Raw genomic sequence first — 63,382 nt, 5'->3', positions numbered from 1 at the left:
ATTAATAAATGATGAGCTGATATGTTTAGTCAAAATCCAGCATTTTATTCAAGATTTCATAAACCTGTTCCAGGATGTCAATGCCAAAACCTTGACACTAACCATAGTTATGCCAGCTGTTATGAACAACTTCACATAGCCCTAATTAAATGGAGTATTTCCCTTATTAATATATACGATATAATAATATATACTTTTTCCATAGCCTTTTTTTTAATCGTCTTTACCAAAAAGCTCAGGGGTCCAGATGACTATATGAGATAAGATTAGCTAACAGGAAACAGAACTCCTGTTGTTGATCCTGCTATCATATGATCCCTAAATGTAAAATATCCAAGTTTAATTTACTGTAGGTTCAGAAATATATTGCACATGAGCTTTACAGGACTTAATATTTTTACATTTTTTACAGAAGTACTTAATCAGACTGAGGTCTATATTGATACAGTGATGGCATCTGCTAATACACTGAAACCATGAGTCAGAATTGCAGTAGATTAGGATCTCTGTATTGTTGCACACTAGACATCTATCTGAATGAAAATCTGCACATAATTACATTAAGCACATCAAAATGGTTTGGCTCTTGTAGCTTTCCAAACATGTGTTATTTGCAGCAATCACAGGGCAACATCAGATTCTTGTGTGTTTCGTTCTCTACAGAGGAAGTGAGCGTATGCCTGAGCTGCACAGATGTGTGGAGAGATATGACAAAGCTGCTTGCTACTGCATGTTGCAGCTCATCTCAGGTATATAAGGTGCAAGACCGTGTTGGTAACAAGACTGAGGAGAGACAAGACCACAGACATGTTCAAGAAAGTTTTTAAACTCTGCTAACTTTAGTATTAGTCTTAAGTCATGGGTTATATTTTTCCCTTGTTACTTAATATATTCTGCAAATGATCTCGAGTTTTTGTATTAAATTAGCTCTGTGAGGTATTGTTATAGACATTTGTAAGTGAAAGCAAACTTTAGCTCTAAATATTGGCTTTGTTTGTGTGATGTTAAGAAAGTTCAATGTGCCCTCTGCTGACCAGAATTATTCTCTAAAGCTACACAGTGAAGCTACAGAAGCTATCATATTGGAGCCATTTGAGCATTTTTTTAAATAGCGAGAAAGAAGATTGTAAAAGCCTTTTTTTTTTTTTTTTTTTTTTTAGCTTTTTAGCTAATTTGTGAGCAATTTTGAATTAAAGTGGTAGCCAAATGAATAACTCTAATTCAAAGATAGATTATTTATTTTTTTTAAATGTAATTAAAAAAGAAAAAGAAAACAGCATAAAGTGTTTAATAGGATTTTATTATAGGCTAAAGGTGATGATTCACAATAACTTCTGTACTGAATCTTCCTTCTCAGGGAATAAATGAACCCAAAGCAGTGAACAACACCTCCCTCCCACTGCACACTACATATGGTGTATGTTCTTAGTCTTATATATAGATCTCCAGAAATATACATTTCCATATAAAACCCTACAAATTGCTAAATATATGGATCGTATCCTGTTTTATTTATGAGCCACTTTGAATAAAAATTATCTACTTAAATATGATATGACGATGTACTAAAATATATACTATATGTGTAAGAAAGTAAGTACCTATGAAAAACAGTGAGTAACGAATACAGAATTCTTTCAATTTAGTCCTTTGTAAATATACAGACTATTGTAAAAGGTTTAATAACTGCTCATATTTACTCTGATATATTCCACCAGTCACAGAGTAAGATTGTATACAGTATAAGGAACCATTTATACAATTTAAAGTGAAATACAACATTTGACTTTACACACTATAGCAGCAACTATGAACGAATCTGCTCCATTACTTTGACATTTTATTAGCTTCAAGAAAATGAAGCTCATGGAGAGTTTGTGTGAAGCGCACGATTTATATTTATATTTATATTTATATTTATATTTATATTTATATTTATATTTATATTTATATTTATACCCAGGGTCCTCTAGGTGGCGCACCATTATTTGACACAAAAATAAGACATGGCACAAGTTCAAACTTTACCCCATTCAAGTAAAAATATTTGTTTGGATATTTTGCATTTAATGTGTTCAATGTTGTACCTAACACACCACCTAGTCTGGTGTAAACTGCTCTAAATTTCTTATCCTGTTTGCTTACTTACAAATGTGACAAATGACTGCTTTTAATTGATGATGATGATGATGATGATGATGATGATGATAATAATAATAATAATAATAATAATAATAATAATAATAATAATAATAATAATAATAATAATAATAATAATCACTAGTTGTTGGTTTGTTTGTTTTTTTGGTTACAAAAAGACCAACTCAACTCCATATTAAATATTTATTGCAATGTTAATGCTTCCAACATTTTAACGTTTTAACCAAAGAAATGGTTGAAAGGAGCTTCTCTCAGAGGAGTGCTTGAATTTTATTTAGTGTATTCGAGGTAAGAAAGCTTATCCTCAGCTTTATTTAAGCTTTAAGGTGTTCAGAGGAAATAAAATCACACCCATTTAAAATGAAATAGTATATTCAATAATATATTTATTATATAAGGGCTTCTCGCACTTTGCTTCTTTGCTTTTATGATTGATTGTCAGTGTAACTGGAAAACATCATTTCATTAGCTAATTAAGCAAACTAATCCTATCAGCCAAGGAAAAAGGTTCAGATAGGCATGAAATTGCATTCACCTTGTGTGCCCTAATTACAGCCACCAGCACCGGCTCACCATATGGTCCATTCTGGGCTGTTTTTATGTCATTTTTGGATGACAGTGATTTCATTTAATGCTTCATATATCTCTCTATGGCTAGTATAAATTTATCTGTTAGTCATGTGAGCTATTTTACTACTTATTCCCCAGTTGTGTTTAACAGAATTTCTGTATTTCCTTTGTGCTATTTGAAAGTAATTAATTACCTACCAAACCTCATTTTTAAACAATTCTAGCTCATTTAAATGAGCAGTGATAAGAAATGAACAAAGAAAAGAACTGTGTGAAATACATTTGTGTACTTTATTATGGACTGCTGTTTTTCACTACATTGTGACATCTATAGGTGAAAAGAGGATCTGCTAAATCCTAAGTATATTACACAATAAATAGACTCTCTCACTTTCCCTTTTTGAAGGAAGTAATTCCTTATCCATTGCACTAATCTGTGTACAGTGACATGAAACTGTAAGCAGCAAGCCCAGCATACTCACTTGTGCCTGCATATGCAGGACATATGGCATTTTCCTGTATAGGGCAGCTACTGTACTCACTCCAGACAAGGTGGTCATGTGATTAAGGTAAACACAAGGCTGCTCAGCATGTCTGCCCTAGACCTTTTAGACAAGACATGTAACAGCTGGCCATCCATGTCAATCTGCAATCAATGACTCAGACTGGTGGATGGGGTTTACATGCCTAATTGAACAGCACAATTACTTATCTGGTACAAATAACCAGACAGCATCAGCTTATATAGTCTGACCTTTCATCACTGGCTCATCTGGGGCATGAATTATTTAGAAATGTGGGGCAAATTTATGTTCTGGAAAAAAATTATAGTAAATATATTTGACATCTAGGTTTCAAAATTTGAGAAATTTGTGTTTATTATAATACAAGATCAAAGAAATCAAACATTTTTTTAATTTTAACTTACATTCATCGTACATTGCTAGTTTAGACATGCTATACTAGTATATATCATATACCTCATGTTAAAGAAATTTGACTTTAGGTTTATTGAAATTTATTTACTCTTTATGAATGTAAGAGTACATGTAACACCCAAATTTAATCCTAATTTATTCCTAATCCAATTTAGTCCTATTTGATTAGAAGCTGCCAAACATTTCCAAAGATTCATCAGCAATACTTTCATATGTGTAATTTCTTAGATTTAATGTCTTCATTGCTATTCAGTTTTCATCAGTAAAGATCAGAACAATTTGAATAAATGTTAATGGTCTCTTATGAAACTGTTATTAATCAAATCCTTGCGGTCTATATATCATCTTAACAGATGAAAACAGACAAGAAACAAACAGTTCTGTCTGCTGTAATTCCTCAGAGTCATCTAGATGAATTATTTATTTGACATATGAGAGCTTTCTGTCTGTCACAATCACTAATACATAGTATGTCTCATTTAGAGAGTCAAGCAATAAAATGTTAAATATTTAAACACATTGATCGACGTGATCTCACTGAATTTATCACATCGATTTCAGAGAAAAATATATAAATAAAAAGATTTACAACATCACTAGCAAATTCAGGCTTGTGATAAAATACACAATACAGCATAATTAATGTTATTTGTACAGCAAATAATGGGGTCAAATAATTAAAATTAGTTAATAAGTGAACTGGAGCATCATATTAATTACTGAGAATGTCCCTTATTTTGTCAGTACAGTATAATTCTTACACTAAATTTTTGTAATGATACAATATTTTGAACTTCCAGTCAACCATGTCTGCTTTTTGTAATTAAGCTAGCAAAATCAAACCATACTCTTTTCATGGAAGGCAAGAAAGCAGTGTTCCATAGATGCTCAGGAATCAAGTTTATATCATTATGTACTTCTCACTCATTGACCCCCAGTGAGTTAAATTGTCCTGGCCAGATGGTAAGTTTTCTGTATTTGTAATGCACAGCTTTGGAGAAGCTTAGCACTGTTAGGCCTGCTGAAGTTCATTTGAATGTCATTAAAGTTTTAGTGAATGGAGTGGGGTGAGGGTGTGTGTGTGTGTATGTGTGTGTGCATGTGTAGTTTGAGGGGTAGTGATGTTTGGAAGGGGCAATTTGATGGGGCTCCACCTGCTGCCACCTGTCAATATTTAAGTCCTATATAAGCATCTTTCCTCCACAGGGAAAACCAGAGCTGAGCTTTGGTGCTCACATAACAACCTGGACCTAGCAGACTAAGGCCACAGCAAGAACGCTGTTGCTGATTTTTTTTATATATATATATATATCTCAAAAAATAGTTGTTTGTCACCATCACCGAAGGACTGTACTATCACAGAAAAGATGAAACCTTGTACACCAACCTGTGTGGATATGGGTTCTGAGTGTGATCGAGACCTAGAGAAGTTTCAGACTGTGGTACGGAAGAGGGTGGCAGCCAATGCCCGAGAAAGGAAAAGGATGCAGGGCTTGAATACAGCTTTTGACCAGCTGCGCAAAGTGGTTCCTCAGTGGGGTCAGGACAAGAAACTTTCCAAGTATGAAACCTTGCAGATGGCTCTGAGCTACATAATGGCCCTCAACCGCATCCTGAATGATTCTAGTAAAAACAGTGCCTCTCACAGGCAATGGCTGGATCTGCAGTATGACAGCCTGCAATCTGAGAGCTACCCCTGCATCGTGACATACAGCTCACCCACTGAGAACGAGTGCATGTACACATCCTTCTCCTACCATCATGAAGATTTCCAAGTCCTGACTTAGACTGAGACATGCTGGTGTGTTATCTTGTATCTTCTATTCTGTGGCTACAGGACTTAGTAAATACATTTGTATTGCAATTATTTGTATGTATTAGCCTATATTGTATATTGATCACCTTTCATTACTGTGGTATAAAAATATTCTAGCCATGTAGCATTTTTTCTGAAAGTAATTTAAACAAAAATGCGTTATTATGGTTATTAATTTATTATCTAGTGTCTAGTCCTGGTTAACTCAGCCAAACACTCAAACACTCTCTTATTGCTTTGTATCAAATCGTTAAAGTGTTGGAAGCTTAGTTAAAGCTTAGTTTACAATAATACTGTAATGTTTGTCTTCTTGAACTTTTTTGTTCTTTTTGTATTTTTTTTGTTTGTTTCATTGTAAACTGTAGTTTGCCAACAGTTAAATAAGTGTATTAATTTAGATTTAGTTAAAGTATGTACTTTAACAGATTTATTGAGGTTTACAGGGATTTTATGTTTTATTGCTTATTTTAGAAATGGATCAACAGACAATAAATTGTTCAAGCACTGAGGATATATTGTTGTCTTTTTATTTAAATAGAAATAAAATAAGTTGTATAGAAACATGCATGTCAAATTTAAGAATAATTTAATACTGATGTGTTTTATTGGGTCTATCATATTTATATTGTATTAAGTATTGCATTCTTTTACAAAAATTATTTAATAGGTTTTTTTAAAAAAAATCATGTTAAATGTAATTTTTAGTTCCAGATTTACTGCGGTAAATCTAAGCGATGCCAGATGTGTGTGTCTGCTCTAATGTGCTCACTGCCCAGATAAAGGCTTGGTCATTTTTGCCAGACCCTGGTGTGTCATTAGATAAGGCAGCTTCAAGTAAACATGTCTCTATTGTTACCTCAGACAAAGTATGACTCATGTTTATAGTGAAACATGTGACATCATATTAAATGGCCCTGATCATGAGAACCTTTTTTGCAGTATTTGGGCCGTGTTTATGCACAGTACCTGACTCAGGTGTGATCATATAATCTGTAAGGTGCCATAATTATGTGGAGTTTCATGCTTACATGGGCACAGAACAAGAGTGTCCAGACCAGGACAAAAAATAATAATGTGCCATGGTAAGCCAGGCCCGGCTGGATTAATAATGGATATCTATACTAAGGTCCACAGAATAGTGGAACATTGAAACACAGATCCACGCTCACTGGGTATTGGGTGTACTGTAGGGTTTGTGGTTTGCATTGCCTTTAGGTGGCACGTGGAACCAAGTCTGAATGCAATAATCTTAAGACTAAAGTTTCCCACATGACTGGGGTTTCGCTCATTAGGACTGCTGATACACAATTTTATGAAACTTTTGGATGACCCAAAAAGATAAACAGATTTCAGGTTAGCACTATTAATCCCAGATTAAAAAAAGCCTTATAAAAGCTTTTTATAACTTCTTATTACAAAAATAACAATAAGCATAATTCAAAATGACCATATATGTGATAATGGATAATGGAGACATAAGTAGAGCATGAACAGATATGCCTGTGCCATACTACATGAACATACTTCAAATTTAGTTAGTTAGTTTATTTAGTTTTTGAACATACTTGAATGAAGATCTTTACACTGTTTTATACTACTACTATTATTACTACTACTACTACTACTACTACTACTACTACTACTACTACTACTATTAATAATAATAATAATAATAATAATAATAGAATTTCTTTCTTGAAATTATTACTGTTATAATTATTAACCGAAATTGAAATGTTAGTCTGAATAACTGAACACTGTTACTTGTTAAAACTTTAAAAAAAAACTGTAAACATTGCCCATGTTATGAATTCAGTGTGCTAATATGAATGAAGAAATATGAACAAAGAAATTCTCAATAAACATTAAAAAAATATTATTTTGGTTGAAACTTTTGATCGTGGCTTATTTTGTGAGCAAAGGCAAGAGAATTAGGCAATATTATTATTAAAAATTAGACTATATTTTTTATTTATTAACAATTTCTTGTCAAATACTTTTAATTTAAGTGGGTTTTATAGTAAGTGGGTTCAAATGAATTGAACGAAAATGGGACACAACCATTAATTCACCAGACTATACAAGGACTCTTGACTGGAGAAAAAAAAATGACGCTCTTTGTTGTTCAGTGACTGTGTGTAATGTGGCTGTTTACAACAGCGAGGCTTGGGCAGTTTGGTTTCAGGTCAAGATGCACAGATGTATAGACAGAAAGCAAGTCACTCACGATAAAATACCTATCTGTCAATAGGCAAAAATACCACTTATGTTATCACTGCAATAATTACACAGAAATATAAAGCAACAGTTTTTCATCTTTAAAATTCTTATGCTGTCAAAAATGGCTGACTCAATTTTTCCTGTGAAAAATTAAATTTTTGTTTCATAATAAAAAGGACTTGCTGTGTTATTGTGTTGTACATACCATTACCATGTCTTCAGAATGATTGTCATGTGAATACAGAATTTGTTTATTGTTTGCATATATTTATTGATCATATAGCACTTTGTAACAAGAAGCTTATTGTTATTGGTGTGGCAGAAGTAATTATAATCAGTTGGCTGAACACTTACTGTTTTTATATAATGTATTCATCAAGACATCTATTGCCTTCCATTGGGAACCAATCTACATTTTCATTGTTTGCACAATACTATTATATCAAGCTATTACAGCAGGTTTTTTGTGTTATTCTACGTCACATTAGGGGAAAAAAACACACCAGAAGTCTCAATTTCATCAATGGACCGTATTTGTTTAGAAGAACAATAGAGTCCAGCCTCCCCTTTTTAAGACCAATGGCATCTTCTCTGACTGCTTTTCAGGAAGGTATAAAAACCAGTGGTACCTATCTCCAACCAGCAGATCACGTCTCATATCTTTTAAAACCACTGACATACACAGTGCACCTCAGTAAACAACATATCAACCGAGAACACCTCTGTAACCAGCATGCAGCATGTAAACGGCAGAGCAGAGAGTCACCTGAGCAGTCAGGTAGAGTGTGAATTAGAGAATGTAGGGAAACGAGGGTGGGTGAACAAGGCATATTGTGACACCCCTCCACTAGAAAGGCACCCCATCAGCACTGTCTACCACATTCCTCCCCGTGCTGGTGCATCTAACCCCTACCAGGCAGAGGCCACAATGCTAAATCAACAGCCAGCCAAGAAGAAATCTGGATGCTGCTCTATATTCCTACGAGGAATTAAAGGTAAGTGTGCTCTGACACATTATTTTCCGATCTCTTTTGTGTATCAGATTTACATGCTATATCTCTGAACACAATTCTCTGAAATGTTATCTTTTTTTTAAAAATGCACATTTCAATATTAGAGATGACTGAAGATAGAGATAGAGATAAAGATAGAGATAGAAATGAGTCAGTTGTATTGAATTATGATCATTTGCTGTGGAAGACAACAGTTTTGATGACAAATGAGCACATACTGCTTGGTTGAACAAAAAATTCTAATTCGGTAGGTCTGTGGGGAACAACACTGACAGAGGACACAGAAAAAAACCAAGAGCTCTTCCTCAAAACAACTCTCAGAGAGTTATTTGTCTACATTCTTTTCCTAGTGGACATGTGTTTATGTAAGTATGAAGGTTATGTAGTTTTTTTCCAATTTTTCAAAGCAGGTTACCAGAGCAGAGAAACACTTATAAATCCATAAACCTGTCAAGTGTATAACATTTCAGTATATTTCGGATTGCCTCAGCTATTATATATTTCACAGGTTTTAATAGGATTGTTATAATTTGTGTGATAAACTTGTACTATGATGTGTTATGTCTGACTTGAATGAATAGAGAGGATTTGCAGTAAGGAAAATAAATGTACCGGGGTTCAAGAACGTCATTGGAATCATCAACCTGTCTAGTGAACAATGTTTGTATTAATCCCCTGGTTTATTTTACTACTTTGTCCCATTATCTCTAGTGATCAGCCTCAGCCTAAGTGGCCATTATAAATCATCAACCACACCCCTGGTTTACACAGACCATTGTCTAGAGGAAACATTAATACTGAATGCAATACATGCTGGGCTCTGCTGTCTTCTACTGATAAGCCATTTAGTCTTTGTATAGTATAGTTGGATGTACATTGTTAATGGGAGCTATTTGTGTTCACGTTCATCAAACAAATCACCCTCCCTCAATTGAGGTCTTTAGGTTTTATGACTTGAGCAGGAGAGCGATTGTTGATTGAAACACCCAGCTATGATCAACCTTGCGTGTGTTTAAATGATTAATACAGATTATTAATAATCATGTTGCCTTTCAGTGACCTATGGCATGACCAGCTCAAGCACCTACTACTACACTAAAGCTATGAATGATTTGTTTGTGAATTCATTTGAGTCCATTGCCAGCATGGACGATTTTTGGACAGTGAGTAGCTCCTTGTTATCTTATTGTATACACTTCTTCTTTTTCTTCTTTTTCAACAACAACAACAACAACAACAACAACAACAACAACATTATTATTATTATTATTATTATTATTATTATTAATAATAATAATAATAATAATAATAATAATAATAATAATAATAATAATAATAATAACAATAAACATTATTGTTGTTGTTATTATTATTATTATTATTATTATTATTATTATTATTATTATTATTATTATTATCCTTGTATAGCAACTAGCTCAATGGTTTACCAAATTAGATACAAAAAATATCAGAACCACAAATTGACAAATTCTGTGTAAATTACTTTTATATAAATAATGTTATTAAATATAATAAAATAATGTTATGCCGATAGGCACAGGCTCCCTGTGACCCGAGAAGTTCGGATAAAAGCGGTAGAAAATGAGTGAGAGTGAGTGAGTGAGTGAGTAATGTTATGCCTATATTGTGCTGATTCAGTCAAAAGAACTTAAGTGGATCAGACAATGATGTTGGATGTAAAGGCCTGATTTGCAATCAACATTCCAACTCATCCCATAAGGTGTTTAGTGGGTTTTAGGTCAGGACTGTTCAGGCCACTGGAGTTCTTCTGTACCAAACTTGTTAAACCATGGATATCATATCTAAAATCATAACTTTGTTAGAACAGTGTTTCAAATTAGGGATGTTCCGTAGATGTTAAAATAAGAAAATACTGTCCAGAAAAAATGGATGTTACTATATCTGCAAATCAAATCAATTATAATCATAAAATGAATGGAGTTTACTGATAAACCTTCTCCAAAAGCATAAGATTTCACAATAAATCCACTAAAACCATTTTTGTATTGATGTCCTCAGTATGCAGAAGGTCCACTGCTGGATGGTCTTTACTGGACCACATGGTACAATGATAAGCCTCTCGACACCGGCTCACAGTCCTTCATTTACTATGAGAACATGCTCCTGGGAGTCCCACGAATGAGACAGCTTAAAGTCCAAAACAGTTCGTGCAAAGTGCCCAAAGACTTCCGTTCTGAAATTAGTAGCTGCTTTGATGTGTACAATGAGAAGAAAGAAGATGTCGATCAATTTGGACTTGTCAATGGATCAGCGTGAGTGAAGCCTCCTAAATGTTGACTATCAGATGATTGTACTTGTATGTTTAACATTGGTCAAATTCATTTTAAAATATACAGTAAGCAATTCTCACATTGTTTACAAGACCAAAATATATGAAACTATCCTGTAAGTCACCTAGGGAGTTACTTTGACTGCAATAGTTTTCATTAGACAGTTACTCCTAAAGCCATCTGATATCATTTCATATTGCTCAGAAATGACTCAATTCTTTGATTTTATTTCCTTCAGTTGGACATACCATACAGAAGCTCAGATGAAGGGTTCAAGTCACTGGGGTTTGTTGGCCACATACAGTGGAGCAGGGTACTATCAGGACCTTTCCTTGATCAAAGATGAAAGTGCTGCTCTCATGGCAGAACTCAAAGAAAACCTGTGGCTAGACCATGGAACCAGAGCGGTTTTCATTGATTTTACCACATACAATGCCAACATCAATCTCTTCTGTGTTATAAGGTACTAAATATTAAAGAAGAATATGTGTAAGTTAATGCATTATGCAACATGATTGCTTTACTGACGTGATAAAATATCACTGTTTCTTAGGTTGGTGGTTGAGTTCTCCGCCACTGGTGGAGCAATACCTTCATACCAGATACGGACAGTTAAGCTGATTCGCTACGTTACCTCATGGGATAACTTCATCATCGGCTGTGAGATAGTCTTTTGTGTATTCATCCTTTACTACATTGTGGAGGAGATACTGGAGGTTCGAATACACAAGTGCTCATACTTTACCAATGTGTGGAACATTCTGGATGTGGTAGTGTTGCTGGTAAGATTAAGGTTTTTACTGGCGAGTTATATACAGTTATATTAGTCAGTCCATCTGCCCCTACTGTTTTGCTTATAAGCTAAAATAGGCTAGCAGTATGATTTTGTTGTTTTTCTGTCCACAGCTTGCTGTTGTTGCAATAATCTTCAATGCATTCCGGACTATCAAAGTAAACAACCTACTTGGAAGCTTACTAAAAGACCCTAGCTCCTATGCAGATTTTGAATTTCTGGCATTTTGGCAAACACAGTACAACAACATGAATGCTGTAAACTTGTTTTTTGCTTGGATCAAGGTGAATACCTTATTAAAGTTTTTAACCTATACATAATTTACTTTCTTATCAATATCTAATGCAAAGTGGACAAGATTAAATGCAATCATGTGGTGCCCTTTGCCCCTTTAGATATTCAAATACATCAGTTTCAATAAAACAATGACACAGCTGTCCTCCACACTGGCACGTTGTGCCACTGACATCCTGGGGTTTGCTGTCATGTTCTTCATTGTGTTTTTTGCCTATGCCCAGCTGGGCTATCTTCTGTTTGGTACTCAGGTTGTATCATTCAGCACATTTCAAAAATGCATGTAAGTACTTGTTTCCACAGTTCATACAACAGTCATAGAAGATGATACAGATTTATTTTATTTTAGAAATGACATAGTAATACATACATTCCCAATGGTCTGCTGCAGTTTCACCCAGTTTCGGATCATCCTTGGAGACTTTGACTATGATTCCATTGACCAAGCAAACAGAATCCTGGGGCCAATATATTTTTTCACTTATGTGTTCTTTGTTTTCTTTGTGTTACTGGTAAGTTCTTCAATCTTGAACACAAATATGTCAATTTAAGCAAACCACAAGCTTTCTCCCAACTAACATGGATTTTGTCTATTAAACAGAACATGTTTCTGGCCATCATCAATGACACATACTCCGAGGTCAAGGAGGAGCTTGCCTCGCACAGTGATGACATCCATATTACAGATCTTTTTAAACAGGTGGGGATAGTAAAAATATTATAATTATATATAATTTGATCATTGAAAAACTCAAGCTAAATGCATGAGTAATATGTATTGATGAGTGCTGTATGAGTGATTGTACACTCAATTTCAGACCGTGATGAAACTGAAATTCAAAAAGGACAGGATCTCAGATGTTCAAAGGGCCTTAGATGGGTCAACAGACTTGGAGTTTAGAGACTTCAGAGAAACACTGAAAGAGTATGTCACATTTTATATTAATTTATCAACAGGCCAAGCATAAATGACCCACAAAATAATTATTTTTGTTTGTCCAGAATGGGTCACGATGATCATGATATCTCTGAAGCTTTCACCAAATATGATAAGGATGGTAATCAAATTCTAGACCGTGAGGAGCAAGATAAAATGAAACGAGAGCTGGAAGAAAAAAGGGTTTGGAACTTTTTTCCCCCTCATATAGTTTTTCCTTAAAATGTTAATGTTTCCTCTTATGTGTGCTTTACCATTACAATGTCTCAATAAAATTAGATGTCATTTGTTATTGTTTTTTTAACAGAATGCACTCAATGCAGAGCTTCAGAATCTTACGCATGGAAATAAAACAGAGGACAACATGACAACCTCTAGCTCAGTGCATCAGGAAAAGTTTCACATGTAGGCTATGCATACATACAGCACCTTCTAAACTTGAGCTAAAATGAGAACAGATCTGTGATCAAGCATCTAGAATTACCATCATTTGATAGACCTATAACTATTAAGGAAGAAAACAAAGAATTTCCGTTCTAAACAATACGTTGTTTTTTTTTCTAAAGCAATCTGACAGCAAATAGGACTGTTGAAAGACTCATGTCCGGCCCAAAGTAGAAATAATGAAAGTACATAGTAACTGTACCTAGGACTGGGCAACATAATAGCTATAATATCAACGCTGTGATAATTTTTTTCACAGAATGCTTTTCTATCATGTAATCTTTTTTGAGACAAGATATCTGAAATATTTGAAATCAAAAAGAAAAGAAATAGACTTGGAAAAGAATGTTTGGAAGAGAAACTTCAATTTACTTAGTTACAATAAGTGATTACCTAGAAGTTAACTGAAGTGTAAAAATGCTTAATAGTACCATATAAAAAATTAATCCTTTTTTCAATAAGAACAAATTTACATAAAGCAGTGGTTATAATTCTGCTCCTAATTTTTAGATTGTATTATTTTTCATTTGCATTTTTTTAAATAAATAACAGAAAAATATTTAAAATGTTTTAGAACTATAAGGCAATTTATCATTCTTTAAAAATTGTAACTACTGCATTGCTTCCATGTATACTTATAAATTTAATGCATACACACGCGCACACACAGAAATGCCTGAGATTCGTCATATGATTATTTTGTTACATCATCCACCACATTATGCTCAGCCAGGATTCCATCATTGTGTTCTTTCCGTTGTATGGTCATGAAATCCAAACTGATGCTGCACCTGTTCTAAAGGCCATTACTGCTCTTATTTAGGTTGGTTAAACAAGTGGCTGAATTGGAAGGTGCTTTAGCCATCACAACATCCAAGCTTGACATGGTCATGGAAAAATTAGGATTGCACGATACTGAAAAAGCAAACAAAAGACAAAAGAATGGACAAACACCTGGCAACCAGAAATGAGGTGAGTCTCAGGTTTAACCTTGCTGTGCACTTTCCTGCATGAAACTTTATTCTATGCACACAAGGTTTTTGTCATATTATAACTCTAACCATCACCCCCAATTAACCTTGTTATACTTTTGTTGGGTTTATTCTGATTACAGCAAGACAATGCACATCTGGAAGACTACATTTTGGTAAACCTGGAGCGAGTTCCCATCTTGGTCATTGGCTGCTTGATCAGATCATCAGATATTTCCAGCCCACTGTTACAGAGAGCATTAACTCTACAGGACACAGAAGCTTTCATGACTGAAATGTTTCAATCTAAATGGCTATAGGAAACAAACTACTACACCCATTAGAGAAGATATTATGCTCATCCAGGGATATAGCATACGTAGATGGCTATGGTTTAAAAAAAACTATCATTGAGATAAAATTGCCATTTTAAAAATTCTGCATGTATTTAAACAAACATTTCATCACAGGAGCAGGAAGACATCAACCTGTAGAAATCACACAGACTAAGTCTTTTATGTCCTGTGTATTTGCTGCATTGTGAAACTAGAGTACCTGCCATACATTTTTAATTATAACCAATTAGTGACATGTGTGAGTCTAATCAATTCTGTACAGCAGCTCAAGGGTCTAAACTAGGGGTCTTAAGAGTTTAAATTTCAAGAGCACAAAGATAGACATTGCTGCTCCACTGAGCAAAAGGCACAAATTTTCACATGAATAAACTCGTATAAAAGCATTTGCCCAATGAATTAAAAGTAAGACCCCATATGATATGAGATTAAAAGATGTTAGATGTAAATACCACATTAAGTCATAGATTCTGTGCCCTGGCTTCACCATTTGGCTAGAATGTAAAAACAGACTTAATATTTAAATCATCATATTCCTGTGTGTAAAGTGTGTAACTTTACTAATGCTAACTATTACCCTTGGAAAAATAAGCATATTTAAAAGCTTTTAATGTATTACATGTAATTAATTTTAGGCATATTAGAACTTAAAGAACGTGCTGAGCTTAAGCTGTTAATGTAAAATTGTGTGAAGTTGGTACACGTCATGCTTCAGATGTTACATGCTAGTTGCAAACTGTCAGCAATTAAATAAGTAAATAATACAAGTTTTGAATATTAATATTTTTTCTAGGTCATATTTGCCTCTAAATGTAAAAACAATGCAAATGTTATTTGAGGCCCAAAATAAAAAAAATAAAACATACATTAAATGTATTCCTAGTCCAACGGTTCATTTATTGACTCATTTAGACTTAAAATTATCAAATGCTAGGCTGCATTCAAACATTTTACCTATTACATTCGGTTCCTGAAGCAACCTCAACAAATGTGATTTGAAACATGCATTTCAAATCTACAAAGTTCCCCCCCTCCAAAAAAAAATCCCCAAATCTCATTTGTCTGGCTACTAGAGAACATGGCACGCATATTTGTCAAAACTGCAAATGAGAGTAAATCTACTGTAGGGTCTAAAAACAAACAATACATCTTTCTACAAGGGTCTCAGTTCAGTAAAACTGAAACTGTGTGACTGCAAATTAAGGCTTCTTTATAACACTGAGTGAATTCAGCATGTCAGCCACACAAACATGTGTCTATCAAGAGCAGCGCTGTTTCTGCTCTATCCAGAAAAAAAAGGACGATGTGCTGAAAACCCTTTTCCATACCCAGTTATCAAAGGTTATTTACATAATCAGACAGAGCAACCCTTTCTTTAAAATGAACGAGATTTCACTGTCGGTAAAACAGAGTAAAAAGATTACATCATACACGCTGTATCAAACTCTAGAATTTGGAGAGAAATGAGGAGCTAATGTGAATTAAATATACACAACTGCACATAGAAATTCATTTACACTTAAACATTTACAAGACACAGGTCCGATGAACCCCAAAAAGTGCCTTTACTTACATTTGTTTACTGTATCAGAATGGTTGTTTTGCTTCTTTAGGTACAAAATTTGAAGTCCATTGTGTAACTAACAAGCAAACACGTCAGCTATTTGGAAGGGCAGAAATTAAACTGTTTAAAATGCATTGTGTTTAGATCATGTACAGCGTTTTGCAATGTACCTGTGCACGTCCTGTAATTGGCAATAAGCAAATATATTGTTGAATACAGATGGAGGGGAAAATGTACAGTTTATTATGTCCGACTCCATTAAAACAATGAAAATAAATTTCGCAAATAAATTCAGTTTCCTGCTGAAGGCGTTCTATAATCAAAATTTGCTTCTTTGCACTTAAACCCTGATTCAGGTCAGTTCTGCATGTTTTCTGGGAAAAAGTCAATGACTTCTATTAGTCTCTTTATTCCCTCCTCACATGGGGAAGAGGGCTCCCACAAAAAAAATGACTAAGATGTTGGACAGTGACAAACAAATCACTGTGTCTGGTAGCCAGCCATGCCAAAGTTAGCCTGGTTCATCACAGGGCCAGGCTGTGCCTGAGAGGGCTGAGTCCCAAAACCTCCCACCCAGGCAGGAGACTGTGATTGTCTGCAAAAAGAAAGCAGGTAAGGAAGTGTTTTCAAATGCTGATGAAGTTAATCCAAATAAATAAATGGTTTTCCCAATTTTGTCATTCTGTTTCATTTTGTTCAAATATCAAATAATCACCAATTTAACAAAGTGCAGAGATTTTATGCTTCTTGTTGTAGAATACATTTTATAAGCTTCTGTACATAATTGTTGCCACAATCAAACCACTTACAAGACTATGTTTAGTGACCCGTTCCTTCCAAACATCCCAAACATTTACAATAAGACTCAGTACTCAATCAACTTACTCCACTCCAAAGCCCTGCTGATTCCATGTCTGTCCATACATTCCATAGGAAGGCACTTGCCATCCATTTGTCATGTACTGGCCATACTGCTGAGGATTTCCATACACCTGATTCCAGTGTCCCCATTGTCCATAATCCACCTGCTAGAAATAATTCAACATTTTAAGATCTTAAAATGGAAGTTTGCATTCCCAAGTAAAAATGTTCTAAAAATATTTATAAAATAATGCATACTTGTTCTGTTACAGGTTGGACAGTTTTTGCCATATCAGGTGACTCTTTGCCCCAGTAGCACTTCACAATATGTCCTTCAATGGTTGTTCCATTCACTGACACAATAGCATGGGCAGCACTTTCATGGGAAGAGAACCTGTGGACAAGAGAGAGTTTAAAGTAGGAGATAAAACTAGCCATAAATCATCTCAGCTAACGTAGGTGCTTTTAGTACACTATTCTGTCTACAAGGTTTGGTATGCGGAATATTGTAATTTGAATGCGTCTCCACAATAATACACCAAAGAGGCCGGTGAGAAAAAGATTTTGAAACACCCGAAAACAACGTTAAGTGATTTCGGACCAAGATGTGTTTACTTTACTGAAAAATACTGGTAGACTGATGTCAGTTTTTGCAAAGTAATTGCTCACAAGTAAAATAGGTTAAATTAGTTTTAGTCAACTGTCTACAAAAAGATAACTCCCAAGTCTAGGGCCAGTAATATCAGTTCCCTTAAAGGCTACTTTGGCGCCATCTGTTGGCAAAAGCACTGCAGCTACATGTTATAAAAGCTTGGCTTTGACTGGAATACAGCCTATGTACATTAAACAAAGACATCCTATTTAATTTCACAATTTAATTTGTTGGAAGTAACAGAACATTCAGCCATATTATAGTTTCAAGTCAAAAGATCATTTTGCATTTAGTTGAGGTGAGTTGAAGTAAAAAACTGCCCTTAGGACCTACCTGATAAAAGAATAGCCTTTTTCTGGGAAAACTCTGATTTCCATTATTTGACCAAAAGGTGAAAACGTCTGCCGCATAAGGTGGTCTGTCATAGAACAATGCAAATAACAATGAATATGTAATACCAATGCCACAAAATGCACAGAATATTCAATTTAATAGTGAATATGTAAAAACATTGTGGCTGTTTTACCAGAGAGCCCTGACTGGATGCCACCACAGTATACAGTGCAGTTCTGAGGACTTGACTGGTTCACAACATCTTCATATCTCAGCTGCTTTGGGCTGGCTAAGGTTTCAAAAACAAATCAATTATTAAAAACTGAGTAAATCTAACCATTCCTTACATCTGGCCAAAAACAAATACATTACACAGGTTTGTGGACATCTGCCCAATCACACCCATTTGTGATTTTTGAATCATTCCTGTTAAAAGAAGACAAGAGAATTAATAAGGTCAGGTGTTCAATAATGTTGAGGTCAGGGCTCTATGCAGGCGGCTCAAGTTCTTCCACTCCAACCTTTTAGTAAACCATGTCGTCTCACTGTGCACCCAGGGCTGTGCCATGCTGGAAAAGACTTGTTCCCTTCAGTTCCAATTAATGGAAAACTTAATGCTACAGCACACAGAAACATTCTAGATAATTGTATGCTTCCCAGTTTTGTGGCAACAAATTAAGGAAAGCTCACATATGGGTGTGATAGGTGACCAGATCCTTCTGGCCATATACACAGCATATAAACTTGCTTTAAGTTATACTCATTAAAAGAAAGAAAGAAGACAGAATGGTAATGCATAAGCCAATACCAAAAGTCTACAATTAAAATATTTTGCAGACACTCTTATCCTGAGCATCTTACATTCTTCTCATTTTATAAAAATGACCAGTTGAGGCGTCCAATTAATAGTCCAACATTTTTACTACCACTCTCTAACCTTTCTTACAAAGAATATGAATTATGTTCCATCAACTCAGCTCTTATTATATCTCAAAGAAAACCAAACTACACAGTACAGGACTTCTCCTGCACTAGGAGTCTATCTACTGACTGCTATGACATTCAGGACAGGTGACCATTTTACTCACTGTCTTGAGTATTCTTAGGGGCCGGCGGCTTCCGAGTGGCCCAGTTGGTTCGAATCTGCCGTCCTCCTAACCACTGGCCTCCCATGTGTACTATGGCATTCTCCGCATCCTACGAATGACATACAAATAAGCTTACACTATGCATTATTAACATATAGAAGGGAAATAAAAATAATTTGAAAAATTGCTAGTCTTTCGTCACTGCCTTTCTACGTTTTACAGTCCCTGCTTTTATTAAATATTAATAAAATTAGAATAAACTGAACCATGAAGAGATTAAAGGACGTAAAGGTTGAAGACATTTAGCTAATTACCATTTCAGTGCAAAAAGCACTAATATATTATTGTATTAAACTTAAATAAAACTGAAAATGATTCGTAATAAATATAATAAACAGAAATAGAAATAACCTTCACTGTGTGTTCCTGAGCTGGAGCCTTACCAGTTTGTTATAGAAGGACACAAATCCATACCCCTTTGATTTCCCTGTTGTCATATCCTTCACCACACGTGCATCCCTGAAAGAATATGACAAACCAGAGATGTCAGTTCACTTCAGTCAGCCAGCAATGTAGAGAAATGAAAGGAACCATACACACACACACACACACACAGGACTGTGAAGCATATTTACAATACCCTAAATAATCGAATGAATTAATTACACTACCACTTCTCTTTTCACTATACGTAAGCTATCATTAAGATAAGTTCATGCAACCTACAATACATTGGATTTGTAAAGCTCCTGCTCAGTCAAGGTTTTCATTATACAGTGATCCTGGTGTTAGACACAAGGCTTTACACTTTTATAACAGTAAATTTAACAAAACCACTACAAACAAATTCTTTCTTTACCATGCATTCCTAATAACTTCTGCTCTCTCTAACCATACCAGCAGTTATACAGAAATATCAAAAGTGGAAAAAAAGGAATTAAACGGCATACATGGCCTGTTAACAGATTTCTTTATTTTTCCTGGTCAATTCTTTACCACCAATATGGAGTTTGGGAAGCTGCAAATTTCGAAAAATTGACATTTTCAGAAATTTAAGAAAAGCAAACTATCAAAACAACTAGGCAATCCACAAAATACAACACAAGTTCAAGAAATACTGGAGGATTGTTAAAAAACTACACTACTTCAGTGTTAATACAAAAATATGGCATTATATAAATATAAAAAGGTAAAGAGTAAATAGAAAAAAATCTACATCTGAGTTCCCAGTGTGCACAGTTCCTTGCTGTTAGCCTTCAAGCTCCTGTCCAATCCTATGAGCATTTCTGTAAAATAACCAGAGTGCTATTAACTAACACTCACAGCTAAAAGAATCTGAAAAATGTTCAGCTTTATTATAACAATTTTACACCAAATATTGAACTGCTTTAAAAGTGAACAGTCAGATTTACTTACCATTTCTTCAATTTAATCAGGAGTGTGTAGTGGTGCAGATAATCTTTTTAAGGAACACCTTTAAAAGATGGCTCTAGACACAGTAATACCCACAAACCTAACCTTTGTAATGTTTTGGGAACTGAAAAACATGTGGGGACTTACTAGTGTTTTTGTGCAGTGACACTTATGAATCATGTCCATTTACATTTTAGGGATCCACCCTAATAATCACATCACGTCACTCCTACAACACGTACGGCAAAAGCAATCAACTCTGCTTTTGTCATTCTTCACCAAGTGAAGCTTAAAATAAAAAATATATATATAAAAAAAAAACATATGCTGATGATAAACTATTCTAAGGAATCGAAATATCACACGCCTGATTTCGTATTAACCTCAGTGGCACAAAGCACAAAACTACTTAATACTTACGAGATTTTCCCAAAGGGAGCAAATGCAGCTCTGATATCATCAGTAGTGATCTCAGGACTCAGATCTCCCACAAAAACATGGAAATGATCTGCAAGAAAAACAATGTTATCCTGTTTCAATAATAAAAAAAACATTCCAGCTGCATAAAGTGCATCAAAATACATAATGACTACCAAATGACAAACAAGGAATATGACTCGTTTTCAAATATTTAAATACGAGATAAATATTTAATTACATAATTACTTAATGCAGGAGACAATGTTAAGATAAAATCCAACTTACTGGATGTGTCTTTCTTCTGACTGCTTGGAGTTGTTGCCCAATTCACTTTGACTTCCTGCAAAAGGTTTAGACAAAAATGGTACTCTCATAAGCCTACCACTCATCATCAATATCTTAGTTCACACATCAGAAGCCCCCTATAAGGTGTACCTTTCCTAGAATCTTCCTCCCATTCATTGCTGCTAGAGCAGCTGCAGCATCTCTGTGTTCATAGAACTCCACAAAACAATATGGGTCATTGCTTGTGTGCTGCAATATAGAAAATCCAACATTATCCAACTGCAGAGAAGAAACAGCAGGAAATATATTATTAATCAGACAGATGGGACAAAATTGCAATCATTAAAAAGTTTACTTTTTCTTGGCTAAGCCTAACTGCGACTTTCATTGTCATCAATATAAAACTACCAATTACTAAAAAAACATAGGATATTAAATTTAAGGTTTTTATAAACATTTGCCAATTTTACTTATCAATTGTTCTTATTTATTTGCATTCATTATATGTAAACAATCATACATTGCTAATCAAAAACAAACTTGTCCTATATTATTGCTTTAAATTCTATTTCTTTTATATAAATAAATTCCATTATAGGATATATATCAGTTTCATAGTTAGCAAATAGCTCAAAACCAAGTAAAAGTAAGCTATTGATCAATCATAGCAAATTCTTACCTCTGTTATCATTTTACAACTTTTACAAGGACCGATCTGGGTGAAGAGCTGAAGAATTAAGTTCTCTGTGACATCCCTAGACAGGTTTCCCACGTAACTGCAGAAACAAAATTCCAGAGAGATCATTAAACCTCAGCTGACCACACATAAGAACATGTAACTACAAGATTTTTGGAGTATAGGTTGGATGAGGAAAGCAAATCTCTCCCTACACCTATTAATTGCATCAGACACTTAACCCAAAAGCAGAGGCAGTTTCTCATCTACATTTACAGCATTTAGCAGACGCCCTTATATCCAGAGCGACTTACATCTCACTTTTTATACAACTGAGCAATTGAGGGTTAAAAGGGCCTTTGCTCAGGGGCCCAACAGTGGCAGCTTGGTGGACCTGGGATTCAAACTCACAACCTTTCTGATTGGCAGAACACCGCTTTAACCACCAGGAAAAACACATCCCACTTTTAGTTCTGTTGGCATGTTTACAAGCTCATCTACTTTAAACTACAAATTAACAAAAGTCAGAAATCTAAAATAATTCACATAATATACTATCATATGGATTTGCAGGGCTCTATAGATTTGTCTGCGTTTTCACATTTTATATAGTTTGTATTAAAAAAAGATGAAGGCCAACAAAACAAAAACTGTACTCTCCGTTATGTGTATAGACTTTTGCTCGTGTTAGTGCTGTGATATGAACAGAACATGAACTGGATGTAGTTTAACTACCGTTATTTTACAATCGCATTTGTAAGAAAGTGGAAAACTTCATAATTCAAACGTAAACCTTTCCAGCTGTAAAAACTAAAATATATTTAATAAACCTGAGCTGTGAAACGTCTAGAAGCACATAAGGCATTGTTGGGAAAGAGGCCACAGCGACGGGGCTATTAGGCCTCCGAAAAATTAGCAGCTGAGGGACATAACAGACAATAGCTAACATGTAGCCCGGTTAGCTAACTGACGAGAACACTGGACCTATTTATATCTTCTTCGATGTCTAACATGGATAAATTGTTCACCAGTTGTTAGTTTTTAACGTTACGTTAAACATAATCTGGTTATCGATCTGTAAAATAAACTCTGGGTCGTATAACAAGTCGAGCCCGCGTACAAGTTAACGTTAGCCGCGGTGGCTAACACAGGCTAACGCTGTGAGCCGGCTAGCAACACAAATCCGTTTACAATAAACAAACTAAGATTTTATTCGCTCGGCAGAAGCGCACTATGTTTATACGCAGCTGACATTAATTTTCACACAGAACTGTGAGTCAGGATGCAGCTCTATTTTTCACTCCCCCGAGATAAACAGATATTTCAACGCTAACGAGTTAAAACACAGATCTGATCCAAGCAAATGGACTGGTTTTGTTTTGTAAATTACTTACAGGGTTTTTGGGTGGCTCTCGTCTTCCATCCTTAGATATCGTGCAAAGTTTAGTGTAACGTATTGATAACTCACCTATCGTTATAGCTTATGTAAAACAACACCAGACTGGTGAAGCTAGTTACTTTGCTTATTGTGTAGAAAATGGCGAAACCCGGCCAGCCAGGACTTCAATCAATGCGCATGCGCGAAGGATCACGGGGTTGGACATGAAACTGACGCAGGGTGTGTTCAAGCAGCACATTGATGCGCACATTTGAAAATTCTACACATTTCAAATAGTCATTTCCACACACTGAGCGTTGTGTATTTGCACACAGACCCAAACATAAAAATGTCATATGTTATGCAACCATAATTGCAGACACTATTTAAGATTCTAACATATTCTGTACATGACCGTAATGCAATAGCTACATGTTATATAAGTATAATCTGCGCAGCGTTAGTATTGCTCTAATGTCAGGCTCCTTCCTGGAGGTTCTGGATTGAACCACAGACTGAAACATGGCTAACATCCTAGAAATAATGGTTGAATTTAGGGCACTGTGTACTATATAGTAAAATTGTCGAATGACACTTTTAGCTAATTTATGTATTTGGGCATTTATTTTACTTTAAAACTGTTCAGTGTACTGCAATTATGCATATACAGACACCCCCTTTTAAAAAAAACAATAAAAAAAACTTGAAATGCTTAATTTTTTAAATAATAATGTTTTAGTTTAACCTTTATTGTATTTCTAGCACATTTACAAGTCTCAGTCATCTTGCCTTCCCATTAATCTGGAAAACTGGTTTGCATAAAGATCCCATTTGTGAAATCATCTCGCATTTTTGCATGGTGTTACCAATCCTATAGTAATAATGATTATCTGTTCACAGGGGAGCAAGAAATTGACAAATTAAAGGTTTGTGCCCCACATGTAAAAACACATGTGACCTGAATTCACCCTACCGTGTTTAGTGACCTGGACATGTGTGCACCATGCACTAGATCTCTTTTTGAAACATGGGAAACTTTATCTGAATATTTCTTATAAATGAGTAAACTGTAAAGTCCAAATATCATATTGATATACATATATAGAGAGAATTAATTTTATTTATGTTATGCAAATGAATTATAAATCCAAACATACAGATGTTTTTAATACATTTATTCATGTATCAAATGTAAGTTTACCCCAAATAATACCAAATATGAAACAACAACAAATAATAACAATAACAATAACAGTAACAAGAAGAAGAAGAAGAAGAAGAAGAAGAAGAAGAAGAAGAAGAATATAACAATTTTCCCACAGGTTAGTAAATGTAAGTTTACCCCAAATAATACCAATTATTATTATTATTATTATTATTATTATTATTATTATTATTATTATTATTATTAATAATAATAATAATAATAATAATAATAATAATAATAATTGACAAATAATAATACTACTACTAATAATAATAATAGCAAATACTACTACTACTACTACTACTACTACTAATAATAATAATAATAATAATAATAATAGTAATAATAATAAATAAAATTAGTAGTGGCAGTATTACAACAATACTAATAGGGTTACTGAAGTCGAGTGCATGATTAAGTGATCCTAATATAATACCAGCACATGTTATGTCCCGGGTAAAAGACTGAGCTAGAACTTTCTTCAGGAGATCACTAGTTGATTCTCAAAGCACCGCCCTTTCAGCGAGCGTCACCGCAGAGCTTCTTTAAAGGACCCGTGTGCGCCGTCATGGCACAATATTCAGGACCGAAGCTATATCGGAGTATGAAAACACTGTCTCCTGTTGAAACGATGGCTACCAACGATCCTCTGCCTCCAGGATGGGAGATTAAAATTGACCCTCAGACCGGATGGCCGTTTTTTGTAGATCACAACAATCGCATCACAACATGGAACGACCCCCGGCACGACAATAAACGGGTAAGCGCGATAACCTTCAGAGACAAGCTGCTGGGAAACGCGCTAGAAGTTCAGATCTCTGCTCTGGATCGCCTTCCTTCTACAAAAGTGTCGTGGGTGGATGCAATGTGGATGACAGCTGATCTTTTTTTCCACCAGGGAAAAAGATTTGATTTGATCTTTACTGCTGTATTAGTCTGTCTGTCTAACTTTACCTGGGATCCATTTTTATTAAATTGCGCAGAAAAATTCGAGTGAGTAAATGGACGCTAATAGAGCAGAATATGGGCTGTATGGCTGAGTTGTGATGTAGACATTGGCAGATATTCTGAAGTCTAGGCTGCGCGCCTGAAATAGCGCTTCCTCTCATATTCTCATAACGGCTGATGGGCTCCTAACGCAGGGAAATATTCTGGTGTTGTGATCTAAGCTTGACTGATGTGTATGTGTGTCTCAATGTGCGTGTGTGTGACGCACTGCAGTTATTATGTCGTCTAAAGACCCTGAGTGTTTGACCATCTCCATAATGTTTATTTAAAGACTCAGGAGCTGCGCAGACTGCGGTTTGTTGGGAATCTCGCTGGAACTGTGCGCCATCGCACCTCTGAAAGTTTTCCTTACATGGGATTTGAGACGGATCCACCCTCTCATTCTTCAGTGATAGCCAGTGTAAGCTAATGCCTTTAACCAGACAAGCCAAGGAAGATGTTCCAGTTGTCAGAATGAAAAAACCCCAAAACAAACCCAAAAAAAAAGACATTTCCTTTGGCTGCACCAACATTTAGCACGATTTAAAAGCCCTTAAGATGATCTACAATGGTCCACCAAGACCAACTGGGCTCAAATAATATAAACTCAACCTGACAGAGGGAGTGTTACTGTGGAATAGCTCATAAACTGTAGAGCACATTCCTGTTACAAAGTGAGCTTGAATCACTGGGGGGTGCAGACTAGTGCTCACCAGCTGGCATCTCTCATTAAGAAAGATCAACACTTGCTCTTGTCCAAAGTTAGTGTCACCAAGAATCTGCTGGAAAGACACAGCTGCCAGGAGATAAACTGGGTGCATGTTTATGCCAAACAGTCATAGGACAGAAGGTCACTCATGCTCTGTTCATCTGTTTACGATGACATGCCTTAAACAGAATTTTATTTTACTCTTCACTTATTAAGTATAAGATTAAGATGACTGCAAAACCTTATAATTAGCCAAAAGTTTTCATCTATGGTCCCACAATTTTATCTGGCAGACACCATGATTGCAATAACAATGTTACTACTTTTGCATATTTAGTAGATTTGTGAGATGGTCTGTGGCTGAACCCACCAGTTCACATAGATGAGTAAGGCAAGTCTTTTCTCATCAGGGATCTGTTTAGTGAAGCTCACCCCCTCACCAAGTATATTTTAAGCTGCAGTGTCAACCCAACAGCAATCCATTGAGCACACACACAGTGAGTCATGTCGTGATGGTAAATGTATGGCGTATATTTCTAGTAATACACAACATCTGCAGAATTTTTACCTGTATGACAATTTCTATTCTGAATTTAATCCTGGATCAACCATTTATGTGTTTTGGATTTTCAAACCGTTCAAAGTGTGAAACCACACCCATTATCTATGGGTTTCGTTTGCTCCCCTTTAGTCACTCTGAGCAATTTACAATTCCATTCAATTACTTACGAAACTGTATACCACAGCCTTGTTGAATTCTTGTTAAAAGGACTTGATTTTTTTTTGTATGACTGCATGGCATATATAGGTTTATATTAATGTCCTTATTCTAATACAGTATAAGAAGAGAAGGTGCATTTTTGCGCCACTGTTTAGAAAGTAAGAAAATAAGAGTTTATATCTGCTAAAACATAATCTATAACAGGAACTAGTATGTTTTACACAACATTAAATGCAACTATATATGGGTACAAAACTTTACATGCACAACATACCATGACATTAAGGTGTGATGATCCCCAATTGCAAAGTAATGATCACAGTGTAATACTTTAGACATGTGAAAGCATTTCATTATCTGTATAGGTATTTCACAGTATAAAAAGTTGCATATACCATTGCATTGTTATCAAACACAGTGTTAGGAACGGCATGTTAAAATGTTATAGCTGCTTATGTTCTTTTATTACTGGGAAGTTAGCTGCTCCAAGACAAAAAGTTTTACTATAAGGAAAATATCCTGGATTGAGCACAGAATTTTCTTTTTTGGTAATAGAACTATACGAAGAATAATATTCATATACATTTTGCGAAAAGATGAAAAATATGTAATGCAGTAAAAGATTTTAAAAGATTTGAAGGTAGGCTACACTAAAGCAGCCTTCAAAAGATTAAAAGTAGTAGCACATAGGATTTTCGTCCACTGTACAGGAATAAAGAATAGTGTATGTGTGAAATATTACATGGTGCTGAAAAGTGAAAGCTTACAGTGATCTGTGAGGTGACCAAGTGTCTTTGTTTTGCAAGAATAGTATAGTATATATTATAGTATAGAATAGTGTGATATCACTACAGCATAAATCAAGCCTTCATCCCAAAGCATTTTTCCAATAATTTAATGAGACTTGAGTAGATAATCTCAGTTGGTTTTAGGTAAGCCATATGTCTAAATAATTATAAGTAATTATTTGTAGCTCGTGCATCATTCCTGTGTTGCGACACTGACTCGTTAATTAATTGATTGTTTATTAATGTTGATTCATGTGTTTCAGGGTACTCATCTTCCCTCCAACGGTCCATGTGCATCTACAGAAACATCTCCTCAGGACATGCACAAGTTTTTTTTTCCGGAGATGAAACAGCCAGTCCTACGTCAAGGCTATATCCCCATCCCGGTTTCCCATGAAAATGTTGAACCCAGGCAACAACAATATCCATCATTCTCTTCTTATATGTATCCAACACACCAGCAAAACCTAAGAGCAGATGGCCGGACTCCATCCCCAACTCCCACACTGCACTGTCGACCAAGATCTCCAGTACAGGCCACGTCAGAGGCTGATTCCCACTGCCTGTCCTGTTCACCTGCTTCACATGGGCCTGAGGTACAATCCCAGAAAACTAGATTTATGATATATTTGGTTCATGGATGGAAAAAGTACGTCATACAATATTCACAATAAAATATGTCACTTTTTCCCTTTGAAAAAACCCAAACAGGTTAGATCGATAAATCTGTCTAATGCATGAGCTTAGACTAAGGACTTTGTAGTCTTTAGCAAAGTCTAATTCTAGAACCCTTAAATTGTTTTTTAGTTGAATAAGTGCATCATCAGGGTACTTTAAGTGCACTTCATATTCTCACACTATTAATACTACAAAATGCTGTAGAACTGAGCATAAATATATGATCTTTAGCCTCTCTTACTCTCTCTTTAATAATATCAGGAAGCTAGGAACTGTCCTAAGAACCCTTTGAATAACTTCTTTTTATATATATATAAAGTAATTATATATATATACTGTGTGTGTATATATATTACTGCATGCAGTAGTACAACAATGGTACTTTTGACCTATTTTGGTGAAAATAAATAACAATCATATTCTGAAATCATATATTTTATTGATTTTAGGTTCACCATGTGCACCATTCACCACAGGGGACACAGTCTCATACCAACTCTCATCATCAGCCTTCTAGACCCAGCAGCACAGGACTCCGAACAGGCTATATTTCCATTCCTGTCATTCATGAGGGGACAGGAGGCAGTGGAAGCCCGCAAACCCAAACAGCCCATCCTAAGCGCTTCTGGCAAACAGAGTACCAACCCTCTTCTCATATCCGCCAGCCAGAAGAGTGGAGTCCTAGCCCTGCTTTTTCCACACAAGAAAAAGTCCCAACCTACCGTGAACAAGTGCCCATCCAGCTCGAGCAGAATCGCTCAGCTAGTCCTATCTTACTCCCCAGTGTAAGGGCTCAGGAGCCAGTCAGGGCACAGGTCATGACTGAGAGGCCACAGGTATGTTGTTAGAGTTAATAATTAGGAGTGTTTAATGCAGAGAGATACACTAAACACACAGCAGCATTAAGCATTAATATAAAACACTAGTGTGAACTATGAGATTTTGTTTAGAATAATGAAGCTAAATTAGATTACTTTATTTCTAAAAGAAGGATGACGAGAGAGATCATTATACTTTCAGAAATAATATCAACATTCAGAGCTTTAAATTGCAAAGACAGGAACTAATGTCTTAATATCTTATCTTCCCAGGTCCAGCAGCATGTTGTGCATACAGAGATTCCCCCTAAAGTTGAATATCCTGTTGAACATCGTACCACCCACCCCTTTGAGATTCCTATTCAGAGAGTGGTTGAACCGCAGCAGTCTGTACCACATCCCATATCACCACTGACACAGCATCCCATTCTTGAATCTGAACAGGAAATACACAGCCCCATACAACAGCCTGTGCTACAATCTGAACAAGTGCCACCTCCAGTGCCAGAAACCGCTAATATAGGTTCCATGCCACTTCCCACAACACCAGAACCACAGGAACCAGCAGCTCCACAATCAGATGTTCACGTTGAGGAGAAGGTGGAGCCAAACTCAAGTCACCCAGGACTGGGGAAGGTACAGCAAATATTGGCACGAGTGGAGAAACTGGCCCAGGAAGTGAAAGGTTTTTATGGTAAAAAGAATGATAAAAGATATCTGACACTGGAGGAATTTTTGACCAAAGAACTGTTGGCTCTGGACTCGGTTGATCCAGAGGGACGTGTAGATGTGCGTCAGGCCCGACGTGATGGTGTCCGCAGAGTACAGACCATTCTAGAGGAACTGGAGACAGTGAGTGAGAAATCAGAAGCAGAGTTGAACATCTGCAGCACTGAAGCTGAAAAAGGAGAGCCAAGTTTGTTCAATCAGGCAGACATGGAGAAGGCTAAGGAGATATCATAACTGCAAACCAAAGCTCTAGCGTGACAGAGACACCAATCACATCTTCTCAGTCTGTTATTGGTTGCATGCACAATTAATATAATTGTTCCATTGGCTGACAGTTAATATGTGATTTGTTTGCTGCGTGGAGTTATGCGTGCTATTATGTGATGGCGCTCTTGTGGAATTTTACTGTACAACTGTCTTGTAGCAGGACCATAGTGGTGACTTTGTCAGTTTCATCCTGAAACTGAGTCTGAATAAGAGGCCTTTAATTCAAATGAATGTGCTTTATTTTAGCTTCTACTTAGGATGAGTATCCGATCTTTGCCTTTAGTCTTTTCCACATAAGATGAAAAGCTTTTGAAATTCTAATAAGAATACCGATTGTTTCTTAGCAGCACACTGATTTTGTTAAATGATTTTATAACAGTGGGCAAAGAAAAACAATTAAGTATTAAAAATGGTCAAGGTTTCACATGAAAACAAACTCCTTATATACCTATACTTTACATTTGGAAAACAAAAACTGATCAGATAAGTTGTGTTTTGACTATCATGTTGTGATCCTGATACTTGTCAACATCAGTATTAATGGTTGAATGATATAGAAAACAGTGTTATATTTCTATTCTATTTTTGTGCCAAAATGAACATTTTTACATATTTTCCAGTGGTAAAAATGTCATCCATCTCCATTAAAGTGTATTCTCTTAAAACACAAAATATAAATGAATAATAAAAGACATGAAAAGTATACTGTTTATCCCTTCTCATGTGACTTCTGTGAGGCTTTAGAGCTCTGCAAGCCCTTAAGGACTACAATATAAAGTAGCAGCATACTGTTACAATTGATTGCCAAGTAAGTTGTCATATATGAATGCTACCAAATTAAAAAAAAAAAATAGTCAGAATGACTGCAATAAAATGCATGTGTAAATATACTTCATCTGTATAATTTTTAACTAGAAAGCACATTCCAAAGAAAATAAAAATGATCTAATATAATTGGAAATGAAATTAGAATATTAGAGTACTTGCTTTAGATATAATGTTGGGTAATTATAATACCATACAGAAACAGGCTCTCAAGCTAAAACTTCAATTATTTGCTTATTTAGCCAATTTGTTTCTATGCACAATATACCCCACCCATCAATAAAAAGGACTACCTCATAACATGTTTTCCCATATTCTGTATAAGAATATCAGCAATTCGACATCTCTCGACAAATATCTCGTAAATCTGAATGAATATACATCGGAGTAAACGTAAACAGTGAATTAGTTAATATACAATTAAACGTCCAAATATGTGTCAACAATTATAAAGTATATAATTATTTAATAGAGTATAAAGGCATTTGTAAGGTGCAAGACAGATAGCAGCAATACGACAGTATTGCAAAAAGACTGTAATGTGTAAAAGTGCCACAGTGTCAGATTTGAAGAATTTTTACATGTAACTTTTTTTAATTGGTGTTTGTAAACAGGTCCATGTGTGCCGAGTTCTGCAGAGAGTATAAAGTGTCTTATTTACAATGAAGAAGTGTGGGGTGAGCTGTAGATTTTTAAAGTTCAGACGTAGGTGGGAGAAGGGGAGGTAATGGACAGAGTTCAGAGTTCCTCACAGCCTTATGGATGAAGCTGTTTGAAAGTATTGTGTAGCGGGCCTGCAGCCTCAGGTACCTTCTTCCTGAAGGCTGAAGTAGAGGTTTGACTGGTGTGAGCTATCACAACAATCCTGATAGAGCTGCTAGTGAGGCGGTTGTGGAAGATGTCCATTACTGAGGACAAAGACACACCAATGATCTTGCTAGCTGCAATCACTATGCGTTACAGAGTCTTTTAAGAAGAGGCAGTGCAGCCGGTGTACCACACAGTGATGCAGCTGGTGAGGATGCACTCAATGGTGTTTTGGTAGAAGGAGCAGATGATGGGAGGTCGGACTCGTGCTTTGCTCAGTTTGCGGAGGAAGTAGAGGTGTGACTGAGCTTTCTTAGCCAGCGAAGTGGTGTGTGTCTTCAAGGAGAGGTCCTGAGAGATATGCACACTTAAGAACTTGGTGCTGCTCACCCTCTCCACTGCGGCACCATTGATGGTTAGTGGGGGTGCTGTGAAGGTCCTCTTCTGAAGTCAATGACAATTTCTTTGGTCTTCCCCAAGTTGAGAAAGAGATTATTGTCGTTACACCACTGGACCTGTTGGGTCACCTCTGTCCTGTAGTTGGCCTCATCGTTATTGATGATAAAGCCCACTACAGTCATGTCGTCTGCAAACTTGACAATGTGGTTGGTACTGTAACTGGGTACACAATCAAGAGTCAACAGGGTGAAGAGAAGCAGGCTGAGCACACACCCTTGTTGTGCTCCTGTGCTTAGCATGGCGATCTTAGATGTTTTTCCACAGACCTGTACATTTTGTGGTCTCTTTGATAAGAAGTCCAGCACCCAGTTACAGAGAAAGGAATTGTGTCCCAGGCATCTCAGTTTGTTTATTAGCTGCTGGGGAATGATTGTGTTAAATGCTGAACTAAAATCCAAGAAAAACATTCGCACATATCTTATTTTGGTGGCTGAGTTGGCATCCTCCGTGGACCTGTTATTTCTTTATGCAAACTGGAATGGGTCATGAGCAAGAGGAAGAATGAATTTTAAGGGCTGCAAGACCAGTCGCTTGAAACACTTTATAATGATGGAGGTCAGTGCAATGGGCAGGTAGCTGGATGGGTGCAGCTTTCTGGGACTGGAATTATTGTGGTGGCCTTGAAACACTTGGGACAACTGTTTGACTCAGCGAGATGTTAGAGATGTCAATTGGTACATCCTTGAGTTGTTTAGCACAGACCATTGGAACCCGACCAGGTACGTTGTCTGGCTGTCTTGCAAGGGATGATGGTCAGATGGATCTTTTTCACCCTGACTGGGGTCAGACAAACAGCCCTTTCTTGTGGGAAAGGTGTGATCTTCTGTGCCTGTGTGTTGTTTTGGGTTTCAAATCGGCCAAATAATACATTGAGTCTTTTAAGTAGATCTGTGACTGGTAGGGTAGGGTTTTATAGTCTGTTAGAGATTGAATGCCTTGCCAGAGACTCTATGTGTCACTGGTGTTGCTGAAATGTCCAGATTTTTAATTGCTGTGTTGTTGTTTTGCTTTCCTGATTTCATAGGAATAGTTGGCTCTTGCTGTTGTTAGGCCTGCAGTATCACCGGCTCTAAAGGCTGCGTCCCTAGCCCTCAGAAGCTTGTGCACTTCTCCTGTCAGTTATGGCTTCTGGTTTGCCCAAATAGTGATGGTTTTACTGTCTGTGACATCATCAGTGCACTTTGAGGTGTAAGCAGTGTGTTTATTGTAAGTTGCTGCTTCCTTGCGTACGTCCCAGTCTGTTGTGTCAAAACATTGGACTGCTCCCCCTATGGCCACAAACATACTTCTTTCTTGGTTGGTCAGGTGAATCTCACCTTCGGTGTGTACACAGGTCTGAGCATGATGCTGATGTGGTCAGAGAGTGCGAGGTGAGGGAGGGGGGCGCTTTGTATGCTCCTTTGCTGTTTGTGTATACCATGTCTAATGTATTATTGCCCCTTGTGGGTAAATCTGCATGATTAAAGTCCCCAGCAGTGATGAGAAATCTAAACATCATAAATATAAACATTTTGTTTGCATACAAGTTGACATGCATGCAATCTAATACAGATTTAAAAAAAAAAAAAAAAAAAAAGACATTTGACAACACTGGCTGAGGTGAAATGTATCCACACATTAGATGGTGTGTGTGACATAGTTCTATAGAAGAAGATTGGAAAAAATCTTGTAAAAACACATGCAGTGCAATGATATTATTAGTTAAATTGGAATATTTTGAAATTGTACAATTGATGCAAATGAATAGAAAAAGGCTAGCTGAATAAATACTCCTCAACAGCATCTTTGCTAAAACAAACGATAACATAGTTTAAACAATAATCCGGTCAAAAGTTTGGACAAATGAAATATTTTTAATCCTTTTTTTTTAACCTGACCTCAGATGTAATTCTTTTGAACTGTTGTGATTGGCCAGTGCTTCTGGTCACATATTCATCACTAATCTGAAACATTTAACGTGTTTGTACTGGTCCATCACATAATACACAGCCCTTATTTTTTTCCTGAGTGTTTCCACGGTATAATGATCCGTACTGTAATTACGCACCAATACTTAATCCAAACATGTGGGAGGGGCTAAAAAGGCTTCTGATCACTGATTGGTCAAACACAATTAGTCCTATTTGTAGTTCATCCTGGTCTAATAAAGTAACACTGACTAACCTGTTTGGATGACCTCCATGTGGGAATTACGAGTAACAATTCTCCAAAAAGCCCAGATTTCTACCACTATTTACAAACAACTAACTCCAACATGACACATGCATTACACACCTTTCCACAGAGGTGAATGTTTTGGCACCCCTGGTCATGCAACTGAGCAACACAATTTAATCATAATTTTAATTCGTGTTTGTTTGTTTTTTTGTTTCAAGTTTAATAAATCCATTTGTGAATCTGCTGAATTGCTGATTTGCAACTGAAGTGGTAGAATGTGTCCATGATAAAAATTACATTAAAAAAATGTTAATTAAACTTGTTTTAATTCAGATTTTAATGTAGTTTTAAATTCTCCGTGATTTGTAAGAGATTTTTGAGTTAATCCCATTCATTTAATGACCATGGAAAGTTTTCAGCCATGAATTTTCCTGGAATTTTGCAAACTTACAATTTCTACAATGTGGTATATATAATAATGTAACTAGATTCTGATATTATTTTAGTTAGAAAGTAAAAAATAATAATAGTTGATCACTGACTACAGTCTATGGAACAAAATATTTCACCACATCAAACAAAGGAATCCAGAAATCCCGTTTATAGGCGGCAGCAGCAGCAGTAGCAGTGATGGTGATGAATCATGAACAGGCCTGTTGTGGTGTTATGCTTCGTTTTTTTCCTTGAAACGACGGATGCGGTCACGTGACGTCGTTCCTGTAGGAAGACGGACACAGGCACTCCCCTACGGTGTTGCCACATCCTCGATAATAATCTTTACCTAAGATTCCTTAGAATGCATTAATAATATTTTCTTATTAAACCTGAATGAGATGGTTTACTTTTTTTTTGAGGTACCATTTTTTAACACTGGAAGGTGTTCTGGATGAAGCTGTTTACTGAACATATACCGTGATCTTATTTATATTCGCCTTCTAAATTTCAACAGCGAGAATACAGGCTGCTAAACATGTGCTTAGCAATATTTTGTCCAACGACACTAACGATGCCGTACTTTTCTAAGCGTATTTAATATCCGTATTTAAACGTTGTTCTCTGTGGGGGTTTTAACAGACCTGGCAACCTCAACCGTATGCCGCTCCGTAGCTGTGCTCTTCATTCAAGGGGGGGAATATCACAGATTAGACGTCCATCCCGTTTGACTAGTATTGTTCAAATAACTTAGTCGATAGCTTAGGAAGAGAGATTAATAGCTGTTATAACAAGTTAAACTGACGCGATGTTAAGGTTTATTACAGTCTCTGCCGGATAGTTTAAACTGTCAATAATCAGGACTAGAGCGGTTTAGCTAACCGGCTAACTACCTGAGGCGGCTGCTTTGATGTGTGCTGTCCGGCGTCTCTGGAAACGTCCACTGTTCATTAGCTGCATGTTTTTCACCCTGACTTGACGTCGATATGGAGCTGTTTCAGGCGAAAGACCACTACATTCTCCAGAGTGGAGACAACGCTCTGTGGTGCAGCAGGAAGGATGGCTCCATGTCTGTAAGACCCGGTGAGTTCATTCAGTGCTGATCTGCTGTTTATAATTAATGTGTCGATGAATTCAGTACATTTATCTCTTATTTCTTTATCAAGATTAAAAGTTAGACAATAAAAATATATATAGACAACTTACAACTTATATATATAAACATTCACTTGCTCTTCTGGCATACTGTTAAGCCAGTCCAACAATGACTAAGTAGCTAGTATTTTGTGCCGTCATTTATGAAAATCTGTAGGTGTTTTTATTTTAATTTTAATTTTTTTCCTACGCGTATTCAGGTATGTCCCGCCTTCTGTGCTAGGATTGGCTAACACTCCTCGAAGCGTCCATTAGTTGAAGAGTTTAATTCGATTGTTTTAGGTTTCACCCAATAGTTGAACAGGAGGCGGGGTTTGCGCGCCGAACAGAGGTGCCAAAAAAACAACACGTCTGCCCTACTTTTCACGAACGGAAGAGATGATACAATCTATTAATTTCAAGTCGTCTGACATCCAAAAGACCGTGATAAAGACTTGAATAGTTGAACCCAGGCACACAGAATGCGTGTTTACTTTCATATTTTGTCACAACATATGGATTTGTGAATGTAGAATATGTAGGATATGTTGAAGGCAGCCTGATAAAATGTAAGAGATGCAACAGAGCACAGGAGACAGATGAAGATATTTGCCAGGTCACACACACACAAGACAGCTGCATCTTTTCATTTGGAGCTTGATAATCTCTGGATGGTGTAGACTTGGACCTAAGAACTGCTCTTATAATCATAAAGACGTAATGTGATAATCCCAGGACTTTTGTTCACAGTATGTTCATCCTGTACGTCCTTGCAACACAACACTGTTTTTATACTGATGTATATATCTCACTATCTGGTGTCACCCAGAAGCGGATGGCTTCCAGAGTCTGGATTTCTCTGCAAGTTTTTTCTCATGTGTCGTAACAGGGATGTTTTCTTGGCCTCTCTCACTTTAGGCTTGCTCATTATTAAAATCTGTAGAAAGAAAAATAGGTCTGCAATTTTTAGTGGGTAAAAAGTTTACAGATCTAAGTGGGTCAGAAAGATGAGGCATGAACCTCTGAGGTCTCAATGTGGCGTTAGTGGTTTGTCCGAAGTTTACAGAGTTTGAGATGTCACGAATAATGGTGAACATCTTTCAGTGTCATATAGACGAAGTGAGTCATTGATTAAGATCAGGTTTATTCTGATTACTGTAGTTAACCCATGTAACGGTGCTCATATTATAGCAGTGGCACAAATACAAAACAAAGAAAGGTTAAAGATGATACAGATTTTGGACTGTCATTTCCAGTAAGTGTTACACAGTCAGTCAGTGTTCATTGATCTGAGAGTGTCATCTGTGTTACGTGGGAGGCACAGTGGCTTAGTGGATAGCACTTTTGCCTTGCACCTCTAGGGTTCAATTCCCACCTCTGCCATGTGTTTATGGTGTTTGCATGCTCGTTGCATGGAACATCCTTGAAGTTTTGAGTACCTCAAAACTGAACAGAAAGTATTTTCTTGGCCTGAAGTCCTAGATGGTCATATATCTGTTACTTCTGTTTCACCTACAGCTTTTAAAGCTATTGGCTAATCCATATGTTTGAATGCTGAAAACATAACTGTCTAATGGTGTTAAAGATAGTTTTATTTGTTACATCAGCAATTCATTTATTCAAGTCCTCAATGTTGACTTTGCACTTATGTGTAGTTTTAATATTGTGTTGCAGCAAGTAATGTTTAAATTCCATGAATAAATTATTCAAATGTTCAGGATGTCCTCTGTCCTGATATTTAAATTGAACCCACGGGTTAACAAACAGGAATAATTTGCATTTTTATATTTAGAATTACTGGGAGGACAGTATCATTAGAGTTTGCATGGTTGTATTTGTTAGTGCATTCAATTGTTCATGACTGGTATGGAGACCTAGTGCCAAAGCCATGTTAGGATGTGAACGAGTCGACTCTGGGCCCTCTGGCCTTTACACTGTGTGTGCAGCCAAGCTGAGCTGGTTAGGGTTGCAGCACTGTTTCATTATTTAATTGGAAAAGGGTTTCCACTGTTTGCGTGGATCACTGACACCAGCTCGTTTGAAAGAATTCTTGATTTTATATGCAGGTATACAATAGACATTGATTTCTAGGATTATGTCCGAGAATAGGAATAGTCTGTCATTTAACAAGCTGGATACAAACTAATATATTCATAAATTTTATGCAGAAGCATTTACACATGAAATGTGGTATCGATAAAGCGTTTGTTCAGTGAAAGGTACACTACAATAGCTCCCGAAAGTAAGTCACTAATAAGAACTTCAATTGCTTAGCTTCAAATCATACATTTATGTGGTCAATTTTAAATATTCCTGTTAATAAAACTATACACATGCTGAAAATTGGATTAACAGAGATTGTTTTTTTATTTGTATCTTTACTAACATTTGCTGGTTATTCTTTTCTCTGTTTCAGCAACTGACTTGCTACTAGCTTGGAATCCAATATGTTTGGGACTGGTGGAGGGCGTTATTGGAAAAATTCAACTTCATGCTGGTAAGATAAATAGTGCCGTTTCAGGAAGGGAAAGTGGAAATAAAGTTGGTACACTTTCAATGGGGCTCGATACGATCCTGATTGAAAACTGCACAATTCTTGGATAAGTTCCTGTTTTGTGTTGTTTGCATAGCATGCACTGTGGCCATTATGTAAAATTAGATACTCTATTTAGTGGTTAGATCATTTCAGTCTAGAGACAAAGCAGAACCAAATAGTGAATTTAGAGAAGGTGGAACTTGGTGGCATTTAGCTAGAACTACAGTATGTTTTAAAAAAAAAACACACACACATTGTTGGATCTCCAATTGTGTGTCATGCCAATGATTTGAACATTTTTCTTTGCTCTTGTAAATTGATCTAACTCAATAGTTAGATAATAACTGTAGGTATTTTTTTTGTTTATTCTATAAGGCATGTAGAGAACAATTAGAAACATTCAGACAGAAAAGCAACACCTCAGTTGTCTCTGGTCCACAGAAAATGTTTTAATTGTGAAAGGTGTCCCTGCTGAAAATTGTTTGTGTGAAATGAAAAGTTTCTGGGGTTTCTGAAAAGGATCCTACTGGTTTGGGGAGGTTACTTTGCTAGGTGAAAATAAGTAGGAAAAATAATAAGAGTAAACTGAAAGAGGATTTTGAGACTGAAGATATTTAGAGAAGGAGTAATCCTTCCACCAATTCAGTGCTCAATCAGAACTTTCTGTACACAATTATTAGTCTTTGTCTACGAAAGAGAAACAAAGCAATCCATTACCACTTTTTTCCCAGGAGAAACACACCACCTGGACTCATTTACAGAGTCCTAACTAAGAAATATGTATTTGACCTTCCTCTGCATGACTCTGATCACTATTCACAAATCCTCACTTCTAGGTTCTGCATTCTGAGCTTAACAGCATGCTCTGTTCTCAGTTCCACTTAAAATATGCATCAAACTTTCAGAGGAGACATATAATGAAAGATCAAATTCACGCAGCAGTTGTATTCAGAATTCACTAACCTAGTCCAGGTGAAGTATTTATCCTATTAAACTGGTTACTGATCACTTTATTTCTCTTTCTGGACACAGTTACTGTTCATTAGACCATAGCCCTGTTAGAGGTGTTGATTTGTTTAGTGAAGCAGTTCTGACAGTAGCTCCAGGTTTGTATGAATGTGCCCACTATAATACCTTATTGTTTATGAAATAACAACTCATTCACAGGGGATTGTAAGCTAGACGCTCCACATGCTTAACAATAAAGCAATTGTAAATAGTCACGGATATGATGAAGCTTGGAGGCATTTATTTAACATTAATGGTAGACGTCTTCTGTGTCTGGGCTTTGTTACAGCGCAAGGTGAAGTGGATCCTTTAACTTCAAGCACATACTATCTAGCACATACCATCATGTTTTATTCCTTACTTGTCTCCTAAAGTCTTGACTAATCCACATCCTGTTGAAGAGCCTGTTCAGTCGTCGCTTTCACTGAGATCATTTCTCACAAGGGTGACTCATCAGCGTTGGCCAGCAATTCCTCTCTGTAACAGGGAAAGATGTCGTTACAGGGTGTGGAATGTAAGGAACTCCTTAAGCATGACACACTCCTTTCCTTTCCCCTGCAGATTTTCCTCTGGGCCTGATTCTGATTCGCCAGAAAGCACTTGTGGGTTTAATGCCGGGAGAACACAAGGTGTACAAGATTACAAAAATAACTGTTATCCCACTCTCAGATGATGAACCCCAGGATCTGGAATTAGAGGTGAGGAGTAGTCTCAAGTTTCTTTCCAAAAATCTAAAAGAATAAAGCCATATTACAAGCAGAACATTTTCTCTATTTGTTTCTTATATTTTTGAAAGTATATCATATTTTGGTTTTTATGTTTAATTGTTCCTTTTCTCTGTACATGTTGGTAGAATTTAAGACTCAGTGAGAGCTCAGTAGACTCCTGTGTCATTGCCTATTTATAGTGAGCACTTCTTCTTTATTATGCACAGATTAGAAGGCATTTGAAGGCTCCTAAGTGAAATAGCATTGAGTCTATATCAGCTTGGTTATTTAGAGGATGGGAGGTGGTGAGTGTGTGTCTCAAAGGTCATCCCGAGGAAGCAAGATGTTTCTAAGGTGTCAGTCTCTCAGGGGAGCGTCTCGGATTGAAAAAGATGGTTTGCTCACGTAAGTGAAGCTGTCTATGACTTGGAATCGGTAATCATTCTGTCAGCAGTTTTTCTTCAACTACAATCCACAGAATGATTATTCCGTGGTGTAGCAAGCCTAGTCATTCCCCTGGATATCTAGTATGTGTGTATTTGTATCCATGTGAGAATCTATAGTTTGCCTCAGAACTTTATATAGTTAGTCTGAAAGCTTTAGATCAGATTTCCTTTGCTTGTAATCAATGTACATGGATTTGTTAGTAGGGTAGAAGTATTGTTGTGCTCCCTATAGAATCCTTGAGACAAAAAATATACTGTGTGGTTGTCTAGGAATATATATCCTATGTCACTGTGGAGAAATTCTGCTAAAGAGCTAGCAATCTAATTAACCATAAATCTTTAATAAAACAAATATATTTTATCAAAATGTCATGGACATTTGAACCATTTTATTTAGGTTACTTTCATTGATGTAGCTAAACTTTACCTCGGCTTCTACTTGCAAATATCATGAGCCAGTTTACCAAAAATGCAAGAAAAATATTCAGTTTCCTAAAGATGTCTAAAACCTTGCTTGCTAGAGGATTTCCTCACACCATGACACACACAATGTCCCTGTTGATCTTGAGTAGTTAGTCTTTTAAATAGTGCCATAGCTAACTGGACATAGAATGAAAATTTTGTGGTCAGACTGGCTGAAAAAATATCCATGATGCTCCTGAATAAATGGTGTTGAAGTTCGCCTCAGGTCATGAGACGGGGATGCATTTTGTTCAAATTTTGTTCAAATAAAAATGTATTTTATTTATTTTTGTTTGTTTGTTTGTTTGTTTGTTTATTATTAGTATTATATTTTATAGATCATTATGTGAGCAAGCTTTTGGACCATGTTAATAAATGATTTTTCAGGCTGCCACACATCCTGTCTTGTTAATATCATGTAAATGTGGTTTGATATTTTGTTTCTTTAACTTTTAAAGCTTTGTAAGAAACACCACTTTGGGATCAACAAACCCGAGAAAATTACTCAGTCTCCAGATGATTCCAAGTTCCTGATGAAGACTCTGAGTCAAATCAAGTCCAATGTTGCTGTTCCCATCAAGAAAAAGGTTAAATATTGCTTTTGGATTCATTCAAAAATACCATTAATTTGAAGCAATATTGTATTTCTGTCTGTTTGCCTCCGAACTGCACATTTTGAAACGTGTGAACAAATAGAGATATTTCATTTTAGCCACTCATCCAGTTGACCTCCTTGTCTTCTTGTTTAACAATAGTAACAATATTGCATTAACCAGGCCACAAACCTATTGTACAACCCGTGTTTATTTCTATTTTTATTTAACTTTAAGCAATTTATGTGCTTATGTTTTCAGGTCAAAGAGAATAAAGAAAAGGAGCGTTTGGAGAAGAGACTGCTTGATGAGCTGTATAAGATATTCATGGACTCCGATTCCTTTTACTACAGCCTCACTTATGATCTTACGAATACTGTACAAAGACAGGGAGCCTCAGGCAAGTCTGATCTGCCCCTATGGAAACGGGTGAGTGGCCTTTTTGTCCCGGACAATGCCAGGATGTTCCACATTACACACCATACACTCATAAATACACTGAAATAGTGCTAGATTTTCCACATTCAAAGTACTATATGTACAAGTGAGATAAGAGCTTCCATGTTTTATCTTTGTATTTCCTTTATTTCCTGTGAGTCTGTAGTCAGTGTATGTAACATTTAACACTAAAGGTTAGTATTACCAGTTTAACTCACCCACCAGACATAATTGAAGACTTGAAAAAGACCGGGTGGTTTATTATTCATTTATTCCCCCCCCCTCCCCTGGTTTCTCAAACCAGCCCATCTGGAACCAACAACCATTCCCATAGAGATCACAGCTTTTCCCCATTTTTATGTTTCATGTAAACACTAAATGAACCTCTTGACCTGTATTTGCATGATTCTGTGCACTGTGCTGCTGGATAACTGTTTAAACTGCTCCTGTGATATAAGTAATGCAATAATTGCATTTCTACAGGTTGATGACCGATTCTTCTGGAATAAACACATGCTACAGGACCTAGTTAACCTACAGGTGCAAAATAGCACATTTAAATGTACACCATAGTTAGAATACACCTTTGCAGTGCAACAAAATCTAAAGGCTAAACATTGAATGCACTATTACAGGTTCCTGAGGTGGACTTTTGGGTGGTTCCCATAATCCAAGGCTTTGTGCAGGTAGAGGAACTGGTGGTGAACTACAACGAGGGCTCAGATGAGGAAAAAAGCAGCCCAGAGACACCACTGCACGAGCAACCCACCTGTGTGGACGACATTCACCCACGCTTTACAGTGGCTCTCATTTCCAGACGCAGCCGTCACCGTGCTGGTAAAACACATATTTAAAGTGTAACATTTAAATGTGAAATGAAACTTCTGGCTCAGATCTGGTGCTCCTAACACTTCCGATCTGTAAGGACTATAAGGTGATCGTGTGTAACCTGAGCTTTCTTGTTCAAGGCATGCGCTACAAACGGAGGGGGGTGGATGAAGAAGGACATGTGGCCAACTATGTGGAGACAGAGCAGCTGATCCACGTGCATAATCACACGCTGTCATTTGTGCAGATACGAGGCTCTGTCCCAGTGTTTTGGAGCCAAGCTGGGTACCGCTACAATCCCAGACCACGTCTAGAGAAAGGTATGGTATGGATGTTCAGTTATCAGGCTACCATGAAACAATAAAGCCTAGTGTGAAATTCATAGTAAATAAATTAGTAGCAGGTAAATAAAATGTAAACATAAAACTTATGTTGGTAGAAACTTTTTTTTTTTTTTTTTTTTTTTTTAAATCCTTGATTAATTGCATTAGCCCTGTTACACTAAACACTTCATCTGAGAAACATTTCTTGTTTTTATTTCCAATTGTTTTCCAGGAGAAAAAGAAACCGTTCCCTATTTCGCTTTGCACTTTGAGGAGCAAGTTAAAATTTATAAAAAACTGGTAAGGTGTCAGAAAGAGGAGAAGGGATGAATATACCTTTAGCAAAATCAAAGGAGAGAAATAATGCAGCTGACGTGAAATTACACACAGTTTACAGTTCTCACTGTATTATTCACACTGTGTATTCACAGTGAACCTATGAAATGTTTTTATATATATATATATATATATACACATACAGAATATATGATATAATACTGATATGATATAAATTCTATTTCTTTCGCCAGGTCGTGATCAATCTGGTCGACCAAAATGGTCGTGAGAAGTTGATTGGTGATGCATACATTAAACAGGTGCTGCTCTTTAACAACCCCAACTTAACGTATGTCTCATTCGACTTTCATGAGCACTGGTGAGAATACATATTACTTATTGCTTTTCTACTTTATTCTAAGCAGCAGTGGAAAAACATGTTTTTTTAAAGGCAGGGCAATGTATTATTTTATGAATGTATTGTAGCAGCATGGACTAGATTGGGATTATTTGAAAAAATGTGTTTAGTTAATCGAGTAAAGGAATTTGGGATCATTTTTCAGCCGAGGCATGAAGTTTGAGAATGTCCAAACACTCACAGACGCTATCTCTGAAATCATCACAGACATGCGATGGGGATGGTCAGTATACATTTTTAACCTTTTAAAGTGCCTATGGAATTGAAATAGTTTTGTTTTTTTTCATTGCCTATGTAGAACATGTATGAAAGGAAATAAAATGTTTTTTATACATAGTTAATGTTCATTTTTCTGTTTGCAGTATTGATGAACTTGTTGAACATGTGTGTCCAGTTAAACTGAATTTAAACCGTTTTGTGACAGTGTAGCACACTGTATATCAAATGCTATTTGTTGTCTCAAGTCAAGTACTATTATAGATCCCATCCTAAATAGCTAAAGGAAGCAGAAAGGGATCAGAATTATACAGAATCGTGTGTATAAATCAATATTTCTCCTGATGAACTAGAGTGCTGATTATGCATCTCCTTTAGGGTGGACCAAGCAGGAGTCATATGTACACAAGATGGCATATTTCGAATTAACTGCATGGACTGCCTGGACAGGACTAATGTAGTTCAAGCGGCCATTGCGCGGGTGGTCATGGAAAAGCAGGTATGTAAAACTATTTTGTTATGGTGGTATAACTGTGTCCAGTGCTACACTGAAAGTCATACCTATCCTTCAGTGTTGTACCAGTGATTCTCCTGAACCATGCTGCTCTTTACATGTTCGTAAGAGTATTTTGTTTCCGTTCTAGTTGAAGAAACTGGGGGTGATGCCCCCGGAACAGCTGCTTCCCCTCAAATGTTACAGGATCTACCAGATGATGTGGGCCAACAATGGAGACACTATCAGCCGCCAGTACGCTGGCACAGCAGCTTTAAAGGTAACTCACAGGGATGACTGGATGTGAGTCACCAGGTTTTTGTAGACTGTCTCTGTGTTTATCTGATCCCAATGCTATATATGCAAATCATTTCAAATACAGCATAAACATAGAAATACAGTCAAAGTAAACAAAATATTTTTACCTAAAACACTAATTTTTAAACTTTATAAATGTATTTGTGATGTAATTTGATTTTTAAAAAAGATGTACGATGGAAATATGATCATATTTGAATACTTTCTGATAACATCATGATTCTCCAGAGATATGTGGAGAAGGGTGAGGGCGGGAGAGATGGAGAGCAAGCATGGATTGGAGATGGAGAATTTAGAATTGTACAAGTGAAGCATGCGCTCTCCACTGGGAGACTTATCTTGTCTAAGATTTCATCAAAGCTGTTCCATGTTGTTTAGGTGGAAAGTTTCGTATATAACTCAGGCCTGTCCTATTTATGAAGCAAACAGTTTTCTATTTGCAAGTTGATTGCAATGAGCTTTACTTCATGAATGTGTTATAGCTTAACTGTGGAAGTTTTTTTGGTGTTTAAACACTATTGTGTAGGGTGATTTCACACGCACTGGAGAAAGGAAATTAGCTGGTGTGATGAAAGATGGAGTGAACTCGGCCAATCGCTACTATTTAAATCGATTCCGTGATGCATACAGACAGTCTGTCATCGGTGAGAATAAAAACACACTTATCTAACTGGTTGATGTGAATTTGTACATCTGGCAGTGATCTGGACATCTCCACATCGTTTTTTACTCTGCAGATCTCATGATGGGGCTCCCTGTGACGGAGGACTTGTATTCTATCTTCAGCAAAGAGAAAGAGCATGAGGAGAAAGAAAAAGAGAGCCAGAGAGGAGCACAGGAACAGGTCAGCCTCCTCCTCCAGACGTACATGCAGCTACTGCTGCTAGACGATGAGAAGTTCCATGGAGGCTGGGCCCTTATTAACTGTGACCCCAGGTAAATCGAGCACTCTTATTTATCACAATATTACTTATGCCTTTTTTCTTTCATAGCCCTACATTGTTTTGAAGAAAAAAAAAACCCAGGAGGCCAGAAAATAGCTATCTAAAAAAAACAGTGTTCAGTTTTTTCCCTTTTAAATCAGTGTTAAAATTCACAACTGATGTTCGTGAATGGTGTTTGTATTCAGAATAATATCCAAAACAACAATGTGGAATTTAGCATTATTTGGGACAAAACAGGTCCTGAAGGAATTGAAATGTTTACTGAATGTCAACGTGAATGCACTTTTGTGTACTCTTTTTCAGTCTATTGGCAATGGCAAAAAGGTACTTGTACTCATGTATTTCCTGTATTTTAACAACTGCCTTGGGTGGCGGAGTTACATTTTCTAAATTTTTATGTCTTTTGGTCCTAATAATGTCTAATGATTTTAAAAGCCTAACAAATGCTGGTCGGCACTTCTATTCATGTTATTAACCCATATTATGACATGAGATTCTTACTGGAGAATATACTTGTTTGTGTTAACTATATCTCAGGTCAAAATATGGTCCTATAAATGGGTTCTTTCTTATTACACTGCGAGTTGTGAATATTTTTGACACTGGATATGAATGGTTTCCATTTTTATGCATAATTGGTGTAGGTTTTATGGAGGGAAATCCAAACAATTTTTTGACTTGACTGTCTTTTTTGCTGTTTCCCAATAGTTTGATTGATGCCACACACAAAGATGTGGACGTTCTGTTACTGCTGTCCAACTGCGCATATTATGTTGCTTAGTAAGTGTTTACATTTTCCTAATGATTGATATTTTGCCACAGTTTTTAGCCAAAAAGTCTCATCTCTCTTCTGCCTCTTTTCAGCTATGATGAGGAGACAGATAAAGTTAACCAGTACCAGCGTCTGGGTTTAGAAGGCTTGGAAAAAATTGAAATAGGTAGGTGTTTACAGGAAAATCTATTTGATGTTTTTTTATAAATTGTGCAGCACAGGCCACTCTGACTGGCATGCTTTTATCATGGCATGATCTATAATTGGTTTATCTGATGTCCTAATATTTGGCTTTAGGCCCTGAGCCCACTCTCTTTGGCAAACCCAAATACTCCTGCATGCGACTGCATTATAAAAATGGGGAGACTAGTGGCTATTTCCACACTCTGAGAGCCGTCACGAGGAACCCAGAAGATGATGGAAAAGGTACAAGACCATTTTTTAGATGAAACATTATAGTCTAGAACTAATGCAAATTATTATAAATGTATAAAATGTGTGCATGTGCCATGAATGTGTGTTTGCAATAAGTGTTTAGTTTTCAGATGTATTTGCCATTTGGTTTACATTTCAGACACCCTGCAGTGTATAGCAGAGATGCTCCGCATAACTAAACAAGCAATGGGTCTTGACTTGCAAGTCATTGAGAAGAAATTAGAAAGGTAAAAAGACAATAATTCTGTGGTAACACCAGCAGTAGCACCAGTGTTTTCCGACGTAGACTTTCTTATATGTTTTACTTGTGACTTTTTTTCAAGGAAGCACAGCAAACCTCATGAGGACATCCATGGTATACAGGGAAAAGCCACTGAGCCAATACTTGGCTCAGGCTTAGCTCAGGGCAAAAGTTTCTTCATGAACAAATTCTCATCCTTAAATCAGAAAGTAAAGCAGACAAAAACTAATGTAAACATTGGAAACTTCAAGCCTTTAGGCAGACTAGAGATGAAAGTAAACTTCTTAAAGCCCAACATGAGGGTAAACCTTTGGAAATCAGACAGCAGTTTGGAGACTTCTGATGGCAATCCAGGCCCTGGAGCTATGAAAGACCTTTGTAATGACCGGTCAGATCTAGAGATCTCGGATGACTCTGACTCCTATAACTCAGATGAGCAGCCTTGCTCAGGTTCCCTGGAGAATGTTGACTATGTTCTTCCCAGTTGTGGAATTGTAGCATCTGCACCTCGACTTTCCAGCCGATCCCAGTCTATTGGAAGTGTTGAAATCGCTGTGCCCTCTATTATCCGTGTCACAAGTTGTGAGAACAAGTTAGGGGATAGCTTGTCTGTTGAACCAAACTCTCAGTCCCCTGGCACAGCCTCAGAAGCAGAGGAGGCCATCTTGATTGACTTTGGAACACCAATCGATGCTTACTGCCACCAGTTTGTCCAGGATGCCCAGACCAAACCAGTAGAAGTGTTCGAAGAACGCCCAGCCCTGCCACCAAACCCACAAGTATCTGAGGGTCTCAAGGCTCCTCCAGCTTCAGGCTCAAAGCCAGAAACCTCAAAACCCCAGCAGCAGCAAATTCCACGTCCATCTCAGCTTGATGTAGATCCTTCCGCCTCAGGAGGAAAACTCCTCACTGTTCAGCCTCCAGGTTCTGCCGCATCATGTAGCTCCCAAAAAAGCCTTGGCTCCGTCGTGGAAGGGAGTCTAGGACCTTCTCCAGCAGACAGTAATGGAAGCCGTGTGGTCTCCCCCTTTGCTAAGATTAAGAGCTCTGTAGTGCAAGTGGCTAGCATGACGCAGGCCGGACTTACTCAAGGTATAAATTTTGCTGTGGCGAAAGTTCAAAAAAGTCCAGAGCCTGATGCTGTTAATGAAACACAACAAAACGAATTGCGAGCTATGTTTACACAGTGCCAGACTAGGATCATTCAGATATAACATATAAACGTTTATTTGGCCTCATACAGATGCATTTTTAGTGCAGAATGTGTCTAGCACAGTAGCAGTAGCATAAGTTTGCACAAAAATGTGTATAGACAATTAATCCCATATTTCTGGTCCAGTTAATGTAACTGATGTTTACAGCCAGTGTTGTGTAGTGTATATATAGTATACCTAAGCTGAAACTGACTGTGCCCTTATTCCAAGTAAAATCCTTAACATTAATTCATTGCTGGTATTGCATGTTGAGAAATTTTAGGTAGATTGGGGCAGGCAAATTTGATTGCATGTCAAGAGTCCAGATCTAGTTTAGTCACGTGTAACACCTGCTGTGCAGTTCTCTTCTTTGCATCTGTTGTTGTAGCTTTAGCTGAAATGTGTCATTAAAACAGAAAACTAAGTCAGGCTCTAATATCTATTTGATGGGCAGCTCAGTATTAGACATTAGAAAAGGAGAAATGTAAACAAAGCTCCATATAGTTAAAGAAATACATTTGTTGTGTTACATGTCAATAGAAATATAACAATGTAGGACCAGAAGGAACTTCTGCTTTATAAGCTTCGGTAAAATAGTGTCCAGTAAAATATTCTGAGTCTTCAAAATTAGGGAATTCCAATTCATATATTTAGATAAAATACATATATTTACATAAAATGTACCAGTTGTAATTATAGGAAAGTCACTTGATGGGCAGTTTGTAGTTCTTACTAACATTTCATTTAATTTTTGTTTTTTTAGCTGTTCAGTTTGAGACGTTGTAAAGGTACAATAAGTAGAAGATCCATCAAAACTTGAATGTTAAATTATTGGTAGTAAATAAGTAAGAAGCAAAAACATTAGAAGAAATGCGCAGACTCAGGGGGAAGACTGCCTTCTCTTCATCATCCTCTGGATTTTAATGTATATTGTGCAAAATACATGAAATGCTGATTTTATTTCTTATGCTGCTGAAGATGCTACAACTTGGAAACAAGATGCATAAGCAAATTACTTATAGTACCTTTAATCTTGTGGGGAAAATGTATTTAAAATTATTTTCTAGATTATGCAAGTAACCTGCTTAGGTTTTTTCACCAGAAATGCTGTCGGATAATGATAGTGGTCAGTTTGTTAAATTATACTCGTTTAAAAAGTTTTATTCAAACAGAACGGTTTATTTACCGGATGAACCTGCATCAACTAATTGCTTGACAAATATATTTTGATATTCAAACATAATAAATAAACATTTCAAACTTCAGTTATTTGTGTATAAGGATAAATGAGTACAAATATGTGTATATATGATTACATACATGTCTTTACCTGCTTTAAGCTTTTATTTGATGCAGGTCAGGTGTAAAGGTCCCAGGCCAAACATAAAACACTGTAAAATGCTTTTTGCACTCATATTTATATCAAGTCTTATCATATTATTAGGTGCAGGTATTTTTGACAGGTATGACTATATTTAATATCATTATTCACTTGTATTAAGGTTATTTTGCTGCATCTTGAGTGTAATCATTTGTGGTTTTGTCACATCAATAACATGCTCGTTCTCAGGCTTGATGTATGACCATTAGCACACATGTAATGATTATAAAGCAGCTGTTCAGTACTGTTTGAGTTAACCCTACCTGAAATGCTCCACATTTTATCCTGCATTTTTTTTCTGGGGAATTTGAATTTAATTAATGCAGTTAATGACATCAATTATGTACATGTATATAAATTTAAAGGGACACTCCAGCAAAAAGAAAAAAGAGAAGAAATAATTCATGTAACCATGGATCTATTTATTCTAAATAAATCTCATCTCTTTTAGTAGTGATTTCTCTAACTCTCTAGACAAAAGAAACAATAAGGTTTTCTGACACTAATCAGAGCCAAGTAAAGTACATATATTGTATATGTAAAAGGTGCATTACATTCTACCTGCTCTGCAAGCTTAAAATGTATTTCTACTGGTGGAAGTTTTTATTTTTGACTTGTATGGGTTTAATCTAAACCTAATAAATAATAAAATACAAACCTAAATAATATCGATATAGAATATTTTTTAACACATTTTATATAACGAACCTGTTTGGATTATGTGCATAAAATCTCTAGCTATTTACACACATTAGACTCATTAGATTAATGCGGCAAGATCATTTTTGTCGAGTTTGTCTGGTGGTATAAAGATGGATGATGACTGGTCCAAGGAACCCAAATCTTGGCACGTTTTTTTTTTTTTTTTTTTTTAAACTCATGAGGTATTGAATATCTTTCTATCTGACCCCACCCCTCAGATCTGAGGATCAAGTGTGACCCTGCTTGGCTCTGGTAGCCCTGAGGGTCTTCAAAACGGTTTTTCGATCCGTGTAGGAGAGAGTTATATAACTCATGTTCATATAATACATGGTCATCTCAAGCCTGAGGGAGGATGGATGAGTCTTTTATGAACTGCATTATTTGGTTTCGTTTGATTAATGGTTACGTTCTTCACAAATACATATGCTGTTTTTAATTACTGTATGTTTTGAGATGCAAATTAGGTATCAGCATCAAGCCAGAAAATGCATTTCAACAATAACTGTAGCATCATTCCGACTGTCTTAACATAAACATGCTGGTTATAATACAGATTTGATGTATGTTGGTAGATGGGATTTGTTCATAGGTTGATTAATTGTTTCTTAAGAATTTGAGATAGCATGCACTGGACTTGAATTTATCTAGAATGCAATTCTAATCATTTAAAATATTAGTACATGGCGGTGGTACATAAATGTAAAGCTATTCAAAGAACAGTTCTCTGCAAGTATACATTCCTGGTGTTCCATTTTCTATGCATAAACAAATGCACCTTCCTCGTTTCCATTCACAATACGTCCTGACAGGACCATACTTTTACAAAGTGCTTTGGACTCTATGTATAATTTGCCATTACCATTTTGTCATATAACTGAATTACTTTTTTTTTTCTTTTTTTTTTTTAAAATCTTAAGCGATAATCATTTAAACACCTTCAGCATCATCCTGTGTTTGTGTGACAATGACTATTTTCATTCTGTCCCCAGAATTGTATTGCATTGTATAACAGCCTATTTATAATGTTTAATGGTTATTCACTCTTAACCCCCTGTATTTGATAACACTTGTGTAAAACTGCTGTATTTTAAAATATTGTTTGTCTTATTTGGGAGGCTTTTTAAGTAAATCATTTAAAGCAAACTGGTCTTGAAGTACTTTATAGCAGCTAATGTCAAAACATATTATTTATAAAAACATTCAAGTATTCTGTCCTCATGGCATAAAGGTAAGGTCTTAGTAGTGGACATCATTACAATTTCTTTCTGCTCAGTTTAAGACAGACATTTATTTGTTTCACATGAAGTGGGAAACCCTCCCCCCCTCCCCCACTGCTCCAGGGAAGAAGAGTTATAAGGACTTCAAACTGTGTGAATTCCAGACATTCTGTCCTTACATGAGAACTGTTAGTATATTTTACAACAGCGATGAATTCTGGCTAGACAAAGAGAGAACAGGGCAGATGAAAGATTTGAAAAAGTCATTCTTTACAAACAGGACAAGGAGTGTGCTTAGGTTGTCATTCCAGTAAGACAGCCTTTCAAATCCACATAGGAGAAGTAGAAATTTCCTATTAAAAGTTAATCAACTTTATTTTCATTTTTCGGACCAGTTCTGAGAATGTTAAAAGCTTTTCTTGTCACATCAGTCAATAGAAAGGAGTTCCTGCATGTCTTAAGACTTTATCAAAAATTCTATTCCAAAAATACCCATATTTTTATTTATTTATTTTTTTATCCTCATGCCTTTAAAAAGAGTGTAAAAAAAAAAACCCGAACAACTCAGTGCTGTACAAAGAAAGAAATCACCATATTAACAGAAACGTTGTTATCCCCAATGTAGTTAATAAGACACTCAGTTTAAGGCTCATTGCCATTTAAACATTTATGCTGTTGTGTCCGGCTAGTCCGCAGAAGTTCCAGTTGCTTGGCTTTCATCCAGCATTCTCTGGAAAGTGTTGTCTGACCATAACTTAACGACAGCAATCTGAGGACAGAAACACAGACGAATAGTATTTAAATAGAACGTGTACAGATTCAAGTCAGGTCAGGATCGACAAGTCAACAAGGAAGCTAATTCACTATTCCAACCCACCTCGCAACTACCAGCATCCTGTGCAGGTCCTCAGCAGATATGCTTTGAGGGTCGTCCTTACGCATTTCCACAAAGTCTTCCTCCACTGCCTATCATGTTGGGAATAAAAGAACAGATGGGTAATCAGCGGCTTTCTTGACATCAAGGAATTACATAACTTGTCAGAAGAGGCGGCTAAAAAGCTGTTATCACGCAGTTCATTTTTTTCCTCACAGTGTCCGGGTGGGATTCCTCTGGTTTCCTTCCAGATCCCAAAAACATGGTAGTAGATGGAATGACTACAGTAAACATCCCTTAGCTGTTAGTGTGTGTTTGTGTGTATAGTGCCATGCTATGGTCTGCTGTTCCATCCAGTGTGTATTCCTGCCTCCTGCACAGTTTACTTACTAAAATCTATTTAAATTATTCACTGACCACCAAACAGCTGAATCAATTAAGAGTGCACAAGCATTCTCCTTAATATTTTCCACAAACTACTGCACAGTCCACCCTCAAGCACAACTTACAATATTTAAGCAGTAAAAAAAACCCCAAAGCTGACCTTAGTAATTTGGTCTGAGATGCTGTAGTCCAGCGAGCGAGCCACAGTGAGGTACACACGGTATTTGTTGAGCTGTGATGGAGGTTGTGCATGTTGTATAGCCTGTAGGTACTCCTCCAGGTTAGGGGGGCTGACCGTGGGATTCAGCTGTACCTGAGAGTCGCACTGAAAACCAGGAAATTAATAAGCTTAAAAGTGTGTGAAAATTCTTTGCAAATCATCTGAAGTATATAGAAAAAGGCTTGTTTGTCATGTTAATGTCAAAGAAATAAACCATAACTGTTTTATCATGTATTTGGATATTTATTTGTTTGTTTGTTTAAAAAAGCCACCTTATGTGAGAACTAATTAAGATTTGATTAACTACATGATTAACATTTATGTCAAGAGATTTAACGATGCATAAATCATGGGGATGCAGATCAAGAGCTTCAGTTAATGTTCACATTAGACATTAGAATAGGGAAAAATGTGATCTCTGTGACCGTGGCATGGCTGTTTGTGCCAGATGGCTGGTTTGAGTGGGCAGGTTCACAGTGTGCATGAGTAGGTGCGAGACAGAATTTCGTTGTCTCGAATATCACGGTACAAAATCCTGGCGAGACAAATATGCTGCTCAGATCACCTATCACGGTATTTCCTTTTATTATTCATTATGAGCTCTGCCACGTCTTACAAACTAGGTGCAGTACCAGAGGCATTAGTAGACAGAGCCTGAAGTTTTCAACGGAGATCCTAACGGCTTCAAATCATGCTTAGTCTAAAGATAAACTAATCAGAAATATATATTTCTGTTTATATATAAACAGATCTGTAAGGCAGTTTATGTAAACTGCTGTGCAAATACGTGGACTCCAAATTTTCTGTCACCACTAGTTTGACAGTGGCTAAAGAGTTAAAAATCAACACCCATGTGTTGTAGTTGATGCAATTCACATTTGTATCTAAACTGATTCTGACTCAATTTGTTGTGCTGGTAGAAGAATAACCAGATATTAATCTGGGTGGTTGAGGAAAATTGAAACCATTGTTTTTTTCCATCTATACAATTTAACTGATAATTGAGGCACACCCATGAATTTCAGGTGGATGTCAGACAGCAGCAGGATCCGTGACGACACCTTTTTAATCATTTAAGACGTCTACCACTGTACAATCGTTCCATATTAATAATGCTGCCATTTGATGTGTATGAAACAGAAAAAGTTTAAAATAATGTTAAACAGGGAAAAATGAATCTACAAAGTAAACTTCAGCGGGTTTCTCTCACTTCCATATCTGAGCTATCTGACTAGAAGCTTTGAAACAAAAACAGGAAAAAACAACAATTTTCACATGTTCTAATGTTTGATGTAAACATTAATAGATGCTCTAAATCTGTATCCCCATGATTGTATGCTGCTGATTGCATGCTGCCACATGGATGGCTGATTAAATAAAATCACAAATGTAATAATAAAGTGGGCCATGAGTGTATGTTCAGGAATAATTGACTAATTTCATATTTAGGAGACTAACTTTGAATCGTTTTAGTCGTTACTATGCAGACATACTTGCAAGTTTCATATTATTATTGCAGTTCTTTTACAGAGTTGGTGAGAACGTTAAACCCGAATAACAACCCCTATTCAAACTATTATTAAACAGTGCTTTGTCAAGACAAGCCATTAGCTGAAACTCTGTCCTGGCCCCCTTCCTGCCGTTGTAGTGCAGCTGCAGCCATGGTAACTCATGAGCCATCACACAGGAATAGCACAGCGCATTCCATACGGTGTTTAGCATCAGCGTGATGCAGCGCCGAGACTCCAGCCAGAGAGGCGAGAAGGCCTCTGTGGGTTGGAACAGAAATATCAGTCTGTCTCTACAGCTGCCCGTGGAAACATCCGGCAATACGCATGTCGGGTCTCCTGAGAGTGCACCCCCACCCACCTCTCCCTATCTAAGAGGACTCTCCTCCCCTCAGGCCCTCTAGTGTCCACAAGAGTCTGACTGTGCAAAAAACAAGAGAAAGAAGTATACAGTGCTGCTCTTACCGGGAGCAGCGATCGGCCTTCAGACATGATGAGCACGTTAATATTGCAGGGGAATTCCATCTGGTGGTAGTTGAAGTCGTAATCAACCTTCTGCCAGGAGATCAGGTTCCCCAATGCTGTGATGTTCCGCACTCCTAGACCACAAAGATGCATAGGGCTTGATATAGAATACTTGAGTGAAAGCATGTGAAACTACTCACTGAATCGGTGATACAGGAGCAAACGAGAGCTGCTCCACACATGTACGACTTAATAACGTGGATAAATTTGTGCCAGCCGAATAGTGTCTTTTTAGCCAGAATTTTTGAACCAATGGGTCAATGTGAAAGTTCCAGTTCTAATAATACATAAAAGTAGTGTGGAACGGAGCGTAGGTTGTTTTTAAAAAACAGGAGGCACAGTGACGATTGCCAGTCTGAGTGACTCATGTAATGCAACACTGCACTATTGTTTTGCCATCCAGCTCTACAGTGTCAACACCCTACCTAAAGCAGACTGACCGACTTCCGTCACTCTGTACTGTGTGTGCTCAGCATGCTGGAAAAATATCACGGTTGACATTCAACCTCCACTTTGCACAGCACAAGCAAAGTTAAATCTATTCAAATACCAAATTCCTATATTTTATATTTATGCAATATATCTAAAATGATAAACATGGTGATGTGATGTGTGTGTGTGTGTGTGTATATATCAGACTAACACCTACAGTAATGTCATAATGCCATGATAAACACAACGGCATGTGCTGTGATTATAAATCTTGTTTCAGTTGAAGCCTGAATTTATGTTTAAAGGGAAGAAGCTATGGATGCAGTCAGCTGCAAACTCGTCTCTCTAAAATTCAACAGTTTTCATCACTAGACAACATACTCGTGTAACTTTCTACCCAAAGCCATTCAAATCACACCTTTTTAAAAATATCTTGCATCCCCATTCAGCAGAACATAAAATAACAGCTCTGTGCCAGTGTTCTGACCTGTTGTGTCCAGTTGACCTTGCTCAAGAAGCGTCTCATCCAGCACCAGAGAGGTGTTTCTGCCCAGCTGCAGAGCTCCGCTTACCAGCCGGTTGGCTGTGTAGTCTTTCCGTGGCACCATGCGCTGTGTGTTCATGTTGTGGAGACTCATACATAGCCTGTATGACTACACAGAGTACAACTTGGTCATACAAAGATGATGAAAAGAAAAACTCATTATTCTAGAACACCTATTCAGCAGTACTCACAGATGGCACAAGCTGCTGGACGATTTGATAGAGCTGTTCTGTGTAGGGAGAAGTGTGGGGGCAGCCACTGACATTCAGTGCAAATTTACCCAGAGGAAGAACATCTCGTCTGGCATACCTACAAGCGGATTTTGCATATAGCATGAGGAATCGTAGACGCATTACATTAAATACTCCGTATCTCAGCCAGCGATACTCATATGCAACCATGTATGGTCTGAGTCGTCCATGTAAGATGGACAGATACATAGTTATAGATTCATCACATGCCTGCTGTTCACTGTATGACTAATGTACAGATATGGCATACTAAACAATGACTCAGTAATGACTGAAACATGAAGGAGTGTGCTGTTAGAAGACGAGGTGGTGTGATGTGTCCCGAAAAAGTGGAGTTACCGTTGCCACCTTAAAGTTTTTTTCATTTTCCATTATGAGCAGGAGGTATTATTCCTTTTAAGCCACAAAAACATGCCACATTTGCTATTTTATAATATATTAATGAACAACAAATCATACTTTTAACCTTTTATAGTTATATTTAATATTGTGGAACATTTATAAAAACAAGTTATTGCTCATTTTGAGGTAGCTAAAAAGATCATTCCCTGTGCAGACCCTCTTCCCCCCTTCTAATTATTAAAATAAAAAAAAAATAAAAAAAGCTTCTTGTATTAGGGCGAAACCGAAAAATAGAGGCTGATCCACTCCCCCTTAAACTTGCCTGAAAAAAGTTCCCCTTTGTTAAATAAAACTTTTTAATCCCTGTACATGAGCTTTTGCAATTACGTATTACATTGCATACATTAATATGAAACCCGATTTCCATTTTTTTGCAGTTTTAGATAAACAGACCATCACCTCCTGGCCAGTCAGATTTGAATATTCAACAGCACTGTGGTCTAAAAACCAATGACTCATGTAACGTCTCCGACAACGACAAAAAATTTAGTCATTATAGATGTGCACATAAGAGAATGTAGTAAATAAAACATGTATAGTAATTATCTTAAAAGTATTATTGTCCATAGTGTGTGAAATTTTTCAGAGATATAAATCTTACCAGCTAAACTAAATAAAATATTTGACAGTCACAGAGTCTACATATTCTAACCCTATTATAAGCTAAAGGAGCTCAGCCTTTTGTGTCGTGCACTGATCCACTCACACACTGGAGATGAGATGGAGAATGAGGTACTCAGCAGCCAGCGAGTCACCGAGGAAGACATGCGTGAGGTAAGAGAGCAGCTCCGCTCTGACTGAACTCATCTCGCTTATGGCATTGTTAAAATCTGAAGGGAAAAGAAAAAAGGAGAAAAAGCTGAATGTATCTCTTGGGAGTTTAGAGAGCAGTGTAGAGAAGTGGAAATCTAATACGCAATACAGTCTTACTGGCTCCCTTGTCCTCTGAAACGGCAGAGGGCAGTAGCGGATTGTTGTGCTGCAGCGGCTCGGCGTACAGCATGTGCAGTCGAGGAACGAGTGACGTAGGAGGACTGTGAGCTCTCTGCTCCTCTACAGACTCCATGCTCTCTGTAGTGTCCAGAAAAGATGATGCTTCCCTACAAAACAAAATCTCTTTAAGTAAATACTACCTTCATGTAAACAAAACAAAAAGCAAAGTTTTCATAAAAACAATAATAAATTATTATGAACAACCAAAAGTCCTACTTGTCTTCAGCTACCAAGCTGAGAGCAGGATCGACTGAGAGAATGCCGAAGATCTCCAGCATGTCATTCAGTTTGAAGCTGTCCCACTCATTGTATACCTGCCAATGTTCCATAAACAGACCATTTTTGCTCATTGCTGTATAAAATGTTAAATAATAGAGAATGCAGCCGATATAAATATACACAGATGTACTGGAGGGATGAACAAATCAATGTCAGTACAGAGACAACAACACCGTTGTCCTCCCCATACTGACTTGTCCACATTCATAGCTATTCACATGTCAAACAATTTAGCTAGGTAAGTCTATGGGAAAGTCATGTAGCACACTGCTTTTAAGTCACAAAATATTGCTAGTAAGCATTATAGGCATGAGTTGTACTAAAATTAAGATATTACTTAAGCATGGCTAGTGTCTATTTTCTCTTAAGATGTTTAACCATGAGCTGACTGCATGTTGCGCTAAATGGCAGCTCTGTGTTAGACACAAACCTGTGCTCCTAATCCTGAATGATTGCCTGTCATCTAGCGTACCTAGTAAAACTTGTTTTGCCATAAACCTGATAAGCAGCAAGTTGTGGGGTTGAGTTACTTCAAAATTCAACGAGGTAGGATTTTAATTTATTTTCCTGCATGTTGAACCTCCTTGTCCTATAGGCAACTATGAATACAAAACTAACAGCAAGAACCCAGGCTTCTGAGTTGTCCACCCTTGAACGGTAGCCAGAGAATCCTTAAATAACAGTATGACATAATTTCCAGATTTCTCTCTGGTGGATGTATTAATTGCTACGATATTTTCCATTCATCCATTGGACCTGAACTTACAAAGGGTCGTTGGGTGTCTGGAGTTCATCCCAGGGCACCTTCACCCGTGTTTACTAGTTTGACCACAGGGCTTGTAGAATTTCTGTAACCTAATCATTTTGTTATGATTTGGGAATTAAAGTGTTCTACCTTAACCAGGCAGGCTGGACCTCTCTCTCCAGGCAGAGGGAAGTTAAGATCTAGGGTAGATGAGCAGTGTGAGGGCGATGTGTTCTGACTAGGAGCTTCCGTCTCCAAACGTTTTGAGTCCACATTCCTGTGGGAGTCTGATGTGTTCTGTGGTCCTATTGTGAGAAAAAAACAAAATCAGCAAGCATTTTGAAACCCTCTTGTTCTTCCAGTTTCAACCATCAACTGATATTCATCTGACAGCCCAAGGACGTGCCTTGATGATGTTCTTTTTTTTAAGACAATTATGGTCCAAATCAAAAGGTGTCAAAAACAAACAAAACAAAATCTTTTTACCAGAGATTTCTTCATTCTGCTGAGTCTGTGTGTCCATCTCATCATCCTCTTCATAGCTGCGTTTGTGTCTGTTTGGGGTGTAGGATGTAGAGGGTACTACTCTAGCTTGACTGGCACCAGCATAGCTGTTCACAAATGTTAAAGACAAAGACTTCCCAACAATAAATTACTTCTATTTCTATACTTGACAAAAACGAGTAAAAGGTTGTTTAACGAGGCTTTGCATCAAAAGGATATCTCCTTCACCCAGTGAGATTCTCCTGGGATAGGGACACAATAAAAAGTCTGCCTTTCTGAGGTGACAGTCTTTCTTGAGTTGAAATCCACCTGCTGACGTTTGAAAAATTCATGTTTGATTTAATACAAAATGTATATATAAATAAACAAAAGGACAGAAAGTAATTATAGGTAGAACAAAATACTTTGTTACTTAAAAAGGGATTGTTATATTTAATCACTATACTCTGAAGTTAAAAGAAGCAATGCCCAAATTTTCCAAGACTGATTTCTCACCCCACAGTCGGTAACATCTTTGTACTTTCCACATCTCAACACCTGAAAATTGAACAAAAATACCAAAGGTAAAGCAGGCTTCATAAGTCATATGCAGTCTGCAATAAATGGCTTCCTATTTTTATAATAATACACAAGAATCATCTCATATGACTCCCAACAGGAAACTCCCAAAGCACTTTAAAATTAAGATAATGTGCCAATAAATGAGAAGTTTATAAAACTCCTGATAAAATAAATTATTTGTTTGTACATAAAGAGAGATGAATGTTTTCTATAAACCTTGAAGCAAATTTCAGACAAAGCAACTGTGCAACTAACTCTATGCACAGTGATTAAAGCTGTAGTAACATCCAATGATCCTGCAAATAAAATAGTGCTCAGAGCTATATTTGTAATTTATCTGATGAAAATCAAGAAGCCATTAACGTGAGGAACTAAAGAAAAAAATATGCTGAAGAAGAAAAAAAATGAGTGAGTCGACATCTCTGTATGCCAAAACACCTTGTTGATGAGAGAGGACAAATCTGAAAAAAACTGATCTTAGCTAACAGGAAGTCTACAGTAACTCGATCACTCCTTACAACTGTGGTGAGCTAAAAAGAACCTCACAATGCACAAAACATTTAACCTTGAGCTGGGGGGATACAACAGCAAAAGGCGGATTGGATGAGATTAATATTAATCTCATCCAAATCAAAAAGTCTGATGTATTGTGCATTCTGAGCTGCTTTTTTGTATGTAAAGAGTGATTATTAGAGTTTCCGCTGACTTCCTGTCTGTTCAGAACAGTCTGACGTTTCAACCTTCTGATCCTGAACACAGGATTCTATTTGTTTTTTTGCACATTCCATATAAACTCTACCAAAAACACGTCGTCAGAGATCACATTTTTCCTTATTTTGATGTTTGATGTGAACATTAACTGAGGCTGACCTGTAATTTGCATTATTTTATGCATTATGCTACTGCCACATGATCAGTTAATTGGATAAAAAAAAGCAGGCATACAGATGTTCCTATTAAGTGGATGATGACGGTTGGATGTACCAGATGACAAAACCAAACTGTAGAAATAACTGCTGTAGAAATGTTTGTTTTTTTCTTACTTTTGCATTTGTGGAAGGATCCACTGTTTCATAAACACCCATGAAGAATTCAGGATCGAACATGTCCTGGACCATACAGCGGAACTTCACTAAGCTGTTGGGCTTCAGGTAATGCAGTGGCACATCATTCAGGGACGGAACCTAAACATCAGGTCATTAAAAAAAATTGTAAAGATTTCTCATACGTTTACATTTCCAGCATTTATCAGATACCCTTATCCTGAGGGACTTAAATTGTCTACATCACATTTTATGCAACTGAGCAATTGAGGGTTAAGGGCCTTGATCAGGGGCTCACAGTGGCAGCTTGGTGGACTTGGGATTTGAACTCATGACCTTCCAATCAGTAGTCCAACACCTTAACCACTAAGCTACCACATCCCTATCTCTTAATATTCAGTTCAAGTCATCTCATAAATGTGAAATAAACTGCATTATCCACATGAACACACATTATTACACAAACAAAAACAAAGCACACAATATCACTGACCCAGGACTGTGCGTCGTTTACTTTCAGTTTCTCTTTGAAATACTCCACTGCTTTCTTCTCCCAGTCTGGATTGTTCTGAGCTGGAAAGAGACAAATCACTATGTATAAAAACACCAAATGACACACAACTGACCTGATACCTTGTGTGTTCCTGATCTTAGACTAACTAGCATGCTACTAGTCTGTAGCTAGCTAATCATGCTAACTCTACTTAAGCCCATAAAATACACAAATAATAACAAACTTACACACAAATGTCTTACACACACACAGGGTTACATCACGCGTTTAAAGAAAACTACAACGTCCATCTGGTCAGATATGAAGCTAACTGCTGCACTGCTAGCTGAAAGTTAGAACAGTAAGAAAGGCAGCAGGAAAAGTTGTTACAGTGACTTACCAAAAATCCCATCAACAACACCCAGTGGGTTGTTGATCCAGTCTTCAACAGATGGCATTATCAGGAGAGGTCGTGGAAACCGTGAAAAAAATTTGATATACTACTTAAACGGTGCTAACAACTCTGTTCGGACAAAACTGCTCCCAAGCACGTTTTACAGCGCCGCAGCCTCCGCCCTGAGAACCGTACGCAATTCACCTTGGCGGGAAAATGACGTCTCGCACAACGGTCACGTGGCCTCGTTGACCGTTGACTTGTGACGACCCTGCTGAGTGAAAATTCAGTTAAATTCTGTTCAATTAAAATGTGTTTGTATATAGCGATGGACATTGTCTCAAAGCAGCTTCACAGAACATTAAGAAACGTGATACATAAAGTTTATTATGCAAAGATTAATATAAATACAAACACATTTAAATAGATCTAATATTAATCTTGAATTTTTGCATTCTAGTAATCTTTATAATAACCTTTTGCTCTATGGTGATGTTCTGTAAAGCCGCTTTGAGACGATGTCAATTGTGAAAAGTGCTATACAAATACATTTGAATTTGAAATTTGAATAAAACAGAAATTCAAGATTAATATTAGATTTATATTTAAGCGTTTTTGTTTGTATTTATCCCCAATGCGCAAGTCTCAGGTGTCTCTGGTGACTGTGGGGAAGAAAAACTTGAGAGGAACCTGAAAAAGAGAAACCTCGAAGAGGAACCCATCCTCATTTGGGTGACAGCAGAGGGTTTGATTATAAAATACAGTCCAACAAGTGTGTTTTGATTAGGAGGTTGTTTCTGTGCATGTAATTGGCATCTCAAGTCAAGTCAAGTAGCTTTTATTGTCACTTCAACCATATATAGCTGTTTCAGTACGCAGTGAAATGAGACAACGTTTCTCCAGGATCATGGTGCTACGTAGAACAAACACAGAGCTATAAGGACAATTAAGTTAGTCCTCGATACATAAAGTGCATCTGTGCAACCTGGTGCAAACAGTGCAAGACAAGACAAAAAGACAGAAAGACAGTGAAGGAAAAAAAAAATACAAGACAATAAACAAAAACAGCGCCGA

General features: G+C 36.8%; 6 protein-coding genes and 1 long non-coding RNA gene across 20 annotated transcripts; 4 read left to right on the top strand and 3 right to left on the bottom strand.

Annotated features, from left to right (window-relative positions):
* The first annotated feature begins 5,035 nt into the window (after positions 1–5,035).
* On the top strand, positions 5,036–5,715 carry atoh7 (atonal bHLH transcription factor 7). The gene has a single exon (XM_027136221.2). It carries the CDS (start codon positions 5,036–5,038, stop codon positions 5,453–5,455), a length of 420 nt encoding a protein of 139 aa, XP_026992022.1. The 3' UTR covers positions 5,456–5,715.
* A 2,655-nt stretch (positions 5,716–8,370) lies between these two features.
* Positions 8,371–15,475, top strand: pkd2l1 (polycystic kidney disease 2-like 1). The gene is made up of 15 exons (XM_027136281.2): positions 8,371–8,699; positions 8,969–9,082; positions 9,774–9,880; positions 10,758–11,011; positions 11,268–11,492; positions 11,583–11,811; positions 11,936–12,106; positions 12,218–12,399; positions 12,508–12,628; positions 12,718–12,816; positions 12,935–13,041; positions 13,119–13,236; positions 13,361–13,458; positions 14,321–14,469; positions 14,612–15,475. The coding sequence occupies exons 1-14, from the start codon at positions 8,438–8,440 to the stop codon at positions 14,466–14,468; spliced, it is 2,235 nt and encodes a 744-aa protein (XP_026992082.1). The 5' UTR covers positions 8,371–8,437; the 3' UTR covers position 14,469; positions 14,612–15,475.
* A 222-nt stretch (positions 15,476–15,697) lies between these two features.
* Positions 15,698–23,708, bottom strand: tial1 (TIA1 cytotoxic granule-associated RNA binding protein-like 1). 13 transcript variants are annotated; one of them, XM_047812435.1, is made up of 15 exons: positions 23,508–23,657; positions 22,117–22,213; positions 21,588–21,686; positions 21,438–21,492; positions 21,153–21,240; positions 20,536–20,605; positions 20,270–20,337; positions 19,763–19,838; positions 19,320–19,428; positions 18,604–18,657; positions 18,425–18,520; positions 18,232–18,316; positions 17,505–17,640; positions 17,271–17,413; positions 15,698–16,980 (listed from the first exon to the last, which is right to left on the bottom strand). In XM_047812435.1, coding segments are annotated over exons 7-15 (816 nt in total). In that variant the 5' UTR covers positions 20,272–20,337; positions 20,536–20,605; positions 21,153–21,240; positions 21,438–21,492; positions 21,588–21,686; positions 22,117–22,213; positions 23,508–23,657; the 3' UTR covers positions 15,698–16,865. The 13 variants fall into 13 exon arrangements, 12 of the variants coding, with proteins under 12 accessions (XP_047668391.1, XP_047668387.1, XP_047668388.1 ...); XM_047812431.1 differs by lacking the exons at positions 20,270–20,337; positions 20,536–20,605 and having other exon boundaries at positions 21,588–21,716; positions 23,582–23,708; XM_047812432.1 differs by lacking the exons at positions 20,270–20,337; positions 20,536–20,605 and having other exon boundaries at positions 23,582–23,708.
* A 1,541-nt stretch (positions 23,709–25,249) lies between these two features.
* On the top strand, positions 25,250–31,105 carry bag3 (BCL2 associated athanogene 3). Its single transcript, XM_027136302.2, has 4 exons — positions 25,250–25,458; positions 28,167–28,499; positions 29,031–29,417; positions 29,673–31,105. The coding sequence occupies exons 1-4, from the start codon at positions 25,267–25,269 to the stop codon at positions 30,360–30,362; spliced, it is 1,602 nt and encodes a 533-aa protein (XP_026992103.2). The 5' UTR covers positions 25,250–25,266; the 3' UTR covers positions 30,363–31,105.
* A 380-nt stretch (positions 31,106–31,485) lies between these two features.
* LOC113636287 lies at positions 31,486–36,429 on the bottom strand. Its single transcript, XR_007140415.1, has 3 exons — positions 36,282–36,429; positions 35,720–36,182; positions 31,486–35,360 (listed from the first exon to the last, which is right to left on the bottom strand). It is a non-coding gene; the product is annotated as an uncharacterized LOC113636287 (long non-coding RNA).
* inpp5f (inositol polyphosphate-5-phosphatase F) lies at positions 35,785–52,085 on the top strand. Its single transcript, XM_027136296.2, has 20 exons — positions 35,785–36,158; positions 38,626–38,706; positions 40,315–40,451; positions 41,827–41,955; positions 42,223–42,390; positions 42,883–42,939; positions 43,035–43,236; positions 43,368–43,547; positions 43,783–43,850; positions 44,081–44,205; positions 44,390–44,467; positions 44,839–44,959; positions 45,105–45,233; positions 45,798–45,915; positions 46,009–46,207; positions 46,924–46,995; positions 47,080–47,153; positions 47,285–47,413; positions 47,562–47,649; positions 47,746–52,085. Exons 1-20 carry the CDS (start codon positions 36,062–36,064, stop codon positions 48,875–48,877), a joined length of 3,384 nt encoding a protein of 1,127 aa, XP_026992097.2. The 5' UTR covers positions 35,785–36,061; the 3' UTR covers positions 48,878–52,085.
* A 427-nt stretch (positions 52,086–52,512) lies between these two features.
* Positions 52,513–62,559, bottom strand: LOC113636284 (minichromosome maintenance complex binding protein). Of its 2 annotated transcripts, none has more exons than XM_027136298.2 (16): positions 62,315–62,559; positions 61,915–61,994; positions 61,422–61,562; positions 60,313–60,354; positions 60,037–60,129; positions 59,800–59,926; positions 59,464–59,618; positions 58,506–58,603; positions 58,227–58,396; positions 58,003–58,126; positions 56,835–56,952; positions 56,587–56,752; positions 55,608–55,741; positions 53,575–53,739; positions 53,034–53,122; positions 52,513–52,925 (listed from the first exon to the last, which is right to left on the bottom strand). In XM_027136298.2, exons 1-16 carry the CDS (start codon positions 62,370–62,372, stop codon positions 52,799–52,801), a joined length of 1,887 nt encoding a protein of 628 aa, XP_026992099.2. In that variant the 5' UTR covers positions 62,373–62,559; the 3' UTR covers positions 52,513–52,798. The 2 variants fall into 2 exon arrangements, with proteins under 2 accessions (XP_026992099.2, XP_026992101.2); XM_027136300.2 differs by having other exon boundaries at positions 60,037–60,126.
* Positions 62,560–63,382: the final 823 nt, after the last annotated feature.

Source organism: Tachysurus fulvidraco, chromosome 4, assembly GCF_022655615.1.
Source record: "Tachysurus fulvidraco isolate hzauxx_2018 chromosome 4, HZAU_PFXX_2.0, whole genome shotgun sequence".
NCBI classification, from domain to species: domain Eukaryota; kingdom Metazoa; phylum Chordata; class Actinopteri; order Siluriformes; family Bagridae; genus Tachysurus; species Tachysurus fulvidraco.
This window is presented reverse-complemented; position numbering and strand designations above follow the sequence as displayed.

Excerpts from the sequence above, each read along its gene's own strand:
- LOC113636284 (XM_027136298.2), bottom strand. The coding sequence starts at position 62,372 with ATGCCATCTGTTGAAGACTGGATCAACAACCCACTGGGTGTTGTTGAT. Across the intron at positions 61,563-61,914 it reads TAAACGACGCACAGTCCTGG|GTTCCGTCCCTGAATGATGT; the intron begins GTCAGTGATATT and ends CCTGATGTTTAG. Across the intron at positions 52,926-53,033 it reads AGGATGCTGGTAGTTGCGAG|ATTGCTGTCGTTAAGTTATG; the intron begins GTGGGTTGGAAT and ends TTCTGTCCTCAG.
- inpp5f (XM_027136296.2), top strand. The coding sequence starts at position 36,062 with ATGGAGCTGTTTCAGGCGAAAGACCACTACATTCTCCAGAGTGGAGAC. Across the intron at positions 43,548-43,782 it reads CAGACCACGTCTAGAGAAAG|GAGAAAAAGAAACCGTTCCC; the intron begins GTATGGTATGGA and ends ATTGTTTTCCAG. Across the intron at positions 45,916-46,008 it reads ATACAGACAGTCTGTCATCG|ATCTCATGATGGGGCTCCCT; the intron begins GTGAGAATAAAA and ends TTTACTCTGCAG.
- pkd2l1 (XM_027136281.2), top strand. The coding sequence starts at position 8,438 with ATGCAGCATGTAAACGGCAGAGCAGAGAGTCACCTGAGCAGTCAGGTA. Across the intron at positions 13,042-13,118 it reads TTCAGAGAAACACTGAAAGA|AATGGGTCACGATGATCATG; the intron begins GTATGTCACATT and ends TTGTTTGTCCAG. Across the intron at positions 13,237-13,360 it reads GAGAGCTGGAAGAAAAAAGG|AATGCACTCAATGCAGAGCT; the intron begins GTTTGGAACTTT and ends TTTTTTTAACAG.
- tial1 (XM_047812428.1), bottom strand. The coding sequence starts at position 23,536 with ATGGAAGACGAGAGCCACCCAAAAACCCT. Across the intron at positions 19,429-19,762 it reads TGTCCTTCTATAACAAACTG|GATGCGGAGAATGCCATAGT; the intron begins GTAAGGCTCCAG and ends TGTCATTCGTAG. Across the intron at positions 16,981-17,270 it reads CAGCAGGGCTTTGGAGTGGA|ACAATCACAGTCTCCTGCCT; the intron begins GTAAGTTGATTG and ends TTCTTTTTGCAG.
- bag3 (XM_027136302.2), top strand. The coding sequence starts at position 25,267 with ATGGCACAATATTCAGGACCGAAGCTATATCGGAGTATGAAAACACTG. Across the intron at positions 25,459-28,166 it reads CCCGGCACGACAATAAACGG|GGTACTCATCTTCCCTCCAA; the intron begins GTAAGCGCGATA and ends CATGTGTTTCAG. Across the intron at positions 28,500-29,030 it reads CTGCTTCACATGGGCCTGAG|GTTCACCATGTGCACCATTC; the intron begins GTACAATCCCAG and ends TATTGATTTTAG.
- atoh7 (XM_027136221.2), top strand. The coding sequence starts at position 5,036 with ATGAAACCTTGTACACCAACCTGTGTGGATATGGGTTCTGAGTGTGAT.